At 38.4% G+C, this 72,089-nt stretch overlaps 1 protein-coding gene across 1 annotated transcript; it reads left to right on the top strand.

Annotated features, from left to right (window-relative positions):
• The first annotated feature begins 39,322 nt into the window (after positions 1-39,322).
• Positions 39,323-45,957, top strand: LOC128651817 (fatty acid-binding protein, liver-like). The gene is made up of 4 exons (XM_053704796.1): positions 39,323-39,477; positions 40,431-40,603; positions 40,946-41,035; positions 45,831-45,957. Exons 1-4 carry the CDS (start codon positions 39,411-39,413, stop codon positions 45,879-45,881), a joined length of 381 nt encoding a protein of 126 aa, XP_053560771.1. The 5' UTR covers positions 39,323-39,410; the 3' UTR covers positions 45,882-45,957.
• The last annotated feature ends 26,132 nt before the right edge of the window (positions 45,958-72,089 follow it).

Raw genomic sequence — 72,089 nt, 5'->3', positions numbered from 1 at the left:
TACTCACAAACAAAACGACACTATGGGGTGCCAGAAACAGCAGACTGGGACCTATTCGTTGCCCGGCAGACAAACTCTCAGCTAGATTCTCCAGGAGGTCACGTGGGGCCCTTCCACCAATCAGATGAAGAATCGCATCCACACCTTCGTCCAGACGACCGAACAACCAATCCACAGTCAGCTTTGACACACACCTTTCTCCACAGCGGTGATACCGTACTCCGTGAGTACTTAGCAGGGGCAAAGTGGCAATTCCCGCTAACAGCCAAATTCCACCGGACACAGGAGAACAGGGTGTAGATTTAAAACTATTTATTAAAAGTTTTAAAAGAAACAAGCAACGCGTTTCTCGGCTACACAGAGCCGTTTCATGTAGCCTGATGAAACGGCTCTGTGTAGTTTTAAATAAACCCTGTTGGAGTCCTTTTCCTGTCAATCTACACCCTGTTCTCCTGTGTCTGGTGGAATTTGGCTGTTAGTGTGAATTGCCGCTTTGCCCCTGCTAAGTACTCACAGAGTACGGTATCACCGCTGTGGAGAAAGGTGTGTGTCAAAGCTGACCGTGGATTGGTTGTTCGGTCGTCTGGACGAAGGTGTGGATGTGATTCTTCATCTGATTGGTGGAAGGACCCCACGTGACCTCCTGGAGAATCTAGCTGAGTGTTTGTCTGCCAGGCGACGAATAGGTCCTGGTCTGCTGTTTCTGGCACCCCATAGTGCCGTTTTGTTTGTGAGCAGTTCCATCATTGCTTGCTGATATTGATATTGTTTATACGTTATCACCCTATTGGCGCCTCTTTGTTCCTATCTAGGAGTCTCTTGGCTGTTTCCGGATTTTTTGAGAGAGCAGCCTACGTTTTTTGTCCACAGTTTGGGATCTGGATTGCTCGACACGTAGCGCACCTCCAGAGGTTGAATCGTCATCCTCTTTTTAACTCTAGTTATGAAGAAACCTTGTATCAATGTAGGTAGTAGATCTATCAGGAATTGTTTTTTGGAAACTAAAAAAGGCTTTTTTAAATGTAATAAAGCCAATTGTAGCTTATGTCTGTATACTACAGGAAACAAAACAGAATTTTCATCATATTCTACAAATGAAAAATTCAAATCACATCTCATTTTAAATGTGATTCTGTATTTGTAGTTATATGCTGCAATGTAAATGTGGGGTGTAGTATATAGGCAGAACCTCTAGGCCTTTGAAAAAGAGGTGGGGAGAACATTTGAGAAATCTTAAGAAATCTATAGCTAATCATAGTGTACCACGTCACAAGATCAAACATCATGAAGGGGAATCAGATATTTTCATTTTTCCAATTGAACATATTATACCCAAATGGGGGAGAAATAGGTTCATGCATTTACACCAGAGAGAGACCTACTGGATATGGAAATTAAAAACCTTAAATCCATATGGATTAAATGAAAATATTGATATGGCCGCTTTCAATTGAATATAGGTTAACATTAGTACCTTGATATATATATATATATATATATATATATATATATATTATCACAACTCATTTAACTTTGTGTATTAATACATATATGAGTTTGTATTTTATCCATTATTAGCTTCGACTATTAATTTAATACATCCTCAATAATACTACATTGCAATTTATGCATGTAATAGTTAAGGAATAATACACATTATATTTCAGTATGTGCAGCTAGGAGAACTAGATTGAATTTTGTTCGGTTTGATTAATAGCTAAGGAATATGACACATTATATTTTAGTATGTGCAGCTAGAACTAGATTGAAGTTTGCTTGGTTTGATGAATATTCAAGATAACATATATGTGATGATTATATGCCCTAGGTTCAAGGTAATTTGACGCTAATCATATTATTTTTAGTTTGTATGTTTTGCATATCTGTTGTCCTTTGTACAGAAATTAGCATATGGTCTTATTATGACATTTAAAGATTTATTTATGTTTATATGTTTATACATTTTTTATACATTTTTTTTACATATGTCTATATGGGTGATACCATCACGATCATAAGTGAGCTGTGATTAGGTTCATGATGGCATTAGGTCATATATTGAATCGATCTGAATCGGCTTATACATACAATATGACAATTAGTCATAATCCCTTTAGAATTGATTTTTATATATTTTTTCAGTCATTGAATATGGTTGGTAAAAGAATTTAGGTCACCATTTATAATATTGCAATTTAATATATATACATGTGTGATCTTTGATATGAAAAGATATAAAATATATCATAATAATCAAGTCTTCGTTTATTACGAGGTCACAAATGATGTACATATGTGTATATATATTTCATTGTGATATATAGTTTTATATTGATGTCATCCAGAAATAAATATAATATAACTATTTAGGATTGGATGATATCTGTAAATATATATCCATCATTTTGAAGTTGGGATATTTGGTATTATCGCTAGTTGATCGTCATTTGTATCAGTGTGATCATCGGAGAGAACCGAGTTTACAGATGTAGGATTGTGTACAATTGATACCCAACCTATCACACGTATGCCGGTCCACTAGCGATTTTGTTATTTGTCCGTTATCAGCATAGTTGCACACTCCCATACGGGTTATCCAATCATACACAAGCCGGTTCAGTTCGAGCTCCGTTTTTTTAGTCATTGGGGTGCGCATGCGCACATGTCGGCAATAGACACCGAATAACCTCTTATAAACCGTGATGTCTTTTAACTTGTATACACCTGATGAAACGGTCTGTGTACCGGGAAACGCGTTGTGTTACTTTGTTTTAATAAACTGTAGTTGTTTTTACAACTTGGTCATCAGGAACCTTTTTTTTTTTTTTTAACTCTTCTGACTCCCTTGGAGCAACTGTAAAGTGAGCAGACGTAACAGTGAAATACTTACCTGTTCTTATCTTAGTGAGATCGAATTGGGATCAGCATTACAAGCACTGCTGTGTTTATGAGAGGACAGCTTGCTGGACGGCTATAAGAGTCCAGATTGCACCTGTGGCACTTCTCAAGTGCTTTCCACATAGTAAGTAGAATTTGTCTTGTGTGTGTGATATACCAACTTCACTGATTGTGCACTATTGTGGTGCCTTCTTCTTTTCTTTCCACACACTTTCACAATATCCTGTGAAGCTCACAGACCACCTGAGAGATTACACTGAGGCTGTGCCATCTGAGCTTGTGTCAGCTATGTGGCAAGGTAGCAAAGCTATTGTGGAAGAAGAGATACCATGGGTGGCTTCACTGACTTTCTGCTCAGCAAGTGAGGTGGAAAAAAGAAATGCTGAGAGAGCAAATGGTATCCCCAATGACTAAGGAGGATGTAAGAGCTTTACAACAAGATGATATCAGTATTAAGGAAGTGGTCAAGCTTAAGAGAAGCAACTGGTCACCAAACAACAAGGAAAAGAAAAGCATGACCAGAGAAACCAGGCGTCTGATATATGAGTGGAACAAGCTAATAGTTGAAGAAGGAATTCTATACCGGCACACAGGGAATCGTAAACAGCTAGTCCTACCAGAAAAGTTGAAGCCATTGGTTTTGAAAAATCTTCATGATAACATGGGACACATTGGCACTGACAAGGTAACCCATTTAACACATGACCGTTTACTGGCCGTTTATGCAGAAGTAATTTGACGAATATGTGCTCAAGAAGTGCAATTGTATCAACCAGAAGTGTCCAAACATTCCTGAAAGAGCACTTATAGGTTCAATCACCACAAGTTCACCCTTTGAGTTAGTGTCCATCGATTATTAACCCCTAATGTTCATGTTTATGTAAATGAGGGTAAGAATACATACTCGTCCTTGTAGATAATTTCACATGCTTTGCACAAGCATACCCAACAAAGAATAAATCATGGAAAACGGTGGCAGAGAAGATCTTTCGGGATTTCATATTACGTTTTGGATATTCAGAGAAACTACATCATAATCAAGGATGAGAATTTTAGAATAATCTGTTCCAGATACTGCAACAATTGGCAGGGATTTCTCATTGAAGGACTACCCCTTACCAACCACAGGGTAATCCAGTTGAAAGACTGAACCATACCTTGTTACAGATGCTTCACACTCTGGAGGAAGAGAAAAAGTCTGACTGGAAAGAACATCTTCCACATCTAGTTAATGGGTATAATTGTACCAGGCATGAAGCCACTGGATACTCACAATTCTTTCTACTGTATGGAAGATCTCCCCCATTGCCAATTGATGCTTAACCTAAAATCAGAAAATGATTCACAAATTCACCTGACATTTGCTCAGAAGTGGGCATCCAGAATGCAAGAAGCTTACAAAATTGCATCCGAAAATATCGAAAAATCATCTGCTTAAAGGACCAGTCAACACAGTAGATTTGCATAATCAACAAATGCAAGATAACAAGACAATGCAATAGCACTTAGTCTGAACTTCAAATGAGTAGTAGATTTTTTTTCTGACAATTTTAAAAGTTATGTTTATTTTCCAATCCCCCTGTACCATGTGACAGCCATCAGCCAATCACAAATGCATACAGTACCATGTGACAGCCATCAGCCATTCACAAATGCATACACACTTATTCTTGCACATGCTCAGTAGGAGCTGGTGACTCAAAATGTTTAAATATAAAAAGACTGTGCACATTTTGTTAATTGAAGTAAATTGGAAAGTTGTTTAAAATCGCATGCTCTATCTGAATAATGAAAGTTTAATTTTGATTGAGTGTCCCTTTAAGGAAAGAAGTATTAAGATAGGAAGGTCAAAGGAGTACCTCTTCAACCTGGTGATCGGGTGTTAGTATGAAATCTCTCTGAGAGAGGAGGTCCTGGTAAGCTTTGTCCATACTAGGAAAAATCAGTGCACAGAGTGGTGGAAAGCATCAAAGATGGGCCTGTGTACAAGATCCAATCTGAAACTGGTAAAAAGATTATTCGAGTATTGCACAGAAATCTTTTACTACCAGTGAATGACTTACCTGTTAAAAAATCGCATTCCAAAAGTGCCAGTGAAAAAAAGACAAGTGGGTAAGAGAAAAGACACAGAGCCAGCTATGGCCCAGGAGGAGGAATACTTGGATGAGGATGAATGGTACTATCCTTACCTACCAGCGACTACAGTAAACCATGACCATCCTGCACCTTAATAAAAGTCTCAAATTGAACATATACCTCCATTAAGACCTTCTGCAAAAGAGTTCAATCTTACAACAACATTTACATTAGAACCAGTACATGAACAGGAAGACAGGACAGAGACTGGCTACCAGATTTAGGAAGAGGAAATGGTTAGGCTAGAAACAGAAGAATTGCCTCTGCCAAGTCAAGCATTACCTGTAAGACAAGAAATGCAACTGGAGAACAGTAATGGAGAAGAACCGGATTCTGTGAGAAGATCAAACAGACATGCAAAGCCTAAAGAAATTTTGATGTATGACACATAAGGTCAGCCAAATTACAGACAAAGTCAGATTAACACAGTGCAAATTTAAATAATCCAGGCAGTCCAATGACTTACCAGGTAGTTAATGCAGTTCCTTGGTGGCAACCAATACCCATCTGGACTTGTTAGATGACTGACTAAGAAACGATAGACTGACTGAGTATTGATGCCAGGAGTCATCAAAAAGAAGGAGGGGAGAGTGTGATGGACTGGAAATTAGATTGTGGAAATTATTAGAAAAATATACACCACAATTTTTTTCTGTTTGAAGTTTCTATGAGTCCTGTAAAAGGTTTTCTGTAAGCAGCCTGCAGGTGGCACATGATGCTGTAATGAGGGGGAAGTGACATTATGGCCAGAATTGGAAATAAAGAAAAGAAAGTGCCAGAATAATAACTGATTTTGTTTCTCATTATTCTACAGTTACTGCCTCTCATTTTACCATGTATGAGACAGGTAACACAAGCTAACCCGACATGAGTTACTAATATTTCACGTTCCAATGTTCTTCACATACAGAAACATGTATTTTTTTTATTGTAAATACATATTTCTATATATACAAAACACGGAAGGGGACTGCACTCTCAGACTGGACTGGGTACACATCCCATGACCCTTTAACATGCTCAGCCCCGGGGTGCTCACTGGCACTCACAGGAAGCTGTGCTATCCCCAAAGTCATAGGCAGTTAGCCCCAGACAGGCATGGGTGCAAGGCACCCAGAGCTGAGCACGTTGCAGGGTCATGGGATGTGTACCCAGTCCAGTCTGAGAGTGCAGTCCCCTTCTGTGTTTTGTATATGTCTAGGGTGATTACATAAGCCTGTGTACCCTTCACTTGTTCCCAGTTTGTTGAATTGAGAGCTTGCATTGTGTGGCTGTTTTAGGGATCCAGATTTTGGAAGGGACCTGGGCTTGTTCCATTTGGCCAAATGCGGTAACTAACCCTTCCAAAGTGCTGGACTTTCTCTAAGTGTTATATATATATATATATATATATATATATATATCTGTATATATCTGTATCTGTATCTATCTATAGATATATATAGGTATAAATATGTATTTTACATTAACATTAGCTTATATATATATAGAAATATAATAATCAGGATTTGCAATTTAGGTCTAACGCGGTGTAGGGTTAGCGCACATGAAGAATTGCTAGCCTCAATGCTCGTTACTGAAATATTAAATATAAAATATTAAAAAATATTAATAATAATTATTATACATACAGTAAAAAATCTAACTAACCCATAGAATATATATATATATATATATATATATATTCTATGGGTTAACAGTATGTATATACATGTTTTATATTTTTATTGATTATTATTTTTAATATTTTATATTTAATATTTCAATAAAGCACATTGAGGTTAGCAATTCTTTATGTGTGCTATATAATATATATTTCTATATATATCTGATAGTGTTGATGTAAAATAGATATCTATACTTATATATATCTATATTAATAGGTATATACAGGTATAGGTATATACAGATATATATATAGAAATATGTATTTACAATAAAAATTACATTATTCTGTATGTGAAGGACATTGGAATGTTAAATATGTACAGTAAATACAAAGTAAAACACATAAATACATATGTACACACATCTATACAAATATATATACATAATTATTGTTTATATGAATGTAACTGTATTTTAAAATGTTTCAATCAGCCAATAGAATGCAAGCTCAATCCTATTGGCTGACTGGATCAGCCAATAGGATTGAACTTAAATCCTATTGGCTGATTGCATCAGCCAATAGGATTTTTTCTACCTTAATTTCCGATTGGCTGATAGAATTCTATCAGCCAATCGGAATTGAAGGGACGCCATTTTGGATGACGTCACTTAAAGTTACCTTCATTCAACAAGAAGACTTCGTCAGAAGAGGATGCTCCACGTCGGATGTCTTGAAGATGGACCCGCTCCGCGCCGGATGGATGAAGATAGAAGATGCCGTCTGGATGAAGACTTCTGCCCGTCTGGAGGACCACTTCTGCCAGATTCGTTGAGGACTTCGGCCCGGTTGGGTGAAGACTTATCACAGTAAGGTGATCTTCAAGGGGTTAGTGGTTTTTTAAGGGGGTATTGGGTGGGTTTTAGAGTAGGGTTGGTTGTGTGGGTGGTGGGTTTTAATGTTGGGGGGGTTTGTAAAAAATTTTACAGGTAAAAGAGCTGATTACTTTGGGGCAATGCCCCGCAAAAGGCCCTTTTAAGGGCTATTTGTAATTTAGTGTAGGGTAGGGCTTTTTTTATTTTGGGGGGGCTTTTTTATTTTGTTAGGGGGATTATATTAGGTGTAATTAGTTTAAAAATCTTGTAATTTGTTTATTATTTTCTGTAATTTAGTGTTTGTTTTTTTGTACTTTAGATAATTTTATTTAATTTTATTTAATTGTATTTAGTTTAGGGAATTTATTTAATTATAGTGTAGTGTTAGGTGTAATTGTAACTTAGGTTAAGTTTTATTTTACAGGTATATTTGTATTTATTTTAACTAGGAATTTATTAAATAGTTTATCTGAACCATAAAAGTCTAATTTTGACTTTCATATCGCTTTAATGATGGTCCAAGAATGTTTATAATGGTCCATGCTTGTTGGGGTCAAGGTCCTTGAGTGCAAGGGGGTACTGTACTACAGGACATGTTTAAGATAACTGAGGAGGGGAGAGGTTCCTTAGTGATGTTGAGGCAGTATACTGGAGTAAGATGAGATAGGGTTAATTGCAGTTGGTGGCAGGGAAGGATGGTATTAATTGTGGCACTTGGCCCCACTTACTCCTGCTGGCCACTACTTGCCAGCCACACCTTAAGTTTTGCCTGGTGCAGCTGGAACCTTTCTAGGTAGCGTGGCTGTGTGGGGCTTCTGGCGAAAACATGTGTGACTGAGGATGCAGTATTATGTCGGCCTGCTGCACAAGATCCAGATCTGGTGAGTGAAGACACAGGGCCTATGTCACTGCTTAAACCTAAGGACTGATATCTTGTTGTGCTGCAAGAAAAACAATGCAATAATAGACACTGGAGCTATTAAAGGTATTGACAAAAAGTAGTAAAATAATAAGTGCTTCTGTATTAACTGATAAGCTAATGAAAGCTAATGGTAAGCTAAAAAGGAGTTTTTAAAATACTTTGGGCTGGATTGTAAGTGGAGTGGTCTTTAGTGCTTTTACTTGAGTGCTAATACCACTGAAAGTAAACTTTTGACACGGACGGGTTTAGCGCACATATTACAAGTTCAAAATAAATTGTTTGCCCCCAATAAAACCTACCGTGTGCAAAACTATTACTAAAACTAACACTTTTTGCTCATACACTAGCCCAACCACATTTAACCAAGTGCGTTCAACCCGACATGTTATGCATATTTTACATTCATTTGTAAAAAATACAGATTTGTTTTCAACATATATCTACACCTATACAGTATATCTATATCAATATATATATATATAGGTATAGATATATAAAGCTATATATAGAAATATTTTTTTAAAAATATAAAGAACATTTCGCCTATGTGAAGAACATTGGAATATAAAATATTTACAGTAAATACATATAAAATAATAAAATTGATTAAAAAATATTTTTTGAGTTTTAAGGTATTTGAGTGGAAAAGGCTCCAACAGTATATATATACAGTATATGTATGTATGTGTATATATATATATATATATATATATATATATATACGTACATACACAAATTTAGACTTGTATATGTATGTATATATCTATTATAGCCCTTCCCATTCAAACATCCAGTCATGTACCATATACCTTTGAATCCTTATAAAAAAATTATATGAATTATTTTTATTAGATAGTGTATATATGAGTGTAACTGTTCATTTTAACGAGGTCTTCACTCGCGCTAACCGACGAGTGCAAATTTAGATTGTGTTTACTTTCAATTTGTAAACCAACTGGAACTTACGATAGCCCATCACTTATAATCTAGCCCTATATAAGTTCATTTTGAGCTAGGTACACAGTATATGCAGCATATTTTTAAAGAAACCGGTAAAAAACAGTTATAAAACAGGTAACTATTTATTTACATTAAATTTGGACAAGACCTGTGAAAAATTATTTGATTAGATAGATAGATATAGATAGATGATAGGTAAATAGATAAATAGATAGATAGATCTCACTATGAAAGAGGTGTTATGGTGAGAGAGAAATAAGAAAAACTGTTGCTAAAATTTCTGAATCACACCACTGGTAGCAGGCCAAAGATATTGTTGCTATTATTGTTTAGCGTCTGCCATAGAAAAAAATAATTTTATGGGCAGTTTGCAGAGGTTTAGATACAAGGTAATCACAGAGGTAAAAAGTGTATTTCTATAACAATGTTGGTTATGCAAAACCGGGGAATGGGTAATAAAGGGGTTATATTTCTTTTTAAACAATACAAATTCTGGTGTTGACTGTCCTTTTAATACAGCATAGTTACAGAAAATACAATAGACTAGTTATTGGGAAGGCTGGTACAATAATTATTAGTAATTATTAGTATGTCCATGCCTCCCACCTTTGTAATAAAGAACTCCAGGCCTCCAGGCCTGAAACATGGCCTGAGATGGAACCTTGTGGTCTGGGAGCAAGACTAGACAGCATTGGGCAAATTTGGAATAGTCCGTCTAGTTGAAGGGCTTGAACAAATTGAAATTAAAGTGTGGAGGCAGCTACAAGAAGCCTATAGATGACTTTAAAACAGTTTGAAGCTTGTCATTGTTGCCAAGGTTTGTGCACCAAACATTACAGAAGGGTGCCTTTAATGCTGTCCAAGTCATATTGTATGTTTCTTCTGTGAAGTAAATACATGCCAGTTGAAAATACATCTTTTTTTATGTAGAATGCCATTGGACATCCCATTAACCCTTTCGCGACATGGTTAAAGTGTCTACATCGGACAAATTAGACAAATTGAAACCACGCGATCTTGCATACGATCACAAGATTTCAATTATTGGATCGCATCTGGGGGGCGTCCCTACAACCCTAGGAACGCCCTCCAGACCGCGATCAAATCCTGAAAGCGTTAGCTATGACGTTCTATTCTGAATATATAGAACGGCATAACGGCATTAAAAGGTTGATATATCCTAATAATACAAAGCAAGTACATTTGTAATTATTTCTGAAGATATTTAAATGATGTACGAAATATTCAATGGCGCCAATAATGTTGATTATATTTTCACTTGTAGTTTAACCAGATTATTTCCACAACAAAGCAAAAGATAAGCATGTAAAATAAATGCTTCAAATGCACTACAACTATTAGTCTATGTGCATTGTTTTGCAGGCCCAGGATATACTCCTTGAAAAGCCTTTTCATTTGGAGCCACTTAAGCCACGTTCGGCAAGCGCTCCAAGCGAACTAGGACTCGCTTGGAGCATTCTGTGAATACTTGCCGGTGAGGCGCTGGGCGTTCCCTCAGTGCTCTGATGACGCAAATCCCAGCGTTTCCAGCGTAATACAGGACACAGTTCCTTATTAGAGGCTCTTTTATTTACCTAACTCTCGGCTAGATTACGAGTTTTGCGGTATGAGGGGTGCGGTACTAACACGTTATTGTCACCACTCACTTCCCTACAGCGCTGGTATTACAGATTTATAAAAACACGGCGTTAACAGGCAAGAAGTGAGCGTAGAGCAAAATTGAGCTCCATACCGCACTCCAATACCAGCGCTGCTGAAAGCTGCGGTGAGCTGGTTTTACGTGCTCGTGCACAATTTCCCCATAGACATCAAAGGGGAGAGCCGGCTGAAAAAAAGTATAACACCTGCAAAAAAGCAGCATAAAGCTCCGTAACACAGCCCCATTGATTCCTATGGGGAAAGAAAATTTATGTTTACACCTAACACCCTAACATGAACTCCGAGTCTAAACACCCCTAACCTTACACTTATTAACCCCTAATCTGCCACCATTATACTTATTAACCCCTAATCTGCCGCTCCGGACATCGCCGCCATTATAATAAACATATTAATCCCTAAACCACCGCATTCCCGCATCGCAAACACTAGTTAAATATTATTAACCCTTAATCTGCCGCCTCTAACATCGCCGCCACCTACCTATATTTATTAACCCCTAATCTGCCACCCCCAACGTCGCCACCACTATACTAAATTTATTACCCCCTAAACCTAAGTCTTACCCTAACCCTAACACCCCCTAATTTAAATATAATTAAAATAAATCTAAATAAAACATACTTTTAATAACTAAATAATTCATATTTAAAACTAAATACTTACCTATAAAATAAACCATAAGCTAGCTACAATATAACTAATAGTTACATGGGTTTATTTTTATTTTACAGGCAAGTTTATATTTATTTTAACTAGGTAGAATAGTTAGTAAATAGTTATTAACTATTTACTAACTACCTTTCTAAAATAAATACAAATGTACCTGTAAAATAAAACCTGATTTACACTAACACCTAACCTTACACTACAATTAAATAAATTACCTAAATTAAAAACAATTATCTAAATTACAAAAAAAACAAACACTAAATTACACAAAATAAAAAAAGAAATTGTCAGATATTTAAACTGATTACACCTAATCTAATAGCCCTATCAAAATAAAAAAGCCCCCCCAAAATAAAAAAAAAAAACCCTAGCCTAAACTAAACTACCAATAGTCCTTAAAAGGATCTTTTACGGGGCATTGCCCCAAAGAAATCAGCACTTTTACCTGTAAAAAAAATACAAACAACCCCCCAACAGTAAAACCCACCACCCACACAACCAACCCCCCAAATAAAAACCTAACAAAAAAAACCTAAGCTCCCCATTGCCCTGAAAAGGGCATTTGGATGGGCATTGCCCTTAAAAGGGCATTTAGCTCTTTTTCAATTGCCCAAACCCTAATCTAAAAATAAAACCCACCCAATAAACCCTTAAAAAAAAACTAACATGAACCCCTGAAGATCCACTTACAGTTTTGTAGACCGTTCATCCATCCTAAACAAAGCCTTGAGAAGTTTTCATCCAAGCGGGCAGAAGTGGTCCTCCAGACAGGCAGAAGTCTTCATCCAGACGGCATCTTCTATCTTCATCCATCTGACGCGGAGCAGGTCCATCTTCAAGACATCCGGCGCGGAGCATCCTCTTCAATCGAAGTCTTCTTCCAGAATAAAGGTTCCTTTATGTGACGTCATCCAATATGGCGTCCCTTGAATTCTGATTGGCTGATAGAATTCTATCAGCCAATCGGAATTAAAGGTGAAAAAATCCTATTGACTGATGCAATCAGCCAATAGGATTGAGCTTCAATGCTATTGGCTGATTCAATCAGCCAATAGGATTGACCTCGCTTTCTATTGGCTGTTCCAATCAAATGAAGTTAACAAAGTGAGGGTAGGTGGTCTCTAAAAACGTTTTTAGAGACCAGCTACCCTCACTTTGTTAACTTCATTTGATAAGAACATATATGTGTTAGCAGAATTATTTAAAATTTACTTAGCGCTATTGCGCTCATCTACTCTACTATAGTGAATTGGTGGCTTCTTCAGTTTGTTATACACTGCTCAAGTATTGTACTGAGATAGCTAGTATGGTTGTGGAGGACATTCTTTCTTTTCAGATAGTTACTTGTACAATCCGTGAGCATTTTATAGTGTATACTAACTGAATTTGCTTAGCCTTTTATTTGGATACTTATGATTGCTTAGATACTATTAATGATACCTTACGGATGCAAGCACACCTTATTATTGCTACGTATTGTCACATATAGTACATAGTATAATTTCTGTGAAGTTCCTTCACTTCTATATTGAATCTGCTAACTGTTACCGCCTGTCTATATTAGCTAATGTCTATTGATATTTAGGTATGCTGGTACTCCTCTCCCCTGCTATCCAGTTTTTAATCTAAGTTTTATATTCCCTACACTGTTACAAACTCTATTATTAATATATACTTAATAAACGTTGTTTTAATTTGCTTATCCATACTTATACCTTCCTGCCTCGCTTTATAGCTTACTTGGGATTGTTTTCTTTCCCCCCTCCTTTGAGTGCTCGTGCATTGTCCGCTTTTCTTTTTCTTTTGTTTATATCTTCTTTGATTGGACATTAAGCACCCCCCATTCATTTATTATATTAAGTTTGGGTGAAGTACACCACTTGCCAACTACTTAATCCCCTTCTATGGGGTTATTTTCTTTGGCTAATTTTGTGTTTATGGGGTTTAAATAAAGCTTCTTATTTTCCCATTACCTCTAGTTTATATGTCCTGCACTAAGGTCTGTACTTTGGAAAATGTCCGCCACAGCCTTGGTCCATGCCTATCCCTGCTCCTGCACATAGTCTGGGGATATTTTTACCTGCTTGAATTATTTACTCTGAATATACACACTGCCTTACTATAAAAGCCAGACTATACAAAGTGACTGTGTAATCCTGTACTGTCTTGTACCAACCATTAATGCTGCATATAAAACATTCTGCTTTCTTCTTTCATCCGGTGGACTCTCCATTTATTATCTACATCTACCTCATAATTATTTGCCATTTGCTGCCAACTTGTGGCCTAACTGTGAAGTGTCATAGATATTAATAAATAAAAAAACAACTGGAAAGACTTCAAGAATTACCCCAGCTATATTGCCTTGCATTATGTTGTAAAGTTCAACAACACTTTTAATATTTTGGAGCTGACATCGCCATCTTATGGTCAAAATGCATTATTGTATTTGACTTTCTGCAATATAAAATTCCTTAAAGGATTACTTTCTGTTATAATTTTTAAGCTAAACAACTAACATATTAAAGTTAATAAACATTTATTAAAACCTACTGACCTATATTTTCTCCAAAACAAAGTTTCATAACGTTCTAAAAGTTATATCTTTTATTCGCCGATGATGTCACGTTATCCTGCCCACTATTTTCAGCACTGAGTGTTCAAAATACTTAAACCAATAACTTTGTGTTTAAAGCGCCATTTTGGAACCTAGGTATTGTAAACGGATTGGTACAGAGCAAAGGATACCCACAGTGTGGGTGTGGAAAACAATTAAATTTGCAGACAAGATTTCTGATATACGGTAGAGATATGTTAATGAAATGCTATTGAGAAAAAGCATATTTGGGGTAGTTAGTTAGCAACAGGCATAGACAATATTTACTTACAGTGGCCCTTTAAGCTGTTCTACTCCTATTATTTAAGGATCTATGTGTAAATCTGTTTTTCATGAAAATAGATAAATATTTTAAAAGCCTACCTATTACAACAGAAGGAAAGATGAGCTCCAAGACAAAACAAACTGGAAAAAAGCTGAGATGCTATGGAAGTGCTTGCAGAAAGTCTGCAATCACCTTAAAGTGAATGTAAATTTTGATGCTAAAGTGTCCTGTTTTTGAAAATTTGATTAAAAACAAGGGCACTTTAATTCATCAAAATTTACATTTCACTCGTGTTGTGAAAAAATACTTACCTTTTAATCTTGACAGGCGCTCCAGTTTCCTCCGCCCGTCGCAAAGCCTCTTCTTGGGTCTAAAATGAGGAATCCGGCTTCCTCCAATCATGTTGTTGAATCAGACACTGATTCCCCGGGGGGGGGGGGGGGGGTTCTTCTTGAATTACATTATAGGGAGAGAGAGAAATACAAGAATATTTATCCATTCTGTCTCTTAAAGGAATACTGTCACAAGAAATGAATTAGAACAAGAAATATTAGCAGCGCAAAAAATGATGTTTGAGGGATGAATATGGAGGGAAAATAAAAGTAAACAATAAAAAATAAAAGTAAAAATAATAATAAAACAGATCAAGATACTTTATAAGCAACACAGTATAAATAGTGGTGCTAAATACTCAAAACTTTACAATGTCCACGCCTGTTGTTGTTACCACTTCCACAGGATTACAGCTGAATGCTAATGAAACAATGAATCCCAATCCTGTTTAATTGTATCCAGATATACTCAGGAAACAGCTCCCCCTGAATCCACAGGCTGCAGCTTTTTTTCAGAGGTGTGTTACCAACACTCTCTATACGGCAGAATCTAGGAGGTGAGAAAACAAGCGCAAGCCCATCAAGGTAGACGTTTTCTGAAAATGTATTACAACACATGGTTAAAAACACTCACAATGTTAAAATGGTAACAAGCCTGTCTCCCATATTGGGATTGTAGAACGAATCCAAATGTCCAGATATCAACCTTCCGTGTAACCAAGTACACAACGCTGGATCCGTTACTCTCTGCTGATTAGTTCGTAAGGAGCCACCCGAGGGGTTTCAAGAGATGATGTTATTTTTCTGCTATCAGTTCTCTGCATTGTTAGCATGTTAGATAATGACAGGCTTGTTACCATTTTAACATTGTGAGTGTTTTTAACCGTGTGTTGTAATAAATTTTCAGAAAACGTCTACCTTGATGGGCTTGCGCTTGTTTTCTCACCTCCAAGAAATTAATTAGGTTATACATTAAGTTAAGCCCAAAACCTGAGTCCGCAATTTGAACATCCAAAACATTTCTCTTTTGGCCAACATCTTTTCTCTATCTCCCCCACTCTTTGGGGGGAAATTATTTTTATTGTAGTCTGCCTAAAGGTGTCTGATTTTTTTCTGGTGCTTTCTCACAAAATGTTGGACCAATGGTCTAGAGGGGGTTCCTGCTCTAATATTTGATAAGTGCTCTCTAATTCTCTCCCTTACTTTTCGTGTTGTATGTCCAACATATTGAACCTCACATTGTGTGCAGGTAATCAAATAAATGACAAACTGTGAACTGTAGTTCATACAGGACCTTTTCTGAAAGGTTCTGTCTGTGACCGTGTTCTCCTAACTTAATCTTTTCACATACTGTACATTGAGTGTAATTGTACCTAAATGTGCCATTGAATTGTAACAATTATGGCCTTTTCAATTGAGTAGGAAACACCAGATTGCCTATTAACTTGTTTTTCTTATAGGCAAATCTGCATTCATTACGCACTACTTCCACCAAACAATCATCTGTCATTAACATAGGAAAATGTCGGCTTATGATCTAGCATATGTCACTGTAATGCTCAGAGTAATTTATCACAAAAGTCACTCTTTTAAACAATGCATCAACAGTTCTTTCCTTATTCCTTAAAAGAACATGTCTAACCATTCCCTGTGCTGACAAACTAGCCTCATGAATGTTTTTTCGAGTGAACCCCGTTCCTATAAACGCTTCACCAATTGTTGTGCATTTTCTTTAAACTGTATATCATTTGTGTAATTCCTTTTAGGTGCACAAATTGACTGTTTGATACAACTTGGAATACTTGATTCTAGTGGCAGCTCTTTGCATGTAACAGGGTGTTAACCAATTTGTGTTTTCTGCAAACCTAATCACCCAATCTGGTATTCCATGTAGCTTCCCATCCAAATAGTTTATACTATTCGGATATTATTCAAAAGTAAAAGTTAGGGGCTCCCTAACTAATGATTGTGGGAGGGAGGGAGGTGGGGGAATACTTCACTACAGAAAGTTTAAATATTTTTTTTTTATATATTAAAAAAATATAAAGGGTTTTATAGGTACTGACAGACAGCTGCCAGTGCCTAAGATGGTGGACAATAGTTAGAGGGGGGAGGGTTAGAGAGCTGTTTGGGAGGGATCAGGAAGGTTGGAGGGTAAGGGGGGATCATACACTGAAGAAAATAGTAGAAAAAAAGAAAAAAAATATTTAATAAAAAAAATACTTCAGAATTGTTGTTTGAAAAGATAGATAATCCCTTTAATACCCATTCCCCAGTTTTGCATAATTAATAACCAGTTACATTTTTACCACTGTGATTACCTGCAGACTGCTCCCTTATCTCAGTACTTTTGACAGACATGCATTTTAGCCAATCAGTGCTGACTCTTAAATAACTCCACGGGAGTGAGCACAATGTTATCTATATGACACACATGAACTAGCAGTGTCTAACTGTAAAAAAACTGTAAAAATTCACTTAGATAAAAGGCAGTTCAACAGCTTATAAATTAGAATATGAGTCTACCTAGGTTTAGCTTTCCACAAGAGAGCAAAGCAAATTTGATGATAAAAGTAAATCGCAAAGTTGTTTAAAATTGCATGCCCTATTGGAATCATGAAAGTTTAATTTTGATTAAACTGTCTCTTAAAACTATTAATATCGGCAGACTGTCTGCCATTACCTAAGATGGTGGTAACTAGTGGGAAGTGAGGGATTAAAGAGAGCTGTTTGGGATGGATCAGGTAGGGATCAGGGGGTGGGAAGTGTAAGGTAGGAGGGTTATCTCTACACTAAAGCTAAAATTAACCTTACAAGCTACCTGATTAACCCCTTCATTGCTGGGAATAATAGACGTGTGGTGCACAGCTGCAAAACCTTCTAATTACCAAAAGGCAATGGCAAAGACATATATGTCTGTTATTTCTAAACAAAAGGGATCCCAGAGAAGCTTTTACAACCATTTGTGTCATGATTGCACAAGCGGTATGTAAATAATTTCAGTGAGGAACCCAAAGTTTGTGAAAAAAGTTTTTTTTTTTTTTTTATATGATTGCATTTGGTGGTGAAATGGTGGCATGAAATATACCAAAATGGTCCTAGATTAATAACTTGGGTTATCTGCTTTAAAATATATATATATATATATATATATATATATATATATATATATATATATATATATATATATATAGTTTTGACAGGTAAATAAAAAATAAGAAAGTCTCTATTTCTGTTTAAATGGAGTGATAGCAAAAATGCTAAAAATTATCTGGTATTTTGGGCAAGTTCTTCTCTGAAAGTCCCAGTAGTGAAGAGGTTAAAATAAGTTTTTCCACAATACTATTGGTATTTTACAAAACAGGATTGTGCTAAAACCACTAGGATAGAGAAATATTATTCGAGTAGTGCAGCAAAGTGGCCACGAAATGGTGTTTTAATAATAAAATTAATCACAGTAAACATACTATACTATCTGTAAATAAGTTGCAGACATTACTGCCATTTTGTAATGCAGCAGCAACATATTTAGTTCTGTTATTAAAATACACAATATACTAAAGGGAGAATAAGCTGATATGCACTTAAAAGTAAACAATATAAGTAAAATAGTATATGCTGGTATGGCTATCCAGGCGTACCTCAGAGATATTGCGGGTTCGGTTCCAGATCACCACAATAAAGCGAATATAGTAATAAAGTCAGTTACACATTTTTTTTGTTGTTGTTTCCCAGTGCATACAAAAGTTAAATTTACACTATACTGTGGTCTATTAAGTGTGCAATAGCATTATGTCTAAAAAAAACAATGTACATACCTTAATTAAAAAATACTTTATTGCTAAACAATATGCAAACCATTATCTAAGAATTCACTGAGTCATAATCTTTTTGCTGATGTTGTGTATTTATGTGTGTGTATATATATATATATATATATATATATATATATATATATATATATATATATGTGTGTGTGTATTCATGTGTATATATGTTGGAAAATGGCACCAATAGACTTGCTTAACACAGGGTTGCCACAAACCTTTAATTTGTAAAAAGAGCAATATCTTCAAAGAACAATAAAGTGAAGCGTGATAAAATAAGGGATGCCTGTATTATTATAACTATTTACTTACAAGTTAATAAAGCTTTAATATTAAGCCAAACTATTAACGCACATCTATTAAAGGCAGAATAATTTGGCAAACATATAATCAAGAGAACATCAGAAAAGTGGAGTATATTGCTACTTATTTTGTAATGTAGTCGAAATTCAAAGAAATTAATGATCTTTGATAATAATAAAAAGCTAACTGGTGTTGTTCTTTAACCTTAAGGAGAATATTTTGATCTGCAGTTAAATAAGATGAATTTTGAAGCCAAATATACTGCCAATAATACTTATCAGATATCGGCCCATTACAAGGTCTCTTTAACTTGAATACCCAATACTCAAACTGCCTACAAGTTTGACAGGCAGAATTTATTAAAATAATATTAACCTCAACCTAGTATATATATATATATATATATATATGTATATATATATATATATATATATATATATATATATATATATATATATATATGTATATACTGTATATTTGCCAAAAATGATTTATTTATTTTTTTACCCAATTTAATTTGGCTGTAATAAAGAAATATGGTTTAAACAAATATATTCCCATTGAAATACTCAACACAATCAAAGGACTTTAGTGCTTAAAGGGGTATACTATCCAGTATAAACTGGAATATGAAATTAACTGTATGAACCACAGTTCAGGGTTTGTCATTTATTTGATTACCTGCACAGAATGTGAGGTTCAATATGTTGGACATACAACACGAGAGGTAAGGGAAAGAATTGGAGAGCACATCAAATATTAGAGCATAAACCCCCTCTAGACCACTGGTCCAACATTTTGTCAGAAAGCACCAGAAAAAAATTAGACACCTTAAGGCAGACTACAATAAAAATAATTTTTCCCTCAAAGAGAAGAGGAGACAGAGAAAAGATTTTGGCCAAAAGAGAAATTTTTTAAATGTTCAAATTACCCTTTAAGAGGCAGAATGGATGGCTATTCTTGTATTTTTCTCTCTATATATATATAATAAAATTCAAGAAGATATAAGATAGAAACATGATACCTATCTCATGTAGAAGACATTTTTTGGTTTCAGTCGAGAACATATGGGAAATTTTGAGAATTATGGGCCAGATTACAAGTGGAGCGCCATCGTTAGAGTGAGGAGTGTAAACACGATTGCAAGATTGTGGTGTTCTTAACGATCAAATCCATGTTACAAGTGTCATGCTGTTAAAATTACTACAAATTTTGTTTGCAAATTCATTTGCGCAAACTTGCAGTAATTTAAGCTCCCCATATTTTCTATGGGTAGCGTGGAGCGGTAATATGCACTTGTATTACAAGTTGAAAGTAATTGCGATTGCGCAAACACAATCGCATTTACTGCTCAAAGAGTTTGTCCGGATGAAACTGTTGCTCTAAACTTCCATATGAACACCTAAATTGCACCCCCCCCCAACACACACACATCGCAAAATACCTCTTTACATTATTAACCCTTAAACTGCCAGTCCCCCACATCGCAAAGTCAGCACTACTCTATTAATGCCTAAACCACTAGTCCCCCCAAATGCAAAGTAACCCACTAACATCTAAACTCCATAACCTTACACCCCCTAAGGTAAAGCGACAGTATACTGTAAATTGTTTTTCCCTTAATGTGTTTCCAATTACTTTTTTTTACCAACTGCAGAGTATAAACTGTATGAGAATTTGCTTTTTAAGGTTTATTTGTGTATATGAAATAGCTGATTTTGTGTTTTGAAGCCACAACCTAATAAAATAGGTTGAGCTTGTAGGTATAACCAGATCTCATTACTTTATCACATTGTGTACATATACATGCTTCTTTATCTTATATCTGTCCGTAAACCAAAGACCAATACTTGGAGAGAACAATTGTTACCTTATCTCTTCTATACCCCACTGGGAGTGTAATTTCTTCTGCTGGCTGTGTTTACACAGCTTATCTATAGCCTGGACCTAAGGCCAGAAACTTTCAGAATAGGTGGGGATGCCACAGGCTAAAACAACTATTTCAATTGTCAATATAAGGGTAAAGGAAATACTTGTAAATAATTTAATATACTCCAGCAGTTAAAGTGGATCATTAGGAACAAATTAAGGGGGAGAAACTTTTTGAGTAAACTGCCCCTTTAACCCGAAATAGACTACCTAACCCTAGCTTTACAAAAAAAACTTACTACCTTTAGAAAAATAAAAACCCATTATTAATATATAACAGAATTTATATTTACCTGATAAATTCCTTTCTCCTACGGTGTGTCCGGTCCACGGCTTCATCCTTACTTATGGGATATTCTCTTCCCCTACAGGAAGTGGCAAAGAGAAACACCCAGCAGAGCTGTGCATATAACTCCCCTTAGGCTCCGCCCCCCCAGTCATTCGACCGACGGTTAGGAGAAAAAGGAGAACCATAGGGTGCAGTGGTGACTGTAGTTTGGAAAAATAAATTTAAACCTGACTAAATGCCAGGGTGGGCCGTGGACCGGACACACCGTAGGAGAAAGGAATTTATCAGGTAAATATAAATTCTGTTTTCTCCTACATTGGTGGTGAAGGGAGGGAACAAGTCAGGTAACCTAAACGGAAGGCACCACTGCTTGCAAAACCTTTCTCCCAAAAATAGCCTCCGAAGAAGCAAAAGTATCGAATTTGTAGAAATTGGTGAATGTATGCAGTGAGGACCAAGTCGCTGCCTTACAAATCTGTTCAACAGAAGCCTCATTCTTGAAAGCCCATGTGGAAGCCACAGCTCTGGTGGAATGAGCTGTAATCCGTTCAGGAGGCTACTGTCCAGCAGTCTCATAAGCCAATCTGATGATGCTCTTTATCCAGAAGGAAAGAGAGGTAGCGGTCGCTTTTTGACCTCTCCTCTTACCAGAATAGACAACAAACAAGGATGATGTTTGTCTGAAATCTTTAGTTGCTTGTAAGTAAAACTTTAAAGCACGAACCACATCCAAATTGTGTAACAGACGCTCCTTCTTAGAAACTGGATTAGGACACAGAGAAGGAACAATAATTTCCTGGTTAATATTCTTATTAGAAACAACTTTTGGAAGGAAACCAGGTTTAGTACGCAAAACAACCTTATCTGCATGGAACACCAGATAGGGTGAATTACACTGCAAAGCAGACAATTCAGATACTCTTCTAGCAGAAGAAATAGCAACCAAAAACAAAACTTTCCAAGATAGTAACTTAATATCTATGGAATGTAAAGGTTCAAACGGAACCCCCTGAAGAACTGAAAGAACTAAGTTTAGGCTCCATGGAGGGGCCACAGGTCTGTAGACAGGCTTAATTCTAACTAAAGCCTGTACAAACGCCTGAACGTCTGGCACGGCTGCCAAACGCCTGCCGCCATATCTTATGGTAAATCTTCCTGGTCACAGGCTTTCTAGCCTGGATCAGAGTATCTATGACTGAATCCGAAAAACCACGCTTTGCTAGAATCAAGCGTTCAATCTCCAAGCAGTCAGTTGCAGAGAAACTAGGTTTGGATGTTTGAATGGACCTTGAGTTAGAAGGTCCTGCCTCAAAGGTAGCTTCCATGGTGGAACCGATGACATATTCACCAGGTCTGCATAGCAGGTCCTGCGTGGCCACGCAGGAGCTATCAGAATTACCGAAGCCTTCTCCTGCTTGATCCTGGCTACTAGCCGGGGGAGAAGAGGAAACGGTGGAAAGACATAAGCTAGATTGAACGACCAAGGCACCACTAAGGCATCTACTAATGTCGCTTTGGGATCCCTGGACCTGGACCCATAACATGGAACTTTGGAGTTCTGACGTGACGCCATCAGATCCAGATCTGGAATGCCCCACAGTTGAGTTAACTGGGCAAAAACCTCCGGGTGGAGTTCCCACTCCCCCGGATGGAAAGTCTGACGACTCAGATAATCCGCTTCCCAGTTGTCCACTCCTGGGATGTGAATTGCTGATAGATGGCAGGAGTGATCCTCCGCCCATTTGATGATCTTGGATACTTCCATCATCGCCAGGGAACTCTTTGTTCCCCCCTGATGATTGATGTACGCTACAGTCGTCATGTTGTCCGACTGAAATGTTATGAATTTGGCCTCCGCTAGTTGAGGCCACGCCAGGAGCGCATTGAATATCGCTCTTAATTCCAAAATGTTTATCGGGAGAAGAGATTCTTCCCGAGACCATAGACCCTGAGTTTTCAGAGAGTCCCAGACCGCGCCCCAGCCTAAGAGACTGGCGTCGGTCGTGACAATGATCCACTCCGGTCTGTGGAAACTCATTCCCTGAGACAGGTGATCCTGAGACAACCACCAGAGGAGCGAGTCTATGGTTTCCTGTTCCATTTGTATCTGGGGAGACAAATCTGCATAATCCCCATTCCACTGCTTGAGCATGCACAGTTGCAGTGGTCTGAGATGAATTCTGGCAAAAGGGACTACGTCCATTGCCGCGACCATTAGACCGATTACCTCCATGCACTGAGCCACAGAAGGCTGAGGAATGGCATGAAGAACTCGACAAGCATTTGAAAGATTTGACTTCCTGACCTCCGTCAGAAAGATTTTCATCTCTACCGAGTCTATTATTGTTCCCAGGAAGGGAACCCTTGTGACCGGGGACAGAGAACTTTTTTCTACGTTCACTTTCCACCCGTGAGACCTTAGAAAGGCTAGAACAATATCCGTGGGAGCCTTTGCTTTGCGGAAGGACGACGCCTGAATCAGGATGTCGTCGAGGTAAGGTGCTACCGCAATGCCCCTTGGCCTTAGCACCGCAAGAAGGGACCCCAACACCTTTGTGAAAATTCTTGGGGCAGTGGCTAATCCAAAGGGAAGAGCCACAAACTGATAATGTTTGTCCAGGAAGGCGAACCTTAGGAACTGATGGTGAACCTTGTGGATCGGAATATGCAGGTATGCATCCTTTAGGTCCACTGTAGTCATGTATTGACCCTTCTGGATCATTGGTAAAATTGTTCGAATAGTTTCCATTTTGAATGATGGAACTCTGAGGAATTTGTTTAGGATTTTCAAATCCAGAATTGGCCTGAACGTTCCCTCCTTTTTGGGAACTGCAAACAGGTTTGAGTAAAAACCCAGTCCTTGTTCTGTTTTTGGAACTGGATGAATCACTCCCATCTTTAGAAGGTCTTCTACGCAATGTAAGAATGCCTGTCTCTTTGTCTGGTCTAAAGACAAGCGAGACATGTGAAACCTTCCCTTTGGAGGAAGGTCTTGGAATTCTAGGAGATACCCCTGAGAGACAATCTCTAAAGCCCAGGGGTCTGGGACATCTCTTGCCCAAGCCTGAGCAAAGAGAGAGAGTCTGCCCCCTACCAGATCCGGTCCCGGATCGGGGGCTATCCTTTTATGCTGATTTGGTAGCAGCAGCAGGCTTCTTGGCCTGTTTTCCCTTGTTCCAGCCTTGCAATGGTTTCCATGCTGGTTTGGGCTGGGATGCATTACCCTCTTGTCTAGAGGCTGTAGAGTTAGTGGCCGGTCCGTTCCTGAAATTGCGAAAGGAACGAAAATTAGACTTATTTTTTGCTTTGAAAGCTTTATCCTGTGGGAGGGCATGGCCCTTTCCCCCAGTGATGTCTGAAATAATCTCTTTCAATTCAGGCCCGAATAGGGTCTTACCCTTGAAAGGAATATTAAGCAATTTTGTTTTGGACGACACATCCGCCGACCAAGATTTTAGCCAAAGCACTCTGCGCGCCACTATTGCAAAACCTGAATTTTTCGCCGCTAATTTTGCTAATTGAAAAGCGGCATCTAAAATAAAAGAATTAGCCAACTTCAGTGCGTGAATTCTGTCCATGACCTCATCATAAGGAGTCTCCTTCTGGAGACGCCGCCATGGTGATAGGAATAATGCACGAAATTGGTTGCAGAAGGAAACCTTGCTGAACAAAAATTTTCTTAAGTAAACCTTCTAGTTTTTTATCCATGGGATCTTTGAAAGCGCAACTGTCCTCTATCGGTATAGTTGTGCGCTTAGCTAATGTTGAAACTGCCCCCTCAACCTTAGGGACCGTCTGCCATGCGTCCCTTCTAGGGTCAACAATGGGGAACATTTTCTTAAATATAGGAGGGGGAACAAATGGTACACCTGGCTTCTCCCACTCCTTAGTCACTATATCCGCCACCCTCTTGGGTATTGGAAACGCATCAGAGTGCACTGGAACCTCTAAAAATGTATCCATTTTGCACAATTTTTCTGGAATCACCAGAGGATCACAATCATCAAGTGTAGCTAGCACCTCCTTAAGTAGGGCGTGGAGGTGTTCTAGTTTAAATTTAAATGCAATGGTATCAGTCTCTGCCTGCTGAGAAACTTTCCCTGTGTCAGAAATTTCTCCCTCAGACAGGCCCTCCCTCACCGCCAATTCAGATTAATGTGAGGGTACCACAGATGAATTATCCCCTGCGTCTGCTTGCTCATCTTCTGTATTTAAAACTGAGCAATCACGCTTTCTAGGGAAAACTGGCATTTTGGCTAAAAATGCTGCTAGCGAATTATTCATAACTGCTGCTAACTGCTGCTAACTGCTGCATAGTAACAGCCATAGGCGCGTCAGATGTACTAGGTATCGATTGCGCGGGCAAAGCTGGTGTTGACACAGAAGGAGAGGATGATGAACTATCCCCACTACCTTCATTTAAAGTCTCATCTTGGGCAACATCTTTAAAAGTGACAGTACTGTCCTTTATCTGTTTGGACGCTATTGCGCACTTTACACATACATTTAATGGGGGGACCACCTTGGCATCCATGCACACAGAACATAGGCTATCTGAAGGCACAGACATGTTAGACAGACTTAGGCGGAGTTTTAATGCAATAAAAATTATTTTATACAAAATCGTTACTGTCTCTTTAAATAATAAAAGTGTACACTTTATTATAGAAATGTCAGAAAACCATCAAAGAAAACTCTGATCTTTATGAAATTTTCATCACAGTGTCTTAATGCTTAGAAAGTATTGCACACCAATTTTCAGACAATTTAACCCTTAAATGCCCAAACCGGAGCTAAATTAGTAATTAACCGGTTAAAGACACTACAGTCCCACACCACAGTCTCTACTGCGACGTTTTACCTTCCTTAGGGGTTATTCAAGTAAGTAATAAGCCTCTCTGAAGTCCTTTTCCTGTCAAGATACTCCACGTGAAGCTGCATGAACTGCCTAGTGAAAAGCAATTCCGCAACTGAGGCGCGAAAATGAGGCCTCCTCCCTCTTGCATTCCATAGTGAAGGGGCCTTTCTGACAAGATTAGGCATCTAAACAACTGCCAGGCGAAAATAAAGTTCCCCAAAAGTGTTTAAGTATGAAAAACACTTAAATGTCACATAAATATAATAAAAAGTAATTGACTTAGCCCACAATAGTGTCAACCAGCATTGAGCCCTAGTTATAAGCCTTAAAGGGACACTCAGGCTTTATTACATTTTCATGATTCAGATAGAGCATGTAATATTAAACAACTTTCCAATTTACTTCCATTAAAAAAAATGTGCACAGTCTTTTATACTTACACTTTTTTTTTAGTCACCAGCTCCTACTGAGCATGTGCAAGAACTCAGACTATACGTATATGCAGTTGTGATTGGCTGATTGCTATCACATGGTACAGGGGGAGTGGAAATATACATAACTTTAAAATGTGTTAGAAAAGAATCTACTACTCATTTGAAATTCAGAGCAAATGCTATTGTATTGTCTTGTTATCTTGCATTTGTTGATTATGCAAATCTGCTGTGTTTACTGGTCCTTTAATTCTGTTACTGAGTCTAAGAAAATGGCTTACCTATCCCATAATGGATAACTGACAGTCTTCTAGCATTACTTGGTCTTGTTAGAAACATGACTGATCATACCTGAAGCAGATAAGCCTGCAAACTGTTCCCCCCAACTGAAGTTCTCTGGTTTCAACAGTCCTGCGTGGGAACAGCAATGGATTTTAGTTAATGGTGCTAAAATCATACTCCTCTTTTAACAGAAATCTTTGTCATTTTCTGTTGTAGAGTAAATAGTACAAACCGGCACTATTTTAAAATAACAAACTCTTGATAGAAGAAATAAAACTACAACTAAACACCACATACTCTTCACCACCCCCGTGGAGATGCTACTTGTTCAGAGCGGCAAAGAGAATGACTGGGGGGGGCGGAGCCTAAGGGGAGCTATATGCACAGCTCTGCTGGGTGTTTCTCTTTGCCACTTCCTGTAGGGGAAGAGAATATCCCATAAGTAAGGATGAAGCCGTGGACCGGACACACCAATGTAGGAGAAATATATATATATATATATATATATATATATATACTACCATTACTGTGAAAAAAAACTACCATTACCACACAACAAAATTACATTATTTAAAAAGAAAAACCTAACTTTACAAAATAAACTAACATTACAAACAAAACAAACTCTTAAGAAAAATAACAAACAAATTACCAAAAATAAAAAGAATGCCTATTTTAAAAACCCCAAATAAAAAATTATTCTAAAACTAAACTACAAATAGCCCTTAAAATAGCCTTTTGTAGGGCATTGCCCTAAAGTGATCAAGCTCTTTTTCTGGCAAAAAACAACCTACAACCCTCTAACATTAACCCCCCACCCCCACCTCAAAAAATAATAAAAATATATAAAAACTACTCTAAAAAGTGTCCTGAAAAAGGCATTTGGCTGGGCATTGACCTTAAAAGTGTATTTAGCTATTTTGCTGCCCAGATTAAAATTAAAATAAATCCTTAATCTTAGAAAAAAAAGAAAAACGCACCAAAAAAATAACTAACACTAAACACCAAGATAGTACTCAGAAAAGATGATGGTGGCGGTGCTCCATCTTTATCTCAGTGGCGGTCCTTCTTCATCTATCTTCTTATTTTCATCTGTCTTCTTATCCGTTGGAGGCAGCAGTCATTATTCATCTTCAGATATTGAACACGGAGGTCCTCTTCATGCAGTCCCCAGCCGCACACTGAATTTTGAATGCAAGGTACCTTTTTTATATAGGGTTACCCTTGCATTCCTAATGCTTTATTTGCATGTTCCAAGAAGATGGAGCGCTGACGCCATAATCTTTGGTGAGTACTATCTTGGGGTTTTGTGTTAATTTTTTTGAGGTTTTTTTTTACTTAATCTGGGCAGCAAAAGTTTTAGGGCAATGCCTAGCCAAATGCCCTTTCTTTTCAGAGCACTTTTTAGAGTAGGTTTTTTTTAGATGTTTTTCTGTTTTTTTTGGGGTGGGGGTTAACCTTAGAGGGTTGTAGGGTTTTATTTTTTAGAAAAAGAGCTTGATTACTTTAGGGCAATGCCCTACGAAAGGCCTTTTAAGTAGGGATGGGTGAATGTGTTTATATCCGAATATAAAACTTCTATTTTCGAATGTTATTTACAGTTTTAGAATGTCACATTCGAATTCGAATGTCACATTCGAATTTGAATGTTACATTTGAATATCACATACGAATTTGAATATTTCATTTATAAAAATTCTTAAAAATTCTATTTTTGAATGTTATTTACAGTTTTCGAATGTCACATTCGAATTCGAATGTCACATTCGAATTTGAATGTTATATTCGAATATCACATACGAATTTGAATATTACATTTATAAAACACAATTGTAGACTAGAAACACTATTTTGAATGTCACATTCGAATCGAATATCACATTCAAATCGAATGTCACATTCGAATTCAAATATTAAATTTATAAAACACAGTATTAGACTAGAAATACTATTTCAAATTCGAATGTCACATTTGAATCGAAGATCACATTCAAATCGAATATCACATTTAAAACACAGTATTAGACTAGAAATACTATTTCAAATTTGAATGTGACATTCAAATTCGAATGTAGCATTCAAATTCGAATATTACATTTATCAAACAAAGTTGTAGACTAGAAATACTATTTTAAATTTGAATGTCACATTTGAATTCGAATGTCACATTCAAATTCGAATATTACATTTCGAAATTGAATGAATACATAGCTAAACATTCTATTATTCAAACAAACATTTTCGAATTTTATTGAAAAATTCGAAAACGAAAATTCAAAAATAGAATGTTAGAATGTTATATAAACATTCGAAATTCGATTCGAACGAACAAATGCATCAAAATTCATTTTAAATTTCGAATTTTTAGAAACATTCGCCCATCCCTACTTTTAAGCACTATTTGTAGTTAAGTTTAAGAATAGTTGTTTTTTATTTTAATATAAATTGAAACTATAGATAAGAAAGTAAAGTGACATATATTACTGTCACTTTAAAAGAAGGAAAACTGCACACAGTTATCTCTTAGGAAAAAATAATTATAATTGGATTCCTATAGAAATATGCTGATGACTGGCGGGCACATAGTATTAGATTGCACAGTTCAGTACCAACTTCTGCAGTAGGGCTACAACCATCAGGCTGCACATCGCTTTCATACAACTCGCAAAGTCCCCAAGAGATAAAGCTAGCTAGAATATGAAAAAAGTCCCGAGGTATACCTCTCAGAGCAACACGCCAGTATATCGGCGGTCAATCACTTTACTCACAGTGTCAGGCTGATGAAAAAGACGTAGGAGGTGGGTGTGCTTAATATGCTAACACACCTCTTCTCTGATTGGATGAAGTCCAGAAACCTCTATGCCACAGCCGTCCTGCCAGTCAGGTTAGCTAATATATAAATATATGTATTTGTTTTTTATTTTAGGTGGGGTTTTATTTTGGGATTTTAGAATGGGCATATTTATTTTTTTATTTTTGGTAATTTGTTTCTTATTTTTTGTAATGTTATTGTTTGTTTTTTGTAATGTAAGGTTGTTGTTTTTTAAAGTAATGTAATTTTTTTTGTGTGGTAATGGTAGTTTTTTTATATTTAATAGTAATGGTAGTTATTTTAATTTAATAGTAATGGTAGTTTTCTTGTTTTTTTTTAAAGGTAATATTAGATTATTTTTACTTTCACAGGTAAGTTTTTTTTAAAAGGTAGTTAGGTTTTTTGATAAAGGTTAGTCTATTTTGGGTTACCTTAGGGGGTGTTAGGTTAGGGGGATTAGATGTTAGTGGGTTATTTTGGGGGGCTGGCAGTTTAGAGGTTAATAGTGCAGTGGGGACTTTGCGGTGGGATATATGGCAGTTTAGGGGTTCAATGGGGTTCCCCATTGACTTCTATGGGGAAATATGTTATCGCACACACGATAGTGTAAGTTCTGCTTTTTGTGCTCATCGGGTTAGCGCTGGAATGATAACTTTATACTTTCAACTCATAATACCAGCGCAACCCGAAGAGCTCAAAGGGCTTACTGCTAGAGCAGTTAGCGTTCTAGCAGGAGCGCTAATTAGAGCTCCACTTGTAATCTAGCCCTATATGTTTGATGATAAATTATTTACGTTTGGATATTAGAAATCTGGAGAGAGCTATACCAAGAATGATTACTTTTTTTTTTTTTTTTTAAATAATTTTTATTGAGGTGAAAATCATAAACATCATACATATGATAATCCAAAAGCAGAGTATATGTAACAGAAAAGGAGCATATGTCTTTCAAGGCTCAATACATTTTATACAATTGTCAAGAATCGAAGCCCAAACTAATACTGTACAGCCTAACAGGATGAAAACCTTGATGTTTTATATTTCAACTAACGTCTGATAAAGGTGTGATAATTGCAATAATAGAATTGAAAAAAGGAAAAACAAAAAGAAAATCATAGTGCAGAGACTGGAGTAGTGAGCTTAAAGCGTGGAGCTTAAGTCCCTTATTAGCCCAGAGGGCAAATGGGAGTTTATTTCTTGGGAGTTAGGGAAAGAGGGGGGGGGGAGGAAAAAAAAACACACACACATGTTCAGCGGGCGTGAGGGGGGATTTTAGAGCATGCCCTGCCCCTACGGTGCAGATATCGGACTCAGTCGGGCATACCACTTTTACAGAGAAAGAATTGTGTCTTCCCCCAAGGAGTCCCAAGGTTCCCAGATTGAAGCATACAGATCCGTTTGTTGGCGAGAGCTGTATACATAACATTCCATAGATCTGGAGTAGGTGATGAGCTGAATCAAGGCCTGCCAATTGGGAGGATGACGTGAATCAGGGCTGTTTCTGGGGTCAGATACAGGATTAGCCCCAAGTCTCTAGTCTACTCCACAGGGGTTTAATGGAGGGACAGTTCCACCAGATGTGAAGGGGATCTCCCACTAGCTGACAACCTCTCCAGCAAAGGGGAGAGCAGCTCGGGAACATTTTGTGTAACTTTGAGGGCACATAGTGCCACCTTGTCAGAAGCTTGTAAAACAATTCATATAACGTCATGCAGTGAATCCACGTTTTGGTGTGTGAGATTGTGTCAGTCCAGCATTCTTCAGTAAGATTTACGCTCCAATCTCTTTCCCACTCCATCATGTGTTTGGTTTTGGTCAAATTCGGAGTGTTAAGAAGGATCTGGTAATGGGAGGATAAGGGGGAGACATGATGAGTACCGGTGGTTAGACGGATCTCCCAAGGAGTCAGTGGTCTCGGAGGGGCTTCAAAGAAACCCCAAGATTTCTGTATTGAGAATAGTCTTAGTAGGTCGAACTGGAATCTAGGCTGAATATCATGAATGTTAGCCAAGTCAGTGGGAGAAGTTGGGTTCTCCCCTGAGAAAAGGTCTGTGACTCTAAGTGAGGAGAAAGACAGTCGGAGTGCGAGGCTCGCTAGTGGGAGGCCTTAAAAAAAGGTCTGAAATTGAGTGGGAGGGGGAAGGGTGAGGGGAGACCATAGCCTTGTGGCGGAGGTGGAGCCAAGAGTTCCTGCAGTGTAGAATAATTTTGTTGCTAATCGGGATATCTAAGGCGCAATGGGATGGAATCCATAGAAGGTCCATCAGGGTTGTGTGAGCTGGTAGGGATGCCTGTTTTCATGTTCTAGCCAGCGGGGGCCAGCCCCTTGCACATTCCATTCAGAAATGTGGGATAAGAGGGAGGCTTCGTAGTAAAACCGTATGTTCGGAAGGCCTAGCCCTCCAGCGAGGATTGGATGTTGCAGCAGAGAGGCTGTGATGCGTGGCCTCTTTCTGTTCCATATGTACCGATTTATTATCGCTTGAAGTTTGTTAAGCAATTGGAGTGGGACTTTTATAGGTAAGCATCTGAAGAGATATGTTAATTTAGGGAGTTGCATCAGCTTAACCGCTGCAATTCTCCCGAACCAGGAGATTTTGTTGTATCTCCTGGCGCACAGGTCTCTTTGCAGCTGGGAAAGAAAGGCATTGTAGTTCCTGGACAGGACGGTTCCCAGGTCATAAGAGAGGAACACCCCAAGTGTTTCAGGCTGGACATTGACCACTGAAACTTATATTTCCTCCGGAGAAAGTGTACAGACGAGTCGGGCAAGTTCAGAGGGTAAGCCTCAATTTTACCAAGATTAAGCTTGTAATAGGAGATATTTCTGAACTTGTCTAGGAGGTCAAATAATGCGGGGAGAGATTCTTCTGGGTCCATGAGAAAGAGTGTCAGGTCATCTGCATAAAGAGCCAATTTTTGAGGGGTGTCATGTATAATTAGTCCCTTGATTTGAGTCGAGTCCCTGAGTGCTGCCACCAGCCGCTCTATGTCTAGGGTGAACAGCAGGGGGGACAAGGGGTAGCCCTGCCTCGTCCCATTTTTAATTTGTATCACTTCAGAGCAAAAGTCCAGGCCCCTTACCCTCGCCGTGGAGTGCGAGTATAGTGATCCTATGGCTGTGAGGAAGGTCTTCGGAAGGGCGAATGCCGCAAGGGCAGAGAACATATAGTCCCATCTCACCCTGTCAAATGCTTTCTCTGCGTCCATCGACAGGGTGAGAAGGGGGATCCCCACATCTGCTGCCTTTGAGAAGATGTTCAGAAGGCGCCTTGTGTTGTCCGGTCCCTGCCAGCCCAGGATAAAACCCACCTGATCAGGGTGAAACAGACCTGGTAGAAGTCAATTTATTGAGAATAGTCTTAGTACGTCGAACTGGAATCTAGGCTGAATATCATGAATGTTAGCCAAGTCAGTGGGAGAAGTTGGGTTCTCCCCTGAGAAAAGGTCTGTGACTCTAAGTGAGGAGAAAGACAGTCGGAGTGCGAGGCTCGCTAGTGGGAGGCCTTAAAAAAAGGTCTGAAATTGAGTGGGAGGGAAAGGGTGAGGGGAGACCATAGCCTTGTGGTGGAGGTGGAGCCAAGAGTTCCTGCAGTGTAGAATAATTTTGTTGCTAATCGGGATATCTAAGGCGCAATGGGATGGAATCCATGGAAGGTCCATCAGGGTCGTGTGAGCTGGTAGGGATGCCTGTTCAAGTTCTAGCCAGCGGGGGCCAGCCCCTTGCACATTCCATTCAGAAATGTGGGATAAGAGGGAGGCTTCGTAGTAAAACCGTATGTTCGGAAGGCCTAGCCCTCCAGCGAGGATTGGATGTTGCAGCAGAGAGGCTGTGATGCGTGGCCTCTTTCTGTTCCATAGGTACCGATTTATTATCGCTTGAAGTTTGTTAAGCAATTGGAGTGGGACTTTTATAGGTAAGCATCTGAAGAGATATGTTAATTTAGGGAGTTGCATCAGCTTAACCGCTGCAATTCTCCCGAACCAGGAGATTTTGTTGTATCTCCTGGCGCACAGGTCTCTTTGCAGCTGGGAAAGAAAGGCATTGTAGTTCCTGGACAGGACGGTTCCCAGGTCATAAGAGAGGAACACCCCAAGTGTTTCAGGCTGGACATTGCCCACTGAAACTTATATTTCCTCCGGAGAAAGTGTACAGACGAGTCGGGCAAGTTCAGAGGGTAAGCCTCAATTTTACCAAGATTAAGCTTGTAATAGGAGATATTTCTGAACTTGTCTAGGAGGTCAAATAATGCGGGGAGAGATTCTTCTGGGTCCATGAGAAAGAGTGTCAGGTCATCTGCATAAAGAGCCAATTTTTGAGGGGTGTCATGTATAATTAGTCCCTTGATTTGAGTCGAGTCCCTGAGTGCTGCCACCAGCCGCTCTATGTCTAGGGCGAACAGCAGGGGGGACAAGGGGTAGCCCTGCCTCGTCCCATTTTTAATTTGTATCACTTCAGAGCAAAAGTACAGGCCCCTTACCCTCGCCGTGGAGTGCGAGTATAGTGATCCTATGGCTGTGAGGAAGGTCTTTGGAAGGGCGAATGCCGCAAGGGCAGAGAACATATAGTCCCATCTCACCCTGTCAAATGCTTTCTCGGCGTCCATCGACAGGGTGAGAAGGGGGATCCCCACATCTGCTGCCTTTGAGAAGATGTTCAGAAGGCGCCTTGTGTTGTCCGGTCCCTGCCAGCCCAGGATAAAACCCACCTGATCAGGGTGAAACAGACCTGGTAGAAGTCAATTTAATCTTGTGGCTAACATTTTTGCATAGAGCTTTATATCCACGTTGATTAAAGAAATCGGCCTGTAATTTTTGCGCAGGGAGTGGTCTTTCCCCTCCTTGGGAGGGTAATGATTGATGCCTCCAGAAACTCCACGCTTAAGATGCCCTCATTGAAGGCTGAATTAAAGAATCTGGTAAGAATGGGGATCAGTTGCGAGGAGAAGGTTTTATAGAATAGGGGAATGAATCCATCCAGGCCTGGGGACTTGCTCCTCCGAAGCGAGGATAGCACCTGTTTAAGTTCCTCAACTGACAACGGAATGGAGAGAGTCCGGGCCTCAACCTCAGGCACGGTCGGGAGATTAAGAGAAGAGAGGAACTGATTGATTTGTCAATTATGGGCATTGGTGGCCTCCAGGGAGGAGTCCAGATTATATAGGGATTCATAGTAGTGGGTGAATGCCTTGGCGATTTCTTTAGGGAAATAAACTGTTCCCCCTTGTGTTTTGATGACTGGGATACGTCTTTGTTGCGTGCGGGATCAAAGTTTTTGGGCAAGAAGGCGATCCGCCCTGTTACCTCTGTAGTAATACAGCTGTTTCTGGGTTAAAATGTTCGCCTGGACCCTTTTTTCTTAAATGGAGTTGATTTTTGATTGAATGACCACAATCTGCTCAGCTATCAATCTCAACGGATTCCCCCTGTTGTGCCTCTCCAGAGAGCGTAGCTCTGAATATAATTAGGCGAGAGATTTGCCTGAGAGTTTGCGGTTTTTAGACGCTTGCTGGATGAAGTGACCTCACATGTAAGCCTTCCAGGTCGCCCATAGCGTGAGGTCATTGGTCATTGCATTATCATTGATGGTGAGGAAATCAGAAAGGATCTTGGAGGCATCAATTCCAGACGGCCCAGAGATTAGAGAAGTATGTAGTTTCCAACTAGGGGGAGGGGGCTTTTGTTTAGTGTTGGAGAGGACCACAGACACCATGTTATGATCCAACCATGGGCAAATCTGAATGGAAGACAGCCGGAGGAGTCGGCCAGGCAGCGGCCCACGCGGTGTTCACGCTCCCCTGAATGGCTCAGTCCAGAGTTGAGCCGGGGGGCCGTTAGGAGGAGTAGTAGGAGCAGTGAGGTGGTGAGAGGGTCACGACATGGTCCGGGAGTGCAAACAACAAGTGTCAGAGTATTTTTTAATTGTTGGAAGGTTTAAGGTAATCAAGGTACAAAAGGGGGACGTTAATTGACGACTCATGGGGTCAAATATTTTGTTGATTTAAAATTGAAAGTGCTATTACAATATTTTATATTTGTCAAATACCCTCAGGTGGAGTTCACTCTTTTGTGTAGTAGAGCCATACCTTCTTCTGCTAATGAGGAACATAAATATGCTACACCTAGATTACGAGTTTTGCGTTAAACAGGGTGCGAAACGAACAAAACAAAAGTTGCATTATTTTACCTCCATAGCACTGCCATTACGAGTTTCTGAAAAGCCTTCTTGTGCATACGATATGGTGGCGTTAAGCTCCATACTGCACAAAAGCCAAGGGCTGCTTTGACGAGCTTGTGCACTTTTTCCCCCATAGACATCAATGGGGAAAGAGTGTTAGAAAAAAAAGTAACACCTGAAGTGCGGAATGGCGATCTCCATAACACAACCCCATTGATGTCTATGGGGAAAAAAAGTTATGGTTAAACCTAACACCCTAACATAAACCCCAAGTCTAAACAGCCCTAATCTGCCGCCCCAGACATCACCGCCACCTAAATATAGTTATTAACCCCTAATCTGCCGCTCCAGACATTGCCGACACCTAAATAAAGTTATTAACCCCTATTTCCCCGCACCCTGACATCGCCACCACTATAATAAAGCTATTAACCCCTATTCCCCCGCTCACCAACATCGCCGCCACTAAATAAAGTTATTAACCCCTAAACCTCCGGCCTCCCACATCTCTGCTACTAAATAAACCTATTAACCCCTAAACCACTGGCCCCCCACATTGAAAAACACTAAATTAAACTATTAATCCTAAATCAGCCAATAGGATTTCAGAAGCTCTCATCCTATTGGCTGATTTGAATTTGAAGAATCAAATCAGCCAATAGGAATGCAAGGGACACCATTTTGAAACGGCTACCTTGCATTTAACTTCAGTGTACGGCGGCGACCGTATGAAGAGGACGCTCCGCGCAGGATGGGATCAGCTTCCAGGATGGCTCCATGCCACCGGGATGAAGATAGAAGACACCCTGGGATGGATGAAGACCTTGCAGCCTGGATGGAGATGGATGTCCGGACTTCAGAAACCATGAGTAGATCTTCTGGGGTTAGTGTTAGTTTTTTTTTGTTGTTTTTTTTTTAAATTTGGGTGGGGTTTTTTTTAGATTAGGGCTTTGGGCTTTGCAAAAGAGCTAAATGCCCTTTTAAGGGCAATGCAAAAGAGCTAAATGCCCTTTTAAGGGCAATGCTCATACAAATGCCCCTTTAGGGGCAATGGGTAACTAAGGTTTTTTTTAGAGTTAGGTTTTTTTTTTATTTTGGGGGGGTTGGTTGGGTGGTGGGTTTTACTGTTGGGGGGACTTTGTATTTTTTTACATGCAAAAGAGCTGATTTCTTTAGGGCAATACCCTACAAAAGGCCCTTTTTTCTTTTCCGTAGGATTTGATTTTTTTTAGTTGTAATTTAGATTTTTAATTTATTTTTCGTAGTTAGGTTTTTTTAAATTTGTAATTTAGATTTTTTATTTGGTAGTTTTTTTATTTTATTAGAATAGTAAGGTTAGATTAATTTTTATTTCACAGGTAATTTTTTATTTATTTAAATAGAGTTATATTGTAATTTTAATTTAAAGTTAGGGGGTGTTAGGTTTAGAGGTTGATAGTTTAATTTAGTATTTTGCGATGTGGGGGGCCTGCGGCTTAGGGGTTAATAGGTTTATTTAGTGGCGGAGATATGGGAGGCCGGAGGTTTAGGGGTTAATAACTTTATTTAGTGGCAGTGATTTCGGGGAGCGGCGGTTTAGGGGTTAATATATTTAAATAGTGTTAGCGATGTGGGTGGGCAGCAGATTAGGGGTTAATAGGTTAATTTAATACTCGCGATGTGGGTGGGCTGTAGATTAGGGGTTAATAGGTTTAATATAGTGTTTACAATGCAGGAGGGTGGCGGTTTAGGGGTTAATAGGTAGTTTATGGGTGTTAGCGCACTTTGTAACATTTTACTTATAAGTTTTGTGAACTACTGCTCTCAGTATCGTGTCGGTATAGGCTGTAACGCAAGCATTTTAGCCTGAACGCACAACCTGTAATACCGGCGCTATAAAAATCCCACACAAAAACGTAATTTTTTTGAGTGCAGGATTGACATTGCGTTACAGGCTAAAATGCTTGCGGTATAGCTATACCGACCTGATTCCCAATAGTGTGTTCCTGTTTTTACGCTGAAATTGCCATTTTGTCAGCGTTAAAGTCGCAATGCAAAACTCGTAATCTAGTTTGTTTTAGCAGATTATATTCCTTTAAATGATGTACAAGCATCATATTCAGGGTCATGGTGAATTTTGACCTTATATTAGCAATTATTTAGGTTTGCTGCTGCACATCGTGTGAACTTAAGATGTCGAGTTCTACTTTTTTCTCCTGTTAATATAATTTTTTCTTTGTTATTATTTTTTCTCTGCAAATCAACTGTTTAAGTAGGTTTAAAATTAAGACCTCAACAAAGAATTTAGGTGTAGAGAAAAACAAGGCAGAGATAAATCACTGCAAACATGTTTGCTCTGCGTTACTGAGCCAGGAGTCTTGTCCATCTGACGGATAGTACATGTGGCCAATATGTTTATTACCTAAATAATAGAGACATATTACAGGGGTAAACATTATTTCTTATTGTCAAATGCTTGCCGGTGAGTAACTTATAACACACTAAACTGTTTCCCTTTATCACTATAGTATACATAAGTTTTATAATCTTCTGATGAAGCGTTCTTTGTGAAACGCGCATCAGGGGTCCGACAGGAGTAGCTTTGTCTCTCATTGTTGTCCTATTTTAATTTGCTTACTCTGGTTAAATGCATGTTATGATGCTGTATTACGCTCTCAGCCTTCAGTCTTAGCCATAATTTTTAAATGTAATACAGCCCTCGGATTGTAAGGGCTTAGTTTACCTTAGCTATTTATTGACTGCTGGCTGTTTATTATTATTGCTGATGCTCATTATAGTACATCAATATTTCCTAATAACCGAGTTCAAGTGTTTTTAACATATTTCAGCCTTTGCTATTGTGTGTGTGTTTTGTTCCTAGTTTATTTAATAAAGATTATAATGAATGAATGTGATGGAACTTTTTAACCATTTAATTCTCAATCTATCCAACTTTACATTTTTGCAGCGTTAATCTTCATTTCACCATTGTGGAGCTTATCTCTATATACTTAATTGTATTTTCTCTTACAATTAGTTTATCTAGTTGTTCTGATTAATATGGTTATTGAAATCAAACAATCTTCTTAAATACAGCACAAATCCATAAGTAGTTTCTACAATAGTAAAGATATAAAACCAGAGCTAGGAAAAGGGGCAAGTAGTAAAGGTAGAAGGAAACTCTACACTTCTGATGCACTTTAAATGACATTTGTAATAAAAAAGATGCTACGTTCATGTGCTCTCATGATATTTTGTTTGACAAAACTATTTGGCTTTAAATTAAAAGCAACCTTCGCTCTAAGCAAATATGGATATGTAAAAATAATGCATATTTTAAATTCCAAAAAAGAGAAAATGTATATAAAAGTGAATGGGCAATGAACTCTGGGTAACTAATTAAACAAAGAATTATTGACTGACAGCTTGATGGTTAATTATTATAGTAGAAAAGGCGTAAAGCTTTATGTCTGCACAAATATAAACCCTGTGTACCTTAACTGTGCTATCACTCCATCCGATAACTACCAGCTGGATCCATTTCAACAGCAATCTCAATATGGCTTTCAGCGGAACCTGGCAAGTGTACGCACAAGAGAACTATGAGAATTTCCTTAGGGCTGTAGGTGAGTAACTTCATAATGAGAGCTTTAATACATAAACTAGAAATATATCAATACAGATATACTTTGTGCAAATGAATGAAAATAATCATATGTTGGCATAATTCATTTTTAGTCCCAGGAGACCCTAAGGTTTTTATACCTTTTGGGAAAAAAAACAAAAAAAATGAGAGTATAATTTTACTAATTGGGGTAATAGTCTACAAAAATGTAAAACAATAAAATAATTCTGGATGGGATATATAAACAATAGCTATAACATAGATCAGGGGTATATTGTACACTGACTACATTACAAAAAAATAGTTTTGTAAACTCACTTCTTAAGCTGTAAACTTGAAAAATGTAGTTCTTTGCTACAGTTATTTGTTGTTGTTGTTATAACAATACCATTCAGTATGTTATGTAGTACCTGGCTTTACCAATCAATTAAAATTGCTTCTGTTTTTCTGATCTATCATCTTTTGGTTTCCAATTTACTTCTATTATCACATTTAATTTGTTCCCATGATATTCTGTGTTGTATAGATACCTAGGTAGGCAGCTGGAAATAGTGCTGCCATCTAGTGCTCTTGCAAATGGATACAATTCTTGCTAAACTGCTTCTATATAGTGCCCCAGACACGTGCACGCTCCTGAGCTTACACTTACCTGTTTTTCAACATAAAATACCAAAGGAAGGAAGAAAATTTGTTAATAGAAGTAAATTAGAAAGTTGTTTAAAATGGAATGTTCTATCTAATCATGAAAAAAAAATATGCCATGTCCCTTTAACATAGTATATACTCTGTATTTAGGACATGCAAATTATGGGATGCATAAAACACACAGATTAAAGTTCCATTTCACCTCTCAAATATTTTTTTTTTTAAGCATGAGATTAGCCAGTAATTTTAAAACTCACACACAGCACAACTTCTCCTCAACCATATCCTACATTGTTTCACTATTTACAGGTTTGCCAGACGACATTATTAAGGTGGCCAAAGATGTCAACCCAGTAATTGAAATTCAACAAGATGGTGACAACTTTACAGTAACTTCAAAGACACCCAAACAGTCTCAGACTAATTCTTTCACTGTTGGGAAGGAATCAGAAATCACCACTGTGGATGGCAAGAAGATCAAGGTAATGAAATAAATACGTAAATAAAAAAATCTGTTTTTCCTTGAATATTCATTTGTATCATCTTAATTCCTGGAGAACTGCATGGAAACTGTACAACGTGTGTGAATGTTCTCTAAAGTACTTTCCTTAAAAGAAAACAACTATGCCAAAGTCATTGTCCTATCATAATGATTAATTATTTTCAAATTAGCTGTTGAAATTGGCTTCAGTTTTAAACTAATAAAAGTAAATAAATTAAAATGTATTAGATTTGTGTTTTCTTTAGAATATTTTACAAAATGGTAAAGTGAATGCAATATCCGAATCCTTTATGAAATCTGTAACCTATACTATTTTTTGTAGGTCATTGTTAATCTAGACGGGGGAAAGCTTTCCTGCAAGAGTGACAAATTCTCCCATGTACAGGATGTTCAAGGAAATGAGATGGTGGAGGTAGGTGCAAAATGATTATGTAAAAATCTAGGGAAGGCACAATAGAAATAATTACAGGAAAATTTAGGAGAAGTGCTAGAGAAAGTTGTTAGGACTGGGGTAGAATGGTATCCCTCCCAGTAAATTGTTGAATGGCTACTGTATATTGTGTATCTTTCAAGGAAAAGATTTAAGGAGCAGTAAATGATTAATGTATGAGTTTTACTGTAGATGCAATAAGAACAGAAGCTTCCAATCTTTTTTTACTCACACACACTCTATAAACATACAAACTCACTATAAACATACACACACATACATACACTATAAACGCACACACTACACACTATAAACACACACACTACACACAGACATACAAGCACTATAAACACACACAATACACACACATACTACACACTATAAACACACACACACTACACACAGACATACAAGCACTATAAACACACACAATAAACACACATACACACACACTACACACTATAAACACACACACACTACACACAGACATACAAGCACTATAAACACACACAATACACACACTATACACACACATACTACACACTATAAACACACACACACTACACACAGACATACAAGCACTATAAACACACACAATAAACACACATACACACACTATACACACACATACTACACACTATAAACACACACACTACACACAGACATACAAGCACTATAAACACACACAATAAACACACATACACACACACTACACACTATAAACACACACACTACACACAGACATACAAGCACTATAAACACACACAATACACACACTATACACACACATACTACACACTATAAACACACACACACTACACACAGACATACAAGCACTATAAACACACACAATAAACACACATACACACACTATACACACACATACACACACACTATAAACACACACACTACACACAGACATACAAGCACTATAAACACACACTATACACACACACTATTAACACACACACTATACACACACACATAAATGCACTATACACACTATTAACACACACACACACTATACACACACACATACACGCATTATACACACTATAAACAAACACACACATTATATACACACACAAATACTCTACACACTATTAACACACACACTGTGGGGTCGATTTATGAAGCAGTGGATGCGATCGGGTTGATTGACACCCCCTGCTAGCGGCCGATTGGCCATGAATCTGCAGGGGGCGGCATTGCACCAGCAGTTCACCAGAACTGCTGGTGCAATGATAAATGCCGACAGCATATGCTGTCAGCATTTATCAATGTGCGGCGGACACGATACGATACAGCGTATCATGTCCATCCACACCTTAATAAATTGACCCCTATACAAGCACTAAAGACACGCTATACATGCACACACACATACAAGCACCATACACAGCCCTCTCGTGGCTCTCTTCCTACCTGTCAAACCGTACTTTTAGTGTAGCCTTCTCTGGGGCCTCCTCTGCCCCGTCACCACTTTCTGTCAGAGTACCGCAAGGCTCTGTCCTCGGTCCCCTTCTCTTCTCAATCTACACGTCATCACTAGGTTCCCTAATAAAGTCCCATGGTTTCCAATATCATTTGTATGCCAACGACACCCAAATCTACTTCTCTGCACCCGACCTTTCTCCTTCCTTGCTAACCTGTGTCACTAACTGTCTCTCTCACATCTCTTACTGGATGTCCTCTCACTACCGCAAGCTAAATCTCTCCAAAACTGAGCTCCTTATTTCCCCCCTTCTTCTAAACTCTCCACCCCCAATCTCTCTATAACTGTTGACAACTCCATCATTACCCCTACCCCGCATGCCCGATGTCTCGGGGTCACATTTGACTCAGATCTTTCTTTCGCTCCTCACATTCAGTCATTGGCTAAAGCCTGCCGCTTCCACCTTAAAAATATCTCTAAAATTAGACACTTCCTTACACAAGGCACAACTAAGATTTTAATCCACTCTCGCCAGAAACACGGGGCATCATGCTCCATACGGAGCTTGATAGATGGGCCCCTAAGAGTCCAGCTGTTTGTAGATCACCTTCTTAAGAGCTGACTACAACAGTGCAACTCTTGGCAGGGCCCTCTACACATTTGATCCCTATAATTGTTTTGTTGTACTCCGCCTTTGTTTATAGCACTGCGGAATCTGCTGGCGCTCTACAAATAACCGATAATAATAATAATAATACACACACATACACACTATAAAAGCACACAGGCACTATACACACACTATAAACACATATACACAAACACTACACACACATACGCTAACACTACAGACTATACATAGATTCACACACACACAACCCAAATGCAAGCACATACACATGCACAGTACATACACTATACACAACTTGGGGGGGGATTAGGATGCCTAAAAAGCCAGGCAAAAATAGTTTTTTTTAATGATAGCAACATTTTAACTTTCACAGACCTTTTGTGTATATTGTATATTTAGGTATAACTATTCTTAAAAAAAACCACTAGGTCCAGAATCTTTAGGCCTACCTTATCCATTCGCTTTGCGCCATCTGTATACCTATATAACACCTCAGACCAGAAACATGACCCAGCAAACCCCTTTCATTCAAGTGTATTCCCAAACATCTGAATTTAGATTAAATGTATTTCCCAAACAATCCATTTATGCTTGTTATATGCTGTACACCATTCTTTAAATCAAATGCATGTCCCCAGCAACTCCTTTATATCTCCTGTATGTCCTCACATCAGACCTCAGATCTGATACACATCCTAATCAACTCATATATGTTAGCTATATGGCCACATATCAGTGCTTAAAGGGATATGAAACCCCCCCAAAAAATTTGTGGTTCTTAAAGTTTCAAATCTACTTCTATTATCAAATTTGCTTTGTTGTCATGATATTCTGTGTTAAAGAGATACCTAGGTAGGCATCTGGAGCACACCATGGCAATAAAAAGTGCTGCCATCTAGTGTTTAGGAAATGGGCAGGCTCCTATGCTTACGTCCATGCTTTTCAACAAAAGATACCAAAATAGAAGTAAATTAGAAAGTTGTTTAAAATCACATGCTCTATATGAATCATTAAAGAAATATTTTGTGATTCATATCCCTTTAAATGGACAGTCTACACCTTAGTCATCTTAAAGGAACATGAAACCCAAAATTTTTATTTAATGATTCAGATAGAGAATACAATGTTAAACAACTTTCCAATTTACTTCTATTATTTATTTTGCTTCCTTCTCTTGTTATCCTTTGCTGAAAGGTTTATCTAGGCAAGCTCATGAGCAGCAGAGAACCTAGGTTCTAGCTGTTGATTGGTGGCTGCATATATATATTGATTGTGATTGGCTCACCCATGAGTTCAGTTAGAAACCATTAGTGCATTGCTGCTCCTTCAACAAATGATACCAAAAGAATGAAAATAATTAGATAATAGAAGTAGCGAAGCTTGGAAACCATTTTAAAGTGACCAGAAACAATATTCATTTCTGTTGCATTATATAGAAAGGGGTATAGGAGGCTATTTGCAGCTTAATCTAAGGTAACACTTTAAGATGACTGAGGTGTAGACTGTCCCTTTAAGTAAGATGTATGTCCCTTATATCTGCTGTATGTCCTCACATCAATCCTCAGATCAGATGCACATCCCAATCAACTCATATTTGCTAGATGATGTCCCTTATATCTGATGTATGCCCAAACAGACCTCATATCAGATGCATGTCACATGAAATCTTTATGAATACCCTGTATACATAATACCCATCTGTATACCCTGAGAGACCTCAGATCATATCTATGTGGCCAGAAATTAGATCCTGTCATACTCAAATAGATGTCAAATCATATGTTTGTCTCCTGCAACTCACTTATGTGACCTCTATGGTGAAACATCAGATATCAAATAGATACAGTATATAAGGGCCGATTTACTAAAGTGCGGATGGCTGCCGTACATGTCTGCCGCTCATGGATAAATGCTGACAGCATACTCTGTTGGCATTTATCATTACACAAGCAGTTCTGGTTACTGCTTGTGTAATGCTGCCCCCTGCAGATTCGCGCCCAATCAGCCGCTAGCAGGGGGTGTCAATCAACCCAATCACATACGATTGCTGTACGCCGCCTCAGAGGTGGCGTACAAGTTAAGGAGCAGCGGTCTTAAGACCGCTGCTTCTTAACTCCTATTTCCAGCAAACCTGAAGGCTCGTGCGGAAACAGGGGCATCAAGCTCCATTCGGAGATTGATAATTACGCCCCTTGGTCCTAACCAGATTATGCCAGCTATACAACCAAATAGATGCATGTGCTCATCAAGAAATGTATTCCAGCTGTATGGCCAGGCATCAAACCCCAAATAGGACCACTTTATGCAAGCTTTGTGACCAAGATTTTCAATCCAATGCATGCATCAACAACCCCTCTACGGCAGCAATATGTCAACTTTATACTCATCTGCTCCACCCCTTTATCTGACTGCCTTCTGCTCTGACAAGCTCATACTGTTTCCTGTGACCACACCACATACAGGGTCAAGGGACTGAGGAGCTAAATCTAGTAGTCTTAGGGCCAGGCATTAAGACAGGTGCTGGAGTTTGCTGTAAACGTGATAGTTGTGCAGCAAAGGAATCAGGTAACTCCTCCTCCTTGTAATATCTGGTGCTCATGGATCAAGTTCTAGCCTGTAGTGTAAGCCATAAGATGGACAAGCCTGGATTAGTAAATATGTTTCTGTATACAGTGTGCAAACTAAACAACATTGTATTTGTTCTCTTACAGACGATCACCATTGGCTCAGCAACACTGACCCGAAGAAGTAAGAAGGTTTAAACTAAGACTAGCAGCTGTTATTTAATCATTTAACAATCTGACCTATACTATAATAAAAATATTATGAATCAGTAAATGTTGTATGACATTTATTTTGTTTATATGCTGGATACTACTCGTAAGAGACAAAGTTCACTCTTTTACTTTAAAGGTACGCTAGACACAATGGGGTGTATCACATACACACTTAAAGGGACAGTCTAATGCAATAATTACATGTTCTAGCGATTTCCAGAGTTTAAAATATAGGGCTATATTACAAGTGGCATGCTAATGATAGCGTGGAATGCAATATGCAATATCAAGACTGCACTAACTAACGCGTATATTACAAGTTAAAAGTAAATAGTTGCACTTGAGGGAAACAAAATCAAAGTATCACAAACATGAAATTAAACTATTAAATTAAACTATTACACTCCTATATTCACTTTCTGAGTCATAAAAACAAAAAATATTAATAAAAATGTTTTTTAAGGGTTAAAAGCGAAAGGACAGGGTATTTGACCGGGAAGAGCTATTATGTGTGTGTGTATATGTGTATATATATATATATATATATATATATATATATATACACATATATATGTCTAAATTTGTGTATGTGTATATATATATATATTTGTATATACATATGTATGTGTTTATATGTGTAAATATGTATATACATACATATACACACACACACATATATATAACGTGAAATATTTTTATTCAATTTTAATATATTTTATTGTGTTATTCAGTGTGTTTTGAAAAGAAATTCTTTACATTCCAATGTTCTTTACGTAGAATAGAATGTTTTTTTATTTTATAATATATATTTCTATATATAGCTATACCTTTATATATTCATATAGACATATAGGTATATATATATATATATATATATATATATATATACAGTGGGGCAAAAAAGTATTTAGTCAGCCACCAATTGTGCAAGTTCTCCTACTTAAGAAGATGAGAGAAGCCTGTAATTTTCATCATAGGTATACCTCAACTATGAGAGACAAAATGTGGAAACAAATCCAGACAATCACATTGTCTGATTTGGAAAGAATTTATTTGCAAATTATGGTGGAAAATAAGTATTTGGTCAATATCAAAAGTTCATCTCAATACTTTGTTATATATCCTTTGTTGGCAATGACAGAGGTCAAACGTTTTTTGTAAGTCTTCACAAGGTTGTCACACACTGTTGCTGGTATGTTGGCCCATTCCTGCATGCAGATCTCCTCTAGAGCAGTGATGTTTTGGGGCTGTCGCTGGGAAACACGGACTTTCAACTCCCTCCAAAGGTTTTCTATGGGGTTGAGATCTGGAGACTGGCTAGGCCACTTTAGGACCTTGAAATGCTTCTTACGAAGCCACTCCTTCGTTGCCCGGGCGGTGTGTTTAGGATCATTGTCATGCTGAAAGACCCAGCCATGTTTCATCTTCAATGCCCTTGCTGATGGAAGGAGGTTTGCACTCAAAATCTCACGATACATGGCCCCATTCATTCTTTCATGTACACGGATCAGTCGTCCTGTTCCCTTTGCAGAGAAACAGCCCCAAAGCATGATGTTGCCACCCCCATGCTTCACAGTAGGTATGGGGTTCTCTCTCCTCCAAACACGACAAGTTGTGTTTCTACCAAACAGTTCTACTTTGGTTTCATCTGACCATATGACATTCTCCCAATCCACTTCTGGATCATCCAAATGCTCTCTAGCATACTTCAGACGGGCCCGGATATGTACTGGCTTAAGCAGGGGGACACGTCTGGCACTGCAGGATCTGAGTCCCTGGCAGTGTAGTGTGTTACTGATGGTAGCCTTTGTTACGTTGGTCCCAGCTCTCTGCAGGTCATTCATTAGGTCCCCCAGTGTGGTTCTGGGATGTTTGCTCAGCGTTCTTGTGATCATTTTGACCCCACGAGGTGAGATCTTGCGTGGAGCCCCAGATCGAGGGAGATTATCAGTGGTCTTGTATGTCTTCCATTTTCTAATTATTGCTCCCACAGTTGATTTCTTCACACCAAGCTGCTTGCTATTACAGATTCAGTCTTCCCAGCCTGGTGCAGGTCTACAATTTTGTTTCTGGGGTCCTTCAACAGCTCTTTGGCCTTCACCATAGTGGAGTTTGGAGTGTGACTGTTTGAGGTTGTGGACAGGTGTCTTTTATAATGATAACAAGTTCAAACAGGTGCCATTAATACAGGTAATGAGTGGAGGACAGAAAAGCCTCTTAAAGAAGAAGATACAGGTCTGTGAGAGCCAGAAATCTTGCTTGTTTGTAGGTGACCAAATACTTATTTTCCACCATAATTTGCAAATAAATTCTTTCCAAATCAGACAATGTGATTGTCTGGATTTGTTTCCACATTTTGTCTCTCATAGTTGAGGTATACCTATGATGAAAATTACAGGCCTCTCTCATCTTCTTAAGTGGGAGAATTTGCACAATTGTTGGCTGACTAAATACTTTTTTGCCCCACTGTATATATACATACAGAGAGAAATGCACTCACAGGAACGAACATCCAGCTCAATACCATTGTTAGCCTGTTAGCAATGCTTTTCACAGAGTAAAACTTTCCTGTAGTATATCAGTCTGATCCCGCCTATTACGGTCAGTCCAGCACCGAAATACCAGGCAATTCTTCTCTGAACAAGGAACACAGCAACCCCAGACGATCGTTTCGGCCTTCATTGGGCCTCGTCAGTGAAGTGTAGCCACATTCCTCTAAGCACACTGAGCAAGGAGTCCATGTCTGGTTGCCCCTTTTTCCCTTAGGGAGACTAAATACATACAGAGAGAAGTGCACTTCTCTCTGTATGTATTTAGTCTCCCTATGGGAAAAAGGGGCAACCAGACGTGGACTCCTTGCTCAGTGTGTTCTTTTCATATTTAAAAAAAAAATTTGTATGTGAAGAACATTTGAATGTAAAGTATTCATAACTACCTTCGGCTTTAGCGTTGTTGGTCTAATGCGCTGTCGGGTTAGCACGCAAGTTATAAGTATACTTTTTTTGGAGTTTTTTGAACAGCATGTCCCATTAAAGTCTTTGGGGAGTAGAAGTTAAACGCGGTCGCAATATCCAAAGTCCTGAACTAAGCACGCAATGGGTTTTCACTTGCATGCTAACTTTCAACTTGCAATACGTGGGGGGAATAATAGCACACCACTGGTAATCTAGCTTATAGTTATCCAGGGTTCTGCAAAAATGACATGCTCTAACAAATTAGAGCATGTAATATATGCTTTTGAAACATCCCTTGAAGATGACTGCATATTTAAAAAAAATATGTCTACAATTCTTTTCTTACTATCCACTTCAATGTGACAAACACAACAGCGTTTATTAACTGGTGTATAAGATCACACAAGTGTGCTGGCAACTGACCAAGTGTGCTCGTTGGCAGCGGTTTAGAAGGTTGTACAATGACTTGTCAGCTTTTTCATTAACAAGAAACACTAGATTTAAAACATACATGACTTTTATTCTTGTTTATCTTGATGTATTTACTGTAACCATGGTACAAACCCCTCAAGCATTACCATGAATATTTGTTGTTTATGAGCAATCCAAAGTAGGTAAAAGTGCAAGTCACAGAATTGCTTGTGACAGTGAATTCACCTTGTTACTGAAAATGCTGGTAATGACAATTCTACTTAAAAAGGCTTTAAATTCCAACTGTGGCTATAACAGCTTCAATAAGAGCACTGTAATCACAAGCAAGCTATACAAGCACAGCACACTGTAAATGATTGTAAATGCATAACAACTTTAAATATTAGTGGTGGATAGATTTATTATATGGCTTGTCTATACGCGGGTAAAAATAAGTACTAAAGTTCTCTTATTTTATTTTCATATAAGTTTGAGAATATGACTCTTATCTATAGATAGTGATTCCTTAGAAATCACCACCAATGATAATAACTTCCTGTGCCACATATGTAGAGGCATATTTAAGTTTAATTCTGTCCTAAGCCTGTTTAGGTATACCTGCCCACCACAACCTGCTTCGCTTGTTTTTCTCTAACTTTTGCTCTCTAGTCCTCTGCACAACCAATCTCTAACGGCTAGATTTAGAGTTTGGCGGCCAAAGGGGTGCGTTAGCTACGCGTGCTTTTTTTCCCCCGCACCTTTTAAATACCGCTGGTATTTAGAGTTCACAGAATGGCTGGGTTTTCAGTGCATTAGGCTCCAAAAAGGGAGCGTAGAGCATAATTTAACGCCACTGCAACTCAAGATACCAGCGGTGCTTACGGACGCGGCCAGCTTCAAAAACGTGCTCGTGCACGATTCCCCCATAGAAAACAATGGGGCAGTTTGAGCTGAAAAAAAACCTAACACCTGCAAAAAAGCAGCGTTCAGCTCTTAACGCAGCCCCATAGTTTTCTATGGGGAAACACTTCCTACGTCTGCACCTAACACCCTAACATGAACCCTGAGTCTAAACACCCCTAACCTTACACTTATTAACCCCTAATCTGCTGCCCCCGCTATCGCTGACACCTGCATATTTTTTTTAACCCCTAATCTGCCGCTCCGTAAACCGCTGCTACCTACATTATCCCTATGTACCCCTAATCTGCTGCCCCTAACACCGCCGACCCCTATATTATATTTATTAACCCCTAATCTGCCCCCCTCAACGTCGCCTCCACCTGCCTACACTTATTAACCCCTAATCTGCCGAGCGGACCGCACCGCTACTATAATAAAGTTATTAACCCCTAATCCGCCTCACTCCCACCTCAATAACCCTATAATAAATAGTATTAACCCCTAATCTGCCCTCCCTAACATCGCTGACACCTAACTTCAATTATTAACCCCTAATCTGCCGACCGAATCTCGCCGCTACTGTAATAAATGGATTAACCCCTAAAGCTAAGTCTAACCCTAACCCTAACACCCCCCTAAGTTAAATATAATTTAAATCTAACTAAATAAATTAACTCTTATTAAATAAATTATTTCTATTTAAAGCTAAATACTTACCTGTAAAATAAACCCTAATATAGCTACAATATAAATTATAATTATATTATAGCTATTTTAGGATTTATAATTATTTTACAGGTAACTTTGTATTTATTTTAACCAGGTACAAAAGCTATTAAATAGTTAAGAACTATTTAATAGCTAAAATAGTTAAAATAATTACAAAATTACCTGTAAAATAAATCCTAGCCTAAGTTACAATTAAACCTTACACTACACTATCAATAAATTAATTAAATAAAATACCTACAATTATCTACAATTAAACCTAACACTACACTATCAATAAATTAATTAAATACAATATCTACAAATAAATACAATTAAATAAACTAACTAAAGTACAAAAAATAAAAAAGAACTAAGTTGCAAAAAATAAAAAAATATTTACAAACATTAGAAAAATATTACAACAATTTTAATCTAATTACACCTACTCTAAGCCCCCTAATAAAATAACAAAGACCCCCAAAATAAAAAAATGCCTTACCCTATTCTAAATTACAAAAGTTCAAAGCTCTTTTACCTTACCAGCCCTTAAAAGGGCCCTTTGCGGGGCATGCCCCAAAGAATTCAGCTCTTTTGCCTGTAAAAAAAAACATACAATACCCCCCCAACATTACAACCCACCACCCACATACCCCTAATCTAACCCAAACCCCCTTAAATAAACCTAACACTAAGCCCCTGAAGATCTTCCTATCTTGTCTTCACCATGCCAGGTATCACCGATCGTTCCAGGCTCCGAAATCTTCATCCAAGCCCAAGCGGGGGCTAGACATCCATCATCCGACGGCTGAAGAAGTCCAGAAGAGGGTCCAAAGTCTTCATCCTATCCGGGAAGAAGAGTAGATCCGGACCGGCAACCATCTTCTTCCAAGCGGCATCTTCTATCTTCATCCGATGAGGACCGGCTCCATCTTGAAGACCTCCACCGCGGACCCATCTTCTTCTTCCGACGACTTCCCGATGAATGACGGTTCCTTTAAGGGACGTCATCCAAGATGGCGTCCCTCGAATTCCGATTGGCTGATAGGATTCTATCAGCCAATCGGAATTAAGGTAGGAAAATTCTGATTGGCTGATGGAATCAGCCAATCAGAATCAAGTACAACCCGATTGGCTGATTCGATCAGCCAATCAGATTGAGCTCGCATTCTATTGGCTGTTCCGATCAGCCAATAGAATGCGAGCTCAATCTGATTGGCTGATCGGATCAGCCAATCGGATTGAACTTGATTCTGATTGGCTGATTCCATCAGCCAATCAGAATTTTCCTACCTTAATTCCGATTGGCTGATAGAATCCTATCAGCCAATCGGAATTCGAGGGACGCCATCTTGGATGACGTCCCTTAAAGGAACCGTCATTCGTCGGGAAGTCGTCGGAAGAAGAAGATGGGTCTGCGGTGGAGGTCTTCAAGATGGAGCCGGTCCTCATCGGATGAAGATAGAAGATGCCGCTTGGAAGAAGATGGTTGCCGGTCCGGATCTACTCTTCTTCCCGGATAGGATGAAGACTTTGGACCCTCTTCTGGACTTCTTCAGCCGTCGGATGATGGATGTCTAGCCCCCGCTTGGGCTTGGATGAAGATTTCGGAGCCTGGAACGATCGGTGATACCTGGCATGGTGAAGACAAGGTAGGAAGATCTTCAGGGGCTTAGTGTTAGGTTTATTTAAGGGGGTTTGGGTTAGATTAGGGGTATGTGGGTGGTGGGTTGTAATGTTGGGGGGGGTATTGTATGTTTTTTTTTACAGGCAAAAGAGCTGAATTCTTTGGGGCATGCCCCGCAAAGGGCCCTTTTAAGGGCTGGTAAGGTAAAAGAGCTTTGAACTTTTGTAATTTAGAATAGGGTAGGGCATTTTTTTATTTTGGGGGTCTTTGTTATTTTATTAGGGGGCTTAGAGTAGGTGTAATTAGTTTAAAATTGTTGTAATATTTTTCTAATGTTTGTAAATATTTTTTTATTTTTTGTAACTTAGTTCTTTTTTATTTTTTGTACTTTAGTTAGTTTATTTAATTGTATTTATTTGTAGATATTGTATTTAATTAATTTATTGATAGTGTAGTGTTAGGTTTAATTGTAGATAATTGTAGGTATTTTATTTAATTAATTTATTGCTAGTGTAGTGTTAGGTTTAATTGTAACTTAGGTTAGGATTTATTTTACAGGTAATTTTGTAATTATTTTAACTAGGTAGCTATTAAATAGTTATTAACTATTTAATAGCTATTGTACCTGGTTAAAATAATTACAAAGTTGCCTGTAAAATAAATATTAATCCTAAAATAGCTAAGATATAATTATAATTTATATTGTAGCTATATTAGGATTTATTTTACAGGTAAGTATTTAGATTTAAATAGGAATAATTTATTTCATAAGACTTAATTTATTTCGTTAGATAAAAATTATATTTAACTTAGGGGGGTGTTAGTGTTAGGGTTAGAATTAGCTTAAGGGGTTAAACAATTTATTAGAATAGCGGTGAGCTCCGATCGGCAGATTAGGGGTTAATACTTGAAGTTAGCTGTCGGCGATGTTAGGGAGGGCAGATTAGGGGTTAATACTATTTATAATAGGGTTATTGAGGCGGGAGTGAGGCGGATTAGGGGTTAATACATTTATTATACTAGCGGTGAGCTCCGGTCGGCAGATTAGGGGTTAATAATTGTAGGTAGCTGGCGGAGACGTTGTGGGGGGCAGATTAGGGGTTAATAAATATAATATAGGGGTCGGCGGTGTTAGGGGCAGCAGATTAGGGGTACATAGGGGTACATAGGGATAACGTAGTTGGCGGCGGTATACGGAGCGGCAGATTAGGGGTTAAAAAATTTAAATACAGTGGCGGCGATGTGGGGGGACCTCGGTTTAGGGGTACATAGGTAGTTTATGGGTGTTAGTGTACTTTAGAGCACAGTAGTTAAGAGCTTTATGAACCGGCGTTAGCCCAGAAAGCTCTTAACTACTGACTTTTTTCTGCGGCTGGAGTTTTGTCGTTAGAGTTCTAACGCTCACTTCAGACACGACTCTAAATACCAGCGTTAGAAAGATCCCATTGAAAAGATAGGATACGCAATTGACGTAAGGGGATCTGCGGTATGGAAAAGTCGCGGCTGAAAAGTGAGCGTTAGACCCTTTAATGACTGGCTCCAAATACCAGAGGGCGGTAAAAACCAGCGTTAGGAGCCTCTAACGCTGGTTTTGACGGCTACCGCCCAACTCTAAATCTAGGCCTTAGACAGGAACAAAAATGGTCTGCCATTTAGAATCGGTGTAAAAATGTTACAGATTAAGTGGGAATACTCAATGCCCTTTGGATGCCAGCTAAACATTTGTATTTGTTACCTTAGGTCCACACTTTGTTAGTCTATTCTTAAAGGAACAGTACACTGTAAAATTGTTTTTCCATTAATGTATTTTAAATGACTGATTATACCACCTGCAGAGTATAAAATATTTGAGAAATTGCATTTTCGGGTTTATTTGTGTATACAAATTAGCTGGTTTTCTACTTTGAAACCACAGCCTATTACAAGGGGTTGAACTTAAGGTAATATCAGATCTCATTATGTTATAACTTTGTGTACACAGACTTGCTTCCTTATCTTATAATTGTCTGGAACACCATAGCTCAATACAAAGAGAGAACAATGGAAAATTATCATTTTATTACTTAACTATCCTGCATCCCACTGAGACTGTAACTTCTTCTGCTAACTGTGTTTACTTAGGCTTGTAAATAGCATATACTCCAGTATCAAAACTTTCAGTATAGGTTGGGAAACCGCAACCTAAATCAGCTATTTCAAATGCTGAAATAGAAGTAAAGGAGCTACTTGCAACCAATTTAATACACTCTAGCAGGTAAAAAGGATCATTGTGAATAATTTAAAGGGGAGAAAGTTTTTAGGTGAACTGTCCCTTTAACTGCTGCCTTGCCTGTTGGAAACTAACAAGAAGTATATTTCACTCTCAACATTAAGGCTAAGTGGTAGATTTAACAAGTAGAGAATAAATCAGTTGAGAGCGGCAAGAATCAAATAAACGAGCAAGTTTAAGACCTCATTTACTAAACTTTATTCCTGATGTGCTGAGTTAAGTATCAAATAAACACACTAGTTTTACACCTCATGGCTATCAGGGTAAACTGACATTATGCTGAAATATGGGGGCCGGAGGCACAAAACTAAGGGAAAGGGAAATTGAAAATAAAGAAAAACAAAAATATATTGTCATAGAATTCTGAAGTAGAAAGATCAAGAAGACAATTTTACATAGTGAATTAATGCATATAATTATAAGATTATAAGAAATCAGTTACTCAAATACAAGGTGAAGCCTACCATTACATATATTTTTCTCCATAAAAGAGGGTACACAGAAAACATTAAAAAGAGAAGATTAGAGAGGACAAGGTAAGGCTAGAAGAAATGGAGATTATCTGACACAGACAATATGGCCAAATTACACCCAGCCCAGAAGGGCTTGATATAAGCTGACTCCAAAACCTGTGGCTATATTTAACCACCAATCAGCAAGCACTACCCCGGTGCTGAACCAAAAATGGGCCATCTCCTAAGCTTACATTCCTGCTTTTCAAATAAAGATACCAAGAGAACGAAGAAAAAATTATAATAGGAATAAATTAGAAAGTTGCTTAAAATTGCATGCTCTATCTCAGACATCCTCAAACTTGGCCCTCCAGAGGTTTTGGAACTACATTCCCCATGATGCTCAGATAGCTGATATGCTGGCTGAGCATTATGGGAAATTTAGTTCCAAACCCTCTGAAGGGCCACGTTTGTGGATGTCTGCTCTATCTGCATCATGCAAGAAAAAAAATGTGGGTTTCATATCCCTTTAAGACAACCTAAAAAAGTTAGATTTCTTAGTTCTCTAGAAAGGAGAGTTGTGTATATATGTTCACAGGGGAAAGCGGGATCTTCACTATTCAAATATTATCTATTATAATAAAATAAATTCCTGTTGTTATCTAATAATGCCAATTAGGAACAAATATGTATTAGGGATAGCCTTGAGAAGTCAGCATGGTGCTGTAGATGTTGGGGTGTTAGCTGGACTATGCAGGTCAAGCGAGCTGTGGGGATAGAGGGGAAGGGGTTGAGTTCCTTGTGCAGTCCAGCCAAGGGATCTGGGAAGTCTGGGATATAAGTGGGGGTGGAATGAGTAACTGCATCAGTATACAGCTACAAATGTGCCCTAGTTGCCCCTATTTGGCTTTTTAAATATAGTTAACTATTATAGCAAACAGTTTGTGCAAATTCCACTTAAAGGGACACTCAAACAAAATTAAACTTTCATTATTCAGATAGAGCATGCCATTTTAAACAGCTTTCCAATTGACTTCCATTAACTAAATGTGCACAGTCTTTTTATATTTAAACTTTTTGAGTAACCAGCTCCTACTGAGCAGGTGCAAGAATAAGTGTGTATGCATTTGTGAATGGCTGATGGCTGTCACATGGGACGTGTATGCATTTGTGATTGGCTGATGGTTGTCACATGGTACGGGGGGTAGTGGAAAAAAGACATAACTTTTAAAATTGTTAGAAAAAATCTACTACTCATTTGAATTGAAGTTCAGACTAAGTGCTATTGCATTGTCTTGTTATCTTGCATTTGTTGATTATGCAAATCTACTGTGTTGAGTGGTCCTTTAAGCATTGTCATATAGATTCTCGCCTCAATTATTAGTGAACATTTCCGCTCAATGCAATTGTCCTTGTATTAGGTTTACATTTTTATTAGTTGCTTCTACAAAGTGCTGAAGTTACAAAGTGAGATAGGGGTACTTTGGATAGATATTAGTTAAGCCGCTGTAAAGGTTAAACTGCTAATCCATATTCTTCAAGATATGCTCAATGGTTATGTTATAAATTTATATAAGGGTTAAAATGTTCTTTTCATTCTTGGCTGGCAAGAGGAAAATATTATAGACAATAGATAGATACACATCCTGTGACAGGGGGCTGGCTGACACCCCGACAGAGAGGGGCTGAGAGGTGAGCTAACCATAAAAGCTGGAGATGTAGATATCTGGGGCACAATAAGAGTTTTACTGATGTATGTAAGCTTCCATTTCTTTTTGCAATTACTAAATACTTCTGTTAGCAAAATTATTATATTGTTCACGCCTATCTTTGTTATACTATATATTGTGTTGTAAGCAGATAGTGCTTGAGACTTCTATCCGATTTTAAAAACTGGTGGTGTCTTAAGTCTAGGTTAATCCATTGTTATTAATAAATGCAAAGACAGATATATCAGTTTGGTTTCCTCTACTTTGGGGAATAAAAACCAGAAACCACAGTGCATTCCAAGTTCTGAGAATTAGACATTACTCACTTTCAGAGCTGAATTAAATTAAAAGGGAGCAAAATTAATAATGAAAATATAATGCAAAATTGTTTCATTACGCATAACTAAACATTCTCAATGTGTTTACTGTCACTTTAAGATATTTATCTGAACCCTTTTTAATACTGACTAATGGGCAAAATATGTAAGCAATTTGGAATACATTTTTGGCTGTATTGTTTTGGAGAATAGATCTAGGACATTCAACTCTTAGTTTTTCATCTATTCTTTATCTAAAAATGTTAATATTCAAAAACTCACTAAACCGCAACTGATTGGAGGGGACCACTGTGAGGATCATGGATGGTATCGTTCTGAAGGGTTAAAATGAGATTTTTATAGAATATTAAAGAAAAATGTTTTTGTTACAGATTTACTGTTCTTTTTAGGTATGTTTCAAATGTGTTATTCGGTAGCAGCATTCGGCTATTTTTGGTGCCAGCTACTGTATAATAGTGTTGAAGGACAACACAAAGATCTAACTTTGCACTTATATGAGTTAGTGGCAGATACTGAAAAGGCTCAAACCTTTAGGGTTGATCCCATTAGGCTCTAGGGATGTTTAGCCACTCAAAGTGGTGTCAATCAAAATTAAAGGAACAAGAGCAAGCAATTTTAAGCAACTTTCCAATTTACTTCTATTATCAAATTTTCTTCATTCTCTTGGTATCTGTTGTTGAAAGCAAGGGACGTAAGCTCAGGGACGTGCACGTGCCTTGAGAACTATACGGCAGCCGTTTTGCAAGAATGTTATCCATATGCAAGAACACTAGATGGAAGCACTATTTCATGCTATGTAGTGCTGCAGACACATACCTAGGTATCTCTTAAAAAAAGAGTAACATGGAAATTAAACAAAATTGATAATAGAAGTAAATTTGAATCTTTTTTTTCCATTTTATACTCTGCATGAATCACAAAAGAAAATTTTGGGGTTTCACATCCCTTTAAAGTGTCATCAGAATGATGTAGAAGCTTGCTATATTAATTTATTTAATTAAAATAATCGTTTTAGTTTTGGTATTATCATGTTTGTGTTTTGAGAGCATCCTTTAATGGTGTGGAAATTCCCTGAAAGACGCTTGTTTTAGTTGTGACATTAAGAGCTAGATTACTAGTGGAGTGCAAAATATGCACTGGTATAACAAGCTAGGTGCAATGCGTTCGCAACCTCGCATTCCCATTGCACGGAAGATTTGCGTTCACAAGAGCATGCTTCCATTGGCTCTAATGGGAGCCTCGTTCTCATGCCGTGAGACACGGCATGAGAACTAACGCAGCGAAGGGAGGAAGTCGCAAAGCCATGGGCAGCATATTGTAAATATACTGTATATGTATATAAATATATACATATATATTTATGTATTAATATGGGTATATACACATATTAATATATAAATATATATGTATATAAGCATATACATACATATTTACAGGGAACTCATAGTTCCCCATAGACTGCAATGTAAAGGCACTTTCAATGCCATTTTTTTTTTCTAACACCCCACACCGCTCTATTTAACCCCTAAAAACTTCTTAGTGCAGATTTTTTTTATTAAAAATATATTAATAATATTTTTTTACAAAAAGACACTACACACATTTTTTGGGGGGGCAATTGGGGAACATTTTTAAAATTAACCAGATGGCTGACCTCTGGTTAATTTTTTGAGCACACTTGTAATGGCTAGATATTTATTGTGCACCCGTAAACGGGCAAATTTCCCCATTTACAGGCGTGCTCCATTTGTAATATAGCCCTAAATGTGGTATAAAGCTTTTTGACCAAAGTTTAGCCTCAGCTGGCTTTGGTGATACATAATAAAGTGGTACAAGTTGGCGAAATGTCTAAGATATATATCTTTTATGTGAAATTCAGAGGTCAAAGAAACAGAACTTCTATGAGAAAAGTAAACTTGACAGACAGTAAAACGTGAGGGAAAATATATAAGTATAAAATAATAGCAGCTGGGAACAAAACTGTAAAGGATCAAAATGAGATACCAGGACCTAAATTAGGTAATAAAAATATCAAAGTTGATGGACCTGGCAAGCATCCCAGAGCAATAAAATGTTTATAAAGAACTGGAGACTAGAAAAAAAAAAGGTTGTTAACCAACAAATAAATAAAACATGACTGCATAAGTTACAGGTGAAAAACAATTATTGAAGACACTTGCATACAACCACCACTAACGATTATCTTTCAAGAGGAGGAGGCTGGAAGGAGTGCATATCAATCAAGATGGCAGTCTATGATGGGACTGGAGGAGCAAGGTTCCACCAGAGAATAATTGGCGGTGAGAAGAAATACCACATAAGAAACAGTGACAGGCAAAGAAGAAGTAAGCAAATTGCAAAGGAAATAGAAGAAAGAACCAGAAAAAAAGGTTCCTCGGTTAATAGGGGCAAAGTACAATGCATAATGGAAATAAAAGATGGGTTGTAAACCATTATTGTTATCAAACAAAGATGGAGGTCACATATGAGACGAGGGGGTAAAGGCAGAATGAAAAGAACACAGCAAAACCAACAGATAGAAAAGTAAATTTTAGACATGTAAAACAAATGACTAAATAATAGGGTTTTAAGCAGGGTGGGTTTGATTTAATCCACAATTTAAATCACTAAACAATAAGACTGATTTATCTCAATTTAAATCATGGTTTTCATTTTTAGAATAATAACTTTTCTAGATTTATCACAGCATTATTGATTTGGTTATATATCATTAGATATGCATAGATAGATCATTGAAAAGAATGAAATTATTGGGAGGCGAGCTATATCCAGTTTAAAAGGTTAATCATTTATATTTGATTACATTTCCAGCTGTACTTTATTGGAAGGAGAAAAATAATGATTAACTTAATAATAACAATCAAAATAGTATTATTTAGTATTATTTAACTAAAGAAAAATTACAATTTCCTTAATAATAACAATTTAAACAGTTTTATTTAACTAATGCAATAACATTTTATTTCATGTTTAATGCTTGCCCCTCCCTCCTCACACTTAGGTCCTTGTGCAGATCTGTTAAACTCCAAATCTTCTATTCAATGAGCATCTTGAAACTTAGTATGCGTTGATTCTGTGTACATAGATTTGCAGGAAACCAATGGCATTAAATGGCATTAAATGGACAGTAAAGTTACAATTAAACTTTCATGATTCAGAAAGAACGTGCAATTTAAAAAAATAAATATTCAATTTACTTCTCTTATCTAATTTGCTTTGTTCTCATGATATCATTGTTGAAAAGCACAGATAGGTAGGCTCAGAAGCAATGCACTTCTGCAAGCTAACTGCTTGTCACTGTCTCACCCAATGGGGCCGATTTATGATTGTCTGTCCGACATGATACGCTGTAGCATATTATGTCCAATTGGCCGCTAGCAGGGGTGTCAATCAACTCGATTGTTTAAGACCGCTACTTCATAACTGCTGTTTCCTGCAAGCCTGAAGACTTGCGATCGGCCCCATTGTGTTTAGCTAGGCCTCAGTATAGGCAAATTCCAAGTATAGGATAGCAGCAGATAGCAGCACCACCAATTCAAAATCTGAAAATTTTATTTAAGCCAGCATAAAAAAGTGTGACAATGTTTCAGATTTACATCCTTAGTCATGTCCATTTTACAATCAATTAAAATCAGCCTTAGATAGGCTTCAAGCCACACCCCCCCCACACACACCTGGGTCACACTTTTTTATGCTGGCTTAAATAACATTTTCATATTTTGAATTGGTGGTGCTGCTATCCTCTACTTTGAATTTGCTTATACTTGAGACTAAGGTGCTGGTCTCTGGTAGCTTGCACACCTGCATTCCTTGATTAAGGATTTACCTTGGTGCTGGAATACTTTGAACTTTTCTAGGCCCCAGTATAGCATTGCTCTCCTTCAACAAAGGATACGAAGAGAATTAAGGAAATTTGATAATAGAAGTAAATCTTAAACCTGAAAATTGTATGCTCTATCTGAAACCCAAGAGTTTTCTTTCATGATTATGCCCTTTAAACTCTATTTCTAAACTCTGTATGTTTATTTTATAAATTTTTTGCTGTGAAGAAGGGGCATGTTATTTTTGCGGACACAAATTCTCAGTTTTGAGAACTACACATAAACCCCGTCAGCAGTTCATAAAGTGCAGTAAGTCGGATAAACTAGCGATGTCCAGAAATGTGCATAAATAAAAATTTCTGGAGTCGCCAGTGACTTATGGCACGTTAGAAACTGCCGACGCCTAAGAAAATAAATAAAAAGTCAAATCTCCCCGTAAAACAAATCATGTAGTTTTACGCCGTTTTTTAGCCAAAATGCAAAGCTCGTAATACCAGCGCTATAGGAATCCCATGAAAAAAATTCATTTTTAAGAGTGCGGTACTGACGTTACGTTACAGGCTAAAAGGCTTGCGGTACACCTATACTGACAAGACTCGTAATGGCTGCAGTGCTGTTTTAAAACTGAAAATACCATATTTTCAGCGTTAAAAGACGAACGCACAAACTTGTAATCTAGCTGTCTGTTAACTAATTGTAGATCTTTAATGAGGCTAAATGTTACTTACATTGCCTAATGGCTACAATATACATAATAATTCACTATGAAACTCAACACTACCCCCTTAAGATAGAGTATAATGCTATTAGTGTCCATCAACTAGCTAAGGCCCTCTCAAAACAACAAGACCTATTTAACTTATATTTAATTTTCAATATCTATAAGTTTTCCTTCCCCTGTAGAGAGACCAAATAGTGGTTCCACCATAAAGTTGCTGGTACGATTTCTTTGCTTTTATTTATGTCTAAAATACAAAGGCCACTTATCTCTGCTTATCCTCCTTAATCTGTCTGCAGCCTTTGATACTGTTGACCACTCTCTTTTGTTCCAAACCCTCCAATCCTTCGGCATTTGAGACACAGCTCTCTCGTGATACTCTTCCTACATCCAGGCCCAGCGCTTGCATATAGGCAATCTATGCAACCGCCTTAGAGCGCAAAATTTGGACCCTGGAAGTGGCGGAACTTCCAGGGTCCAAAAGGTTGCATAAACCATTTGCAGCCACTGGACCCTGGAGATCCGCCACTTAGGAGTGGACTCTGTCTCCCAGCAGGCAGCAGCAGTGCAGCTCCAGCACCGTTTCTGGCCTCTTAGGTGCCACAGTAGTCAGTACCGTTAAGCTCTGCCTCCTCCTCCATCCGGTCCCTAAAGCGCGGGCCTCTGACTCTGTCAACTATCACCCGTGACCCACCTCTTGCTCAGCTCAAGACAGGACCAGCTGTAGTACTTAGCGTGCGTGCCGTGTCATGATGTGTGTGACAGTGTGTCACTGACTGACCCCGCTGTGTCACACACATCATGACACAGCCCGCATACTAAGTACTACAGCCAAAGTGACCAAAATACATATATATAATTTAGAAACAGGTATTGGCGCACCTCAAAACACATGAGACCACAAATTATTTCACATATTTAAACTTTTTTCCTTTTTTATTAATGCTGCAAAACTATTTAAATATTATTAACCCCTAATCTGCCGTCTGCCCACATCGCCGACACTGTACTAAAGTTATTAAGCCCTACACTGCCACCACTAAAATAGGTTGCAAAAACCATTTGCGGCCACTGGACCCTGGAGATCCGCCACTTAGGAGTGGACTCCGTCCCCCAGCAGGCAGCAGCACTGCAGCGCCAGCACCGTTTCTGGCCTCTTAGGTGCCACAGTAGTCAGTACCGTTAAGCTCTGCCTCCTCCTCCATCCGGTCCCTAAAGCGCGGGCCTCTGACTCTGCAAACTATCACCCGTGACCCACCTCTTGCTCAGCTCAAGACAGGACCAGCTGTAGTACTTAGCGTGCGTGCCGTGTCATGATGTGTGTGACAGTGTGTCACTGACTGACCCCGCCAGAGCGGGGTCAGTCAGTGACACACTGTCACACACATCATGACACGGCACGCACGCTAAGTATTACAGCCAAAGTGACCAAAATACATATATATAATTTAGAAACAGGTATTGGCTCACCTCAAAACACATGAGACCACAAATTATTTCACATATTTAAACTTTTTTCCTTTTTTCTTAATGCTGCAAAACTATTTAAATATTATTAACCCCTAATCTGCCGTCTGCCCACATCGCCGACACTGTACTAAAGTTATTAAGCCCTACACCGCCACCACTAAAATAAACAAATTAACCCCAGTAAACCGCAAGCCCACCACAACGAAATATACTAAACTAAACTTTTAACCCATAAACCAGAAGCCCCCCAAATCTCAATAAACTAATTTAAACTAGTAAACCCTAAATGCCCCCCTAACATTATATTAAAATTACAATTTCCCTATCTTAAATTAAATTTAAACTTACCTGTCAAATTAAAAAAACTAAGTTTAAACTAACAATTAAACTAATATAATTATTAAACTAAAAATAAACTAACTACCAATTAAATAAACTAAACTACACATTAAAAAAATACTAACAATACTACAAAGTATCTAAATAAAAAAAATAAAAAAGACTGAATTACAAAAAATAACAAACACTTAATTACGGAAAATAACAAACAAAATTATCAAAAATAAAAAAGAATTACACCTAATCTAATAGCCCTATCAAAATAAAAAGCCCACCCAAAATTGAAAAAAAAAACTAGCCTACAATAAACTACCAATGGCCCTTAAAAGAGCCTTTTGTGGGGCATTGCCCCAAAGATATTAGCTCTTTTACCTGTAAAAAAAAATACAAAGACCCCGCTAACAGTAAAACCTACCACCCAACCATCCCCCAAAATAAAAAACCTAAATCTAAAAAAACCTAAGCTACCCATTGCCCTGAAAATGGCATTTGTATGGGCATTGCCCTTAGAAGGGCATTTAGCCCAAACCCTAATCTAAAAATAAAACCCACCCAAAAAAACGATAAAAAAACTAACACTAACCCCAATACGATCCACTTACAGTTTTTGAAGTCCCGCTTGAATGATCTTCATCCCGGCGGATAAGTCTTCATCCAGGCAGCCTCTTCAATCTGCATCCCGGCGGCCTCTTCAATCTTCATCCCGGCGGAGAAGTCCTCATCCAAGCAGCGAGAAGTCTTCATCCAGGCGGCATCTTCTATCTTGATTCCGGCGGCGCGGAGCGGGTGCATCCTGAAGATATCCTGCGCAGAGCATCCTCTCCATACAGTCACCGCCGTATACAAAGTCTTCAATGCAAGGTACGCGATTCAAAATGGCGTCCCTTGCATTCCTATTGGCTGAAAGATTTGAATCAGCCAATAGAATGAGAGCTGCTAAAATCCTATTGGCTGTTCAAATCAGACAATAGGATTTAAGCAGCTCTAATTCTATTGAATGATGAATCAGCTAATATAATTAAAGCTGCTTAAATCCTAAAGGCTGATTTGAACAGCCAAAAGGATTTAAGCAGCTCTCATTCTATTGGCTGATTCATCATCCAATAGAATTAGAGCTGCTTAAATCCAATTGGCTGATTCAAATCTTTCAGCCTAAAGGAATGCAAGGGACGCCATTTTGAATCGCGTACCTTGCATTGAAGATTCAGTATACAGTGGGGACCCTATGAAGAGGATGCTCCGCGCCAGATGTCTTCAGGATGGACCCGCTCCGCGCCACCGGGACTTGGATGAAGACTTCGCCGCTGGGATGAAGATTGAAGAGGCCACCTGGATGAAGACTTCTTGCCACTTGGATGAGGACTTCGCCACCGGGATGAAGATTGAAGAGGCTGCCTGGATGAAGACTTCTTGCCGCCTGGATGAGGAATTCTCCGCTGGGATAAAGATCGTTCAAGTGGGACTTCAAAAACTGTAAGTGGATCGTCGGGGGTTAGTGTTAGGTTTTTTTAAGGGTTTTTGGGTGGGTTTTATTTTTAGATTAGGGTTTGGGCAGCAAAAGAGCTAAATGCCCTTTTTAAGGGCAATGGGTATCTTAGGTTTTTTAGATAGTTTTTTTTTATTTTGTGGATTTGGGGAGGTGGGGTTTGTAATGTTAGTGGGTATTTGTATTTTTTTTGTCACAGAAAGAGTTGATATCTTTAGGGCAATGCCCTACAAAAGGCCCTTTTAAGGGCCATTGGTAGTTTATTCTAGATTAGGATTTTTATTTTGGGGTGTTTTTTTAATGGGTATTAAAATAGGAATAATTTTTATTATTTTTGATAATTTGTTTGTTATTTTGTGCAATGTATTATTTTTAGGGGGTGTTTGTTTTTCTTTTGTAGGAAAAGAGCTATTATCTTTAGGGCAATGCCCTACAAAAGGCCCTTTTAAGGTCCCTTGGTAGTTTGGGGGTGGGCAGTGGCGGCTGGTGAATTATGAAGATGGAGGTGCACTTGGCCCCACCCCTGACCACAACCAATTGAAATAAAGCCCCGCCCCTTAGATTGCTCTCCAATATATATAAATACACACACATATATATATATATATATATATATATATATAGACAGGTAGAAGAAAGTGCACTCCAAAGGACTTACTTGTAGATCCACTTTATTTGTGAACGTTTTCGAGCCAAACTAGCTCGTCCTCAGACAGACAGAAAAACAACAATTGCATTTCCCACCACCAGGACTTAAATACCCAACAGCCGTTACGTGTACGTTCTACACATTTGCCACGCCCCCAAGAGGAGGAGTAAGCAGCTGTGTCAGCGTAATAATCGGCTAAAAAACATAGTGTGTTAAAAACATCAAGTACATCAAACAGTGCTATAGGGTCAGTGCGCAATAACAAGACATGCCAAGAACACAATAAACAGATCAGCTGCCTGATACAATTGAGAGATAATGTGCCGTCATCTGTTACCGACTGATATGTTAACTATACTACCGGGGAGACCAGAGAACACATAAACAGTGTCAGAATAAATAAACACATTTCACATAATCGCAAGCTTTGTCTTGCCTAAATGTTTGCTATATTGCCGGGGGTTACAGCCCCCCTTAATTTACTATTACAGCTTAAGTATTATGTTCATGTAGCCGTCCCCTATATATAGCGCTATTCCGCTTAGGGCTAGTTTGTTTACTGTTGTCATGGTTACTTGGACACACTTTTTGCTAGCTAACATGTTCGGTCTTCGCACATATTTATTACCATCTGCAGTAGCATTAGCATATTTACTCTGTATTTATATTAGAATATGCTGCACTGCTTTGTAACACATGTTGATATTTGTTTATTTATTCTGACACTGTTTATGTGTTCTCTGGTCTCCCCGGTAGTATAGTTAACATATCAGTCGGTAACAGATGACGGCACATTATCTCTCAATTTTATCAGGCAGCTGATCTGTTTATTATGTTTATTATGTTCTTGGCATGTCTTGTTATTGCGCACTGACCCTATAGCACTGTTGGATGTACATGATGTTTTTAACGCACTATGTTTTTTAGCCGATTATTACGCTGACACAGCTGCTTACTCCACCTCTTGGGGGCGTGGCAAATGTGTAGAACGTACACGTAACGGCTGTTGGGTATTTAAGTCCTGGTGGTGGGAAATGCAATTGTTGTTTTTCTGTCTGTCTGAGGACGAGCTAGTTTGGCTCGAAAACTTTCACAAATAAAGTGGATCTACAAGTAAGACCTTTGGAGTGCACTTTCTTCTACCTGTCTACACATACTGTTTGTTGCACCCAAGGCAGCTGATTGAAACGTTTGGAGTGCACTTTGTCTACAAATTTATATATGGGGAGCAGGTGTGTTAAATTTGGTGTTATCGCTCTCACACTCTCTCATACTGGTCACTGGAAGTTCAACTTGGCACCTCATGGCAAAGAACTCTCTGAGGATCTGAAAGAAAGAATTGTTGCTCTACATAAAGATGGCCTAGGCTATAAGAAGATTGCCAAGACCCTGAAACTGAGCTGCAGCACAGTGGGCAAGAAAACAGCGGTTTCACAGGACAGGTTCCATTCAGAACAGGCCTCGACATGGTCTACCAAAGAAGTTGAGTGCACATGCTCAGCGTCAAATCCAGAGGTTGTCTTTGGGAAATAGACGTATGAGTGCTGCCAGCATTGCAGCAGAGGTTGAAGGGGTGGGTGGGTCAGCTTGCCAGTGCTCAGATCATACGCCGCACACTGCATCAAATTGGTCTGCATGGCTGTCATCCCAGAAGGAAGCATCTTTTAAAGATGATGCACAAGAAAGCCCGCAAACAGTTTGCTGAAGACAAGCAGACTAAGGACATGGATTACTGGAACCGTGGCCCGTGGTCCGATGAGACCAAGATAAACTTATTTGGTTCAGATGGTCTCAAGCCTGTGTGGCGGCAACCAGGTGAGGAGTACAAAGACAAGTGAGTCTTGCCTACAGTCAAGCATGGTGGTGGGAGTGTCATGGTCTGGGCCTGCATGAGTGCTGCCGGGACGGGGAGCTACAGATCATTGAGGGAACCATAAATGCAAACATGTACTGCGACATACTGAAGCAAAGCATGATCCCTTCCCTTTGGAGACTGGGCCGCAGGGCAGTATTCTAACATGATAACGACCCCAAACACACCTCCAAGACGACCACTGCCTTGCTAAAGAAGCTGAGGGTAAAGGTTATGGACTGGACAAGCATGTCTCCAGATCTAAACCCTATTGAGCATCTGTGGGGCATCCTCAAACGGAAGGTGGGGGAGCGCAAGGTCTCTAACATCTACCAGCTCTGTGATGTCGTCATGGAGGAGTGAAAAAGGACTCCAGTGGCAACCTGTGAAGCTTTGGTGAACTCCATGCCCAAGAGGGTTAAGGCAGTGCTGTAAAATAATGGTGGCCACACAGAATATTGACACTTTAGGCCCAATTTGGACATTTCCACTTAGGGGTGTACTCACTTTTGTTGCCAACGGTTTAGACATTAATGGCTGTGTGTTGAGTTATTTTGAGGGGACAGCAAATGTACAATGTTATACAGGCTGTACACTCACTACTTTACATTGTAGCAAAGTGTCATTTCTTCAGTGTTGTCACATGAAAAGATATAATAAAATATCTACAAAAATGTGAGGGTGTACTCACTTTTGTGGGATACTGTATATATACAGTGGGTATTGAAAAGAATCACCCCCCCCCCCTTGAAAATAATCATGTTGTTGCTTTACAGCCTGATATAAAGACAGACATAGTTTTTGTTTATCCAGTTGTAATTACTCAGTGCAACTTATAACATCCAAGTGAAAGATATAACACCAACATGTCAGACAAAAATAAAGACAATTCAAAAACAGAATCACTGAGTTGCAAAACGGATAACTCCCTTGTGTCAGTATTTTGTTGAACCACCTTTTGCTTTAATTACAGCCTTTAGTCTGTTGGGATATGTCTCTACTAACTCTGCATATCTAGACTGTGCAATATTTGCCCACTATTCTTTGCAGAACTGCTCCAGTTCCGTTACATTTGATGGTGACCGTTTGTGGACTGCAGTCTTCAAATCATGCTACAGATATTCAATGGCGTTTAAGTCTGGGCTCTGACTAGGCCATGCAAGGACATTCACCTTTTTCTCCTTCAACCCCTGTGTGGTAATTTTTGCTGTGTGCTTTGGGTCATTGTCATGTTGGAAGGTAAACCTTCTTCCCATTGACAACTTCCTGGCAGAGGGACCATAAATTCCTGCAACTGCTTCAGAGTTGCTGTGGGCCTCTTGGTAGCCTCTCTGACCAGTTTCCTACTGGTTCTTTCATCTAGTTTGGAGCGACGTCCTGATCCAGAGAGGGTCTGTGTTGTACCAAATACCTTCCACTTCTTAAAAACAGACTTTACTGTGCTTCTAGGTATTGATGAAGACTTTGATATTTTCTTGTATCCATCTCCGGACTTGTGCATGTTCACAACATTATCCCGGAGATATTTTGACAGTGCCTTGCTACCCATAGTTGATTGTTTGCTTCAGTTGCACTACCAGGGACTGAGATGCTCAAGGAAAGCTCTTTTCATGCTGAGCCAATCAATAAGCCCATAGCTGATCACAGTTGAAGGTCAAATGTCCTTGTGTGTGCTGTTGAGAAGGTGATTAGCTACATCTGATTGAGTTTACAAGTAATTTTAGGAGGAAATTATCCTGATGATTCTGTTTTTGAATTGTTTTTATTTTTGCCTGATATATTGTTGTTATATCTTTCACTTGGATGTTATAAGTTGCACTGAGTGATTACAACTGGATAAACAAAAACACAGAGTGAAAGGACATATAACCTGTAGGAGTGAGGGGTGATCTTTATGGCAGCTTGTTCATGCCCGCGCCTCTATGTAGGAAAAACCTATCGTGAGTTTAGGGAAAAAATGAAAGAACATAGAAGGGACATACACAATGAAAAAATAAAAAATAGTGGTGTGGCACGTCACTTTTATGAATGTCATGACAGCAGTGTTGAGGAACTTAGATTCATGGGCTTAGAATTGATTGATATCTCTGAGAGAGGGGGGAGTGGGACAACTTACTCCTTAGATCAGAGTGCAAATGGATCTATAATATGAATTAAGGGTTAATGAAGAGCTTAATCATGCTCCCTTTTTGGTCTAATGATACTATGATTCCCGTTATATACCTGCAAGATTTAAAATTATAAGCTTTACACTTGATGCAGGTAATAAGTGCATAGATAAAGTTTGTATGCTCAAATGTATTGATAAGATTTTTTGACTTGCAAAAGTTTGTTACCTGCCTACTTTGGTGCTGTATATAAGCAGAATTTCACTGTCAATAATGTTAAGATTCTCTAATTACAAATTAAATGGGGGGTTGCCATTCTCCAACAATGTGATTGTATTTAAACAGTTAATATCATGGTTCTACACTTAGGGCAAGTAAGAGTTAATACACCCGTGGCATGTATAAATGAAGGCAAATGGATGATACAGACATCAACTTGTCATGCCTGATGAAGCCCCGAGAGTGATTAGTGAAACACGTGTAGCTGGAAGCTGGAAAGACACGCTATAAGTAACTAATAGTGTGTGCATTTTCTGTTCACTGAGTCTAAATTCCTCTCCTTTGATTGAAGGGATATTTTCTACTTGAACCATATCCGTATTAGTATTTACACAGCATGAACTTGCATCATGTTTTTCCTGAACAAGGGACACTGGTCTTGGAAAAAAGCAGCAGCAATACCCAGTCAGTGACGTCATGAATTGGAGGCGGACACACGGAGTCAGTGTGTTTTGGAAGATGCCGGTCCTGGCGTAAGGGGCAAGAAGACCTACATACTAAAATACCAAGTCATAGCTGGTGAGTCCCTGTGGAAGATCTGGTGGTCCGGTGAGCTATGTCTCTAGGAGGACCGCTGGTCTGTTTACATGCTTTGGTGATTTTTTACGGTGAATTCCCTGCCATTAAGAAGAGAGACTAAATTAGCCCTGTATTGTTAACTTCATACGAATTGCAACATGTTGTGGATACATGTACATTATTCCATGCGGAACTTTAGGAGATTGTTGATTACGTTGTGCCACATTACATGGCTACGATATGTTTAAAGTTGCAAAATTCATACCAGTAACATTCATGCAGGGATCCCTGATATAGACTCAATTGTTTGTATTTTATTGCCCTAATAAATATTATTTTGATTTACTTTAACATGAGTGTGATGTATACACTGATTTGTTCTTAAAGGAGAGGTGACTGCATTTTGTATTTGATTGGCTTAATAGGGGGTTGCAGGATTAGGTTACTTTTAGTGTTCTCATTGATCAATATATATATTTATTGTGATGGTTATGTGACCGTAATAAAGTTGGTTTTAAGTTTTAACATGTGCCTGGAGGTTCATTGGTTCCCTGGTTCATCAGCCCTTCCCAGTAAAACACCTTGACATATAATATATCCATATTATATATAAAGGGCCAGATTACAAGTGGAGCAGTATTTTGCATTCCCGCTAGAGTTAAAAATTTTGCGCTAATCCAAACTTAGAGTATCGCGTGCGCGTTGACATATTCCCCCATAAAAGTCAATGGAGAAAAAAAAGTTAGAAAAAAACACAAACACCCCACTATCGTGCAAAAACCATTACATATTCTCATTATTGCTAACCAGACATGAAAATGTCATATTCAAATGTTCTTTACATAACGGAATATGTTTATTCATAATAAAAAATATCTCTAGAAATATCTGATGTTTTTTTAAACAAATATATATTTATACATATATATATATATATATATATATATATATATACACATGATTATATATAGGTATAGATATATACATATATATATAGGATTATCTATTTTAAAATACAAAGAACATATTCCCCTATGTACAGAACATTGTAATGTGAAGTATATACAGTAAATACATAGTTAAAACCTTTATTAAATATGAATATTGCATAAAAATGTTTTTATGTTTTCATCTACTTAACGGCAAAAGGCTCTAATACCCTTATATATATATATATATATATATATGTGTGTACATATATATTTATGTGTTTATATATCTGTAAGTACATATATACTCACATATAAATACATAAATACAGGGGTCAAGTCCAGCGGGAATGCATGGGAAGTTCCTGCACTATTTTTGAAGGTGGAACTTAGTTTCCCCTAGAAAGAGAACAGAAACACTTCAGTAAACACTGCTGCTGGTGGGAGGAGCTGGAGCACAGTCTGGTTAGAGGGATAGTGAGATCCTCTTGTAAAGGGCAGTAACACTTCCTACACTACACTAAATGCAAGCCTATCAGCGGTCCTGCTGTGTGATCACCCCATGCTGTGTGGAACACATGGAGCTTACATTTCTGTGTTGTCTGCTCTGAGGTATTTAGCTACCCTCAGC

Source organism: Bombina bombina, chromosome 3, assembly GCF_027579735.1.
Source record: "Bombina bombina isolate aBomBom1 chromosome 3, aBomBom1.pri, whole genome shotgun sequence".
In the NCBI taxonomy this organism is placed as follows: domain Eukaryota; kingdom Metazoa; phylum Chordata; class Amphibia; order Anura; family Bombinatoridae; genus Bombina; species Bombina bombina.
Note: the sequence above shows the minus strand (reverse complement) of the source record. Positions and strands in the feature narration are given on the sequence as shown.

What these genes read in the sequence shown, in the direction of transcription:
- LOC128651817 (XM_053704796.1), top strand. Translation starts at nt 39,411, where the DNA reads ATGGCTTTCAGCGGAACCTGGCAAGTGTACGCACAAGAGAACTATGAG. An exon ending in TGGATGGCAAGAAGATCAAG is followed by an intron (nt 40,604 to 40,945) that starts GTAATGAAATAA and finishes TATTTTTTGTAG; the next exon opens with GTCATTGTTAATCTAGACGG. An exon ending in AAGGAAATGAGATGGTGGAG is followed by an intron (nt 41,036 to 45,830) that starts GTAGGTGCAAAA and finishes GTTCTCTTACAG; the next exon opens with ACGATCACCATTGGCTCAGC.